The following is a 69,094-nucleotide window of genomic DNA, read 5'->3' as shown; positions in this document are numbered from 1 at the left end:
TTTAGAGCCTAGGAAAAATGGTAATGATTACCCTCTGCGATGTGCAGTGCCTGACCTTTGAGTACAGCCCTTGGCCTGGGGGCATGGAAGGTGAGATAGGGCTGTGGCAGTGACACCAGGGTTCTTGACAGGGCTCTTGCACTCACAAAACAGTTTCTGCGGTTCTGATGCTATTTTCACACAGGTACCTCTTTGCTTTGCACTGTAGATGACCTTTCCAGGTCTCCGTATGTAGGAAATGCTGTTCCACTCAGACACCTGAGAACTATAATACGAAGGTCGCACTCATATTTCTGCCCCTTGTGCAAACCTGAGCCATTCACAGGGAAAATTTTGCTCAGCGTATCTTCTCTTCTAGCTTGTGACTGCGGCTGTGGAAACCAACAGGGTACTTCTGGACCTGGATAACACAAGGATGACTGCAGAAGACTTCAGGATAAAGTAAATACATATTTCTCTTCTCCAGGCACTGCCTTCCTTTCTCCTACTTTCCTCAACTTAGTTTCATAAATTCATTCCATAAACAAATCAATCCACAGAGACTAGGGTTCCTCCTGGTTCCATGGCAGCACAACTGAAATAATTTGTAAGGCTTCAAAACTCTTCATTATTTCTATAACGATCTTCATTGGGAATACTCCCTATGGCTGCGGAGTCAGAGCTTTAAAAAAGCTTTATTTTTAAGGGAAGAAAAATCATTATCTTCTTTCATTGAAAGTCAGACGAAACAGACAGATGGCACCTGCACAAAGTCTACAGTAAGGAGAAACAATGAAAAAGGCCACAGAATACATTTGAATATTAAATTTAATATTAATATTAATATTTAAGTAGTGGCTGCTGGTTTCATAGTTCTGCTGGTTGAGAGATGTTGTGTGCTACAAAGTATACAAACAAAAGCAGACGCTGAGATACGGGAATACGTGACCTCTTTCATAAATAAATAAAGTCAGTAGGAGAAGGACTGGAACCCAAGACCAGGGCTGACCTTTCCGCACTGTCCTTGGTGCAGGTACGAGATGGAATATGGTCTCCGGCAGAACGTGGAGGCTGACATTAACAGCTTGCGACCCTTGTTGGACAGCCTGACTCTGAGCAGGTCGGACCTGGAAATGCAGTTTGAGTCTCTGAAGGAGGAGATGATTGACCTCAAGAAGAACCATGAGGAGGTAAGAGCCAGCCCCATGAAATGCAAACTGCAGAGGGTAACAAGAACACTGACGATATCGGAAATGCTGGGAGGTTTCGCAGGTAACGCCCTCTGCACTAAATAGTGTCCCTGCTCTCCCAGTGTGCGGCAGCTCGGCCAGGGGCCTCCTGAGACGGGCTGACTGCCAGGCCCAGGCTGTGCCAGGGCCTCTCTGAGCACAGCCCCAAATAATCGCAACAAGAAAAAAACCCCAACATACATGTACATGTTGTTGAAAGGATCCGGGATGGTTTATGCCTTCAGAGCAAATTAACTGACTCCAGAACTTTTTCGCAACCTAATTTCACCATTTCTGTTTATTTGCCTTGGGCCCGGGTTTTCTCTGTAGGAAATGAAATCTCTGCAGACCCAGTCTGGCGGTGATGTGAATGTGGAGGTGAATGCTGCTCCAGGAGAGGATCTGCTGAAAAAACTGAATGATATGAGACAAGAATATGAAAATATTATTCAGAAAAACCGTGCAGAGGTTGAAAGGTGGTATGAAAGCAAGGTAAATGGTTACAGTTTGAATGCTCACATTACAAAAGGAAAACAGTACCAACTTTTGGTGAGAACTCCCTCTAGGTGAATGACACTTTAAACAACAATGTCCACTGCTTTTAGGATATAATGGTAGAGCCCCTTTGATTAAAACAAAGGAAATCACAAGTGGGCTTGCACTGCACTGGCAGAGCCACGCACACAAGTTTAAACAGCCCCCGTATTACAAGCGGCCCTGCTCCAACTTGTGCTGCCAGGTGCTCCCATGACAGACTGCCACGCTGACGTCGCAAGCAAAACTCAGAAACTCCAATTCTGTATATTAATTTTTCAGATGGAGGAAGTGAGTCAACAAGTCCACACCAGTGGCCAGGAAGTGGAATCAAGCAACCAACAGATCTCTATGCTGAGGCGTGACTATCAGAGCCTGGAAATTGAGCTGCAGTCACAAATCAGCCTGGTAGGTAACGATTGCTTCTGATCTCTGATATGCAAAGAACACGTGAGTTGCTGGGATGACAGGAGGTCGGCTGTAGCTAGCACTCCGTTTAACAAAGATGCTTGGGGCGCACCTGACACCATGTAAGATTTTCCTCATTTTGGGCAGAAGAATGATCTAGTCCTGCCACATTCCCACAAACACTGTATTTTTTCTTTCATTCTCAGGTACAGTCTTTGCAATCCAACTTGCAAGACACGGAATGCCGCTATAACATGCAGCTGCAGCAGATCCAGGGGATGATCGGCCCCGTGGAGGAGGAGCTGGCCAGCATCCGCTGTGAGATGGAGAGTCAGAACCAGGAGTACAAGAATCTCCTGGGCATCAAGACCCGCCTGGAACAGGAGATTGCTCAGTACCGGGCACTGCTTGAGGAAGGGCAGCATGATATTAGGTACGTACATTCAGATTAATTAATGTGCCATCTATGCAAACAGGTGAAGATGCAAGTAGCAATATTCATATTACAAATTAGTGCCATTGATTCACCATCGTCATATTTACTACAGTCACAAGAATTCATACAGAATGTAAATCTTAGCTGGCAGTGTACAACGCTGCATTATTCTATACTTGTTATGAACAGGACAAAAACATTTAGAAAAGCATTTAGAACTACATCGTGCCATTTGTTCTCCTATGTACAGTCAGAAAGTACAGTTACATAGGGAAATGAAAGGTAAGCAAGAGAATAACTGTCATTTATGAATACTCAGGGTACGTATTTGGAAAGACAGGTGAAGCCATTCAGTAGCTTTCCTTTTCGTCTTCTGTGCAGATCAGTTAATTTGCCCTTAACTAGGCTGGTTTAAAAGCAGCTCTCTAGAAGACGTTTCACACAACAGTCCTTTCTCAGCCGTACAAGGAGCTCAGAGGAGCCAGCAAATGGCCCTGATGCAGCCGATAGGATGCCAGGCACTGGTCGTGTCGCTACACATCTCCATACGCGCCCTGTCCTCCCTACAGCACCGCACAGGGAGGAGCTGGTGGTGGGTCTTCAGGAGGAGGAGGTCATGGAGGAACTAGCTGGTCGTCCGGAAGAGGAAGTAGTGGAGGAGGAAGTAGCTGGTCCTCAGGTGGAGGAAGCAGCGGAGGAAGAAGCGGAGGATCCTACGGAAGAACTTCCTCTTTTGGAGGTGGAGGAGGAGGGAGTGGAGGAAGAACAGGAGGTGGAGCCTGTGGTAAAACTTCAGGTGGAGGAGGTGGCAGTTGTGGAGGAGGAGGGGGCAAATCCTGCCTCTCCCACTCCTCATCTTCCCACTCTGGCAACTCTTGTGAAAGCCAAGGTAAAAATTGCAATAAAAGAGTAGAGCCTTGCACTAACTTTTTTTCTCTGAATAGCAGGAAAGGATACGACAATTTCCTTCCTTATTTGGAAATCTGGAGATATTTCTGCTATTTTCTCCCAATTGTGTTTTAAGACCACTCTGACATTTGGTCTTCTACAGTAACGTATCAACATGGTAGTATTTTCACACGACTTGAATGAAGGGGAAGTTATGAAGAGTTGTGTCAGAGGATGTGTAGAAAGAGGAAATGAAGGAGGAAAAGGAAAAATAATGCCCAATCCAGAGCATGCAAGCAACCAGAGAAGTCAGTAGTTTCAGAATGAAGCCAAATGTTAGAAATATAACAGGTATTAAGGCGGCAAAATGGTTAAACCAGGGTAAAATAGTTGGAACACTTGTGACATTTAGGGTATAAAGGGTATTAGCTGCAAAATCCTGAAGCAGCAAAAGATGAGGACTGACCAAAAGATCTTTTCAATGTCTGATTTCACGCTGTGGCTCCAGGAGGAGCTGAAAACCTGAAGCTCTGCCTGGAAGGGAATAAAACATTGGAGAGAGGAGCAACAATGGAGGAAGTGTCCGAAGCCATAAAAACAATGAGATTGGGTAAGGCTCCAGCTCCTGACAGCATCTCAGGCAAACGCCTGAAAATGTTGAAAATGAACAGGAAGTTGTAACTTTTAGAAAGATTCTCTTCCACTTCTGATTTTTAAAATGGCAAATGATCCTGCTTTGAGGCTTCCATTTATTCCTTTTTATCAAGGAAGTAACAGGGATATTCATCTCACTTAAAGATGTAGTCTATCTCACAAACGGGCCCTTTCCCATCACAGACTGACAGTTGGGCATGGAAGTCTTGGCTACAGACCGAACGGCCTGAAGCCATTCATATGGAAAGCAAGAATACTGTACACAGACTCTCTTGATGCTGAAACAAAGGCAGTGAATTGAGAGGCTTTTTTGTAATGCGTAAGCTTTTTGGTAAGATTTGGCACAGATGAAATCTAGTTTTCAAAAATGAATAGGCTTTGCAAACTTCTCCGTAAAAATCTCCTCCTTTGATCAAGCATCTCTGACTTGCAACAGTCCTACATGTACCACTGTTTGGTAGGCAAGATTAAACATACGATGTGCCATCCTACTTCAACTTTCAAAAAGTTGTTATAAATACCCCCCCCCCATAAATACAGATTGTAAGTTCACCTGGATTCGACTAAGACTGCTAGAGCCACTCGAAATTTAAGGAGCGATTTACACTTACTCAGTAGAGAATAGAAGCAGGTCCAGGTATTTAATAAGATAAAGCTGCAAACGCACATGCTTGTACATATATTAAGTCTGACACTGTTCCAACCTTCCCAGAATGCTGGGGGGAAATCGAGTCCACTGAGAACTGCACAGTCTATAATTATGAAGTAACAAAAAGATCAAAAATGCTGAATGAGATAACGCTTCTTCAGAGAAATTCTTGCTTCCTTTAATCTTTCAACAGGGAGTTTTAGAAAGTCTGAGGAATGACCGGCAAAACCAGCATCTTCCACTGCAGGGCCTTAGCAGTGGGCCTTTGGACCAAGCAAGAATATACTGAGCATGTCCGATCACGCCTCTGCAAAGAGCAAGAGCAAACGCTTGTTCAAGTTACTCAACACCTCCCTCCAGGGGCTCATCAGAACTCTCTGGATGGCCTACCTGCTTCTTGTGTCTCAATTTCTGTGCCTAATCACTGCTACCTAAGTTAATCTCTACCGTGATTGGTATTCTTGTGAAAAAAGAAAAAAAGAAAAAAAAACCCAACCCAAAAATAAATGCTAATAAATCTCTGCTTCTCTCTGATGCAAGCCGAAAGCCGTGTCTGGGAGAAATTTCCTTTGGCAGACATTTTTGTTTGAATCAGTTACAAATACCAAGCCCTACCCGTGGAATACACAGTAACACGTCAGATTATGCGCAAGACCCAAAAGTTAGCAGCGACATATTCACCATTTAAGACTAACTGGGCAAAACTCTGAAGAATACACTACCAGGTACAATGCCCTGGTAGTCCCCGCACCAGGAAACCAACAGTGAAAAACCCTACTTGTTTCTGCTATTAACTGCTATCAGGGAAAGAGGGTGGGTTTAAGGAACTGGCTATTCACTGGGAAGCCTTGTAAAAAAATCTTCCTAAGGAGTCACTAAAATGCATTATGAACCTTTTTTATCCTGGAATTTAAAGATGGAAATCTTTGGCTCCCAGTGCCAAAACACCCCTGAGCGCAGAACTTAAATCATGTACAATTAATTATCCAAAATAAACACATTTCGAGTGTGACCTGCTGGGTACGCAGCAGACACCAAGTGGATGAAAGTTCGGTAATAGGATACCCCTGCTCTGTGACAGTGGTTAACGGTACTGTAAAATAAATTCATAAAGCTGGAGTATGCACTAAATCGCACGCATATGGTCTTACAGAGGAAGGAATTCGCAGGCTAGTTTTGCTGATCACAGCCATGCCTTGCTGTCTTGCTGTCTGGTAGCTGCACAATACCTGGCCTCTTCTACTTATTTCCACTTCAGGGCATTCCCCATGTCCAAGTATGGACACATATCCATTTCACAAAGTAGATTGGCAAATTATTCATATTTAGGAGGTGATTTTACAAAGCCCAGGGTTAGGCAGAGAGAAGAAAAAGAAGATATCCAAGAGAAAAGATTCCCAAGCCAACCCTAAGGGTTGCCTGCAGATCACCCAGCAGAGGGACTGCTCCCACCGGTAAGGGTGCAAATGCCTTAAAAGATGGAGACTGAACTTTTTAATTATAGCCACATTTCCCTCCTTCCGCCCCGACGGGTGCTAACTTGCCAGAGGGTTCCCGCTGCCCACTGCCCCGTGCTGTATCCCCTGCAGTGCTTTTCATTTCTGCTGAGGCTAATTGAAGCGTGGGGTCTGTGTAAGCAGAACTTCCATGGGGTGAACTGCTGAGGTGAACTGCATGGGGAGTTTCACCTGAAAATAATTCAGAGGGCTTCTCGCATCCACCTGTTCCCTAATCCGTTCTTCATCCCTCGCATTTCTCAACTCCTCAGACACAAACAAAGCGAACCAGAAACAAGTATCACTGCGATAAGTTTTCTCTCCCAGCTTTACAGTCAAGAGTGTTGTTTTTTCACCCTGAGGAAGGCATCACCCATGGGAGAAGGTTGAGAAACACAGATTGAGTGGGAGACCGTGGGAACGGGAATCCTGAACGCCTGAGATCTAGGCAGATCTGTGCCAGTGATTCACTGCATTGCCTTACGCCAGGCTCTCAGCCAACGTGATTAGTATTTGAAAAGAAAAAAATCTACGAAGAAATCTTTTTTTCTGACCAGTGTCTCTGGGTGGGCCTGAGGAACTGGCTAATCTTCATGAAGGACTATTTTACACACCAGCATGCACTGACACCCCTGACCTGACACACAAGAGGCAGTGTCCATCATGTTTGCAAGGATACCCCCATCTCCCTCCTACTGCAAAATCACCTACTTCATTTTTAAAACCCTTGCAGCATCAAATCATACTTGTCTCTGCATTGCTAGCTGTCCCCTAAACCTGCTCCCCCTGCTCGCTCTGCTCCTCTTGCAGGCTGCGAGAACTCTTCCTTAGACCCGTCTATTCAGGATACTAACCCAACAGCCCAAAGAATACTCCCAATACAGCAGTCCTGCTTCTGACATCTTCTCCAAGAGCCTGGCAAGTTAATCTCAAAAACACTCCTGCTGAGTGTGTGCTTCCCGGCTTTTATAGGGTGGTTTACAGGCCATCACCTGACCTCCGGCCTTACAGCAACACCCAGGCAGCTATTAAGGAGCTTAGACACAATTTACTTGGAGGAGTGGTCTGTCTGTGCTGGAGCCTGCTGCTCTGCGCCATCGTAGCAGCTCTGAGAACTACCGATACCTCTTGGTCCTGCCCTTCTTTCCAAAAATATAACTTGCTTTTAGTATTTTTACTGCTAGTCATCTAATTATCTAGCATCTCTGCATCTAACCTTGCAGAAGAAATTCCACAAGCCCTTGTGAGAGCAAAGCAGCATGAAACCTGAACAGCTTAAAGCGTGGGAGCAGAACCCCCGCAGCAGCGAGGCAGCTCAGCACTGGGTCTGAGACCGGTCTGGCAGTACAAACCTGCAAGCACCAGACTGCGACGCAGAGTAACACGCCATGCAATTCTGCTCCTGATTTAAATGCTTACATTGGTATGTTATAATCATGCACAGGTATAAGGAAAAATTTCTGAGCAATTAGGATAAATAATGTAGTATTACTATTACTGGTTTTACTACTCAGCATTGCCCCATCTGCCTTCTTCCTTACCTAAAATCTGCACCTTTCTTAACAAGGCATTCTTACAATGATCCTTGGTGTAACGAGTCTGCATCCGTAATGCAAATAAGCTTCATAACAACGTTTATTTGTTACACGTTAGAGTATGTGACAAAATAAATACAAACCAACAACAAACTAAAAAACCCCTACTTAATCATGGCATTAGTGCTCATTACAGGCAAAAAGAAGATTGAATTTAGATGGTTTCTTATCACACCCTGGAAGAAAGTGCCAGTTTAAGTATTCTCTCCTTTTGCCATTTTGAATATACAAACTCTGCATCTAGGTTATCACCAGCACTTGCTTTCTGCGAGAACGGGCGCGTAACAACAATGATGTTGCAAAAAACCTTTTGTGGAGGAACAGAGCTAGAAAACCAAAACTACTGCAAAGCAGGAGTAACCAACAGATATTGTAGTGTCAGGTGTCAAAGCTTAGGGCATGCTTAAAGTGGGACTCTGGCAATATTAAGAGTAGTGAGGAGAACCTCGCACTTTTTATTTGCATGCATTTTGTTAGGCATTAATCAGCATAATAAGCTTTAATTTTATGAGCACAAAATGTTGCAATTCGGATACTTATCTGGTGTTCCTATTAGTGCTCTGAGAAGAAAATTGTGGTACGTGTTGGAACAAGACCTTCAGAACAACCTTAGGCAAAAATAAATGTGCACACACACTCCTGTATGTTTGACTGCAGCACTCCCAGAGTGATGCCTTCGTCCGTGTGAAGGCATAGGTGTCATTTCAAAATCGCCTATGCATACATTCTGCTGATCTCTCTTTTGTTTAGCATTAATTGTCAGCCCTACTGACAAACGCCACACAGGCTATATTCATGGGCTACAGAATGAGTAGAGCAAAGTATGCCATTTGCTGCACTGCTGGGGGGAAGGAATAAACAGGCAGATCTTTCTGGAGCCCACCCAGCTCAACGTGAATGTGTCAGTGGTTTTTCTTCACTTTTATGAGGGGGTAACACAGGTTGCTTAAGAAGTCGTTTCCTTAAAGTGTTGGGGTTTTTTGTGATAATAATAATGGACAACCAAGCAGGGGCCAGATCCCCAAAGGCAGTAGGCATAGACAGGATTTAGCTAAACTTAGGCTGGCTGAGATCCAGAGCTCTGATTCCCGAATCCTGGCTCAGCGGGTACTTAGCCACCCTGAATCATTATACTCACTAAATCTCACTTTTTGACTGAAGTTCTCTAGGCTGTTTCTGCACTCGCTCAGACCGGGCCGAGGCCAAGGGGAGCGAGGGCCAGCTCCTTCCCGCATCCCACCAGCAAGCAGAGACCGTGCAGGTTGCCCCGAAGTGTGCAAATCCTCTGCAGATCTCAGCCCAGCCGCATGCCTCCCACAGGCCAGCACGCCCTTCTTCCCCCTAAAACACTTCAAGAAGAGTGGATGCCTTTCTTTCACAGGGCACGTTAGTTGTGGTAACTGGAGTACAATAAGTGGATTAGTGCTTTTGCAGGCTGGGATTCAGATCCCTCTGTTCCATCCCGCAGGATACTGTGGGCATGAAAGCCGTTAAGGTGACAGAGCAGCTGCGGACGCCCACAGCCCAGAGCAGGGCTTAGGCTGCTCGTCCCAAATGGACAGAGAGACCTCAGCTCTAGAGAGAGGCAGGAGACCTTGCAGCAGATGCTCTTGTCATGCTGCTATAGGCAATACAAAAAAACCTGTCCCATTTTGGTACAAACAAAAAAATTTATTCCAATCAAATTGACTTTACGCTGCAGGGGCGTGAGGTAATCACAGAGGGACAGCTCTCTGATTTGGGCTCCGAAGGTGACAGAAACACTAAGTGGCAGCTGACGGGCAGTAATTCGCAGCCCACAGGCTGCCGGTCAGCTGGAGGGCACCAAAGCCTTGGCCCACGGCTGCCACATCCAAATGGCAAAAATGGTGTGTCCATTTTCAGGATCGGAGCAACCGGCATTCTTCCCACCAACCGACTTGCATGGGAGATCCAAGCTATCCTGCATAAAAGTGTTCCCTTGGAGAGCACTAGAGGTTCTAAGCTTCCCAGGCAAGCTCACTGCTGCCTTAATAGTCCTTGTTTTCTTTGCTGGGTCTGATCTAAATTTCTTTGGAAATTTTTGTGATTTCACTAGACTGTTATGAGATGAAGTAGGAATGAAGTGTGAGCTCAGACTCCGAAGTGAAAACAGATCCTCTCTTCTTACAAAAATGTCTGCTAAGAGGGATGGGAAAAGATTATTAAATAGACAAAGACAATAAATGGTAGCACTTGCCTGAGGCAGGGCATCAGAATGACAGTGAATTAAGGGGAAATGTTTGAATTTTTCAGTGCACAGATGCAAAAGTGAGAACACATTTTGTCCAGGTCTGTTCTGAATGCAGCGGTTCCAGCCTGTTGTAAGTCTCCCAGTTTTGCTAATGCATACAGCAGCGTGGGACGCTCACAGTTTGTCTTCATTCTGATGCTAGGCAGTCACTTCTTTGATATAAATCACCGAGGCCTGACTAAAAGGAAAACAATAACAGAGAGAGTGAAAGAATGTCGGCTGTACTTGAAACGTGGCATGTGCTGAGCCTCACAAGAGGCAGTACACAGCGTCAAAGCATCCAGACACTCTGCAGGCTGAGTAATGCCGCGGTTGCTGTGGTACTGAACATCCTTATTCTGCTCTGAGCTGCAGACAGCAATGTTATATAGCACACAGATGCTGTGTAAACGCAAAGCCATCCATGATTAAACTGTGCATCTTGTATCGGAAAGAGATACGAAAAGGACCTAAAGTTGCCAGTTCCTTTTAGGTAATTCCATAAATTATAAACTTTACATCATCTATATAACACATTAGCGGAAAGCATTATAGAGAACAAAAATTTTTGAAGGCTGTTTAAATGAGCTCAGAAAGGAAAGATTCATCCTGACCACAGAAGAGATCTTCTCAGGTAAATATTTGCACAGTTAAATATTTAAGAATCAATAAATTAAAATATGCCAGGAGGGAATTCAATGTATGCAACTTTACAAGAGGATGAAGTACTCACAGTTCACCTGTATTTTCCAGGTGCCTTAGAGTTACTGTCCAAAGAGACAGACAACAGATTGGAGAACACAGTAACTGTGAAAGAAACCAAATATCACAAGAGGAAATTTTCAGCAGTTCAGAAGACAGCGTATCCAAATAGCCAGCAGGATTTCTATAAAAAGCACTATGATTGAACTGGTGAAAAAGTGAACTAATACCAGCACTAATGACAAAAAAGGAGCATGCTATGAGCATGTGACTTAAAGCTCCCAGAGATCTCAAGGCAAAACCTTGTATTTTTGTTCCTCCTTTATATATAAGTAGTGCTAATAATATAGAACTGAAATGACATTTTGAGGCTATCGAAAGTTCCCCACCCTCAATGGCGTGTCTCTTTCTTTTCTTTCATTGCTTTTATTTTTTAGCGTATTTTCCAAGCATACGATAAGATATGCCCTTATCAAAAGAACCGTCCAGCAGGGACAAGTCCCTGCTGTGAACAGGTACATCTGGAAAAAGTCAATTGATAAATCAAACAGGAAACAATGTGGGTGCTCCGGAAGTGCACAAACAGATTAAGAGACTCTTTTGGCAAAAGTTTTTACTCTTGTTTTAAGAATTCCAGAGAATTTTTTGCTCGCAATCACTACCAAACCTGCAGATTGTCCTAGCTTGGCTGTGAAAAGCATCTCTAAGGAGTATCACCAGACTCACTGCTGGAAATTTGAATGTGAGAGTCAGTTCTACTTACCGTAGCGGATTTGTGAAAAAGTGCCCCCATTGACCAAAACGACACTACCCAGACACAAAGGCAAAACAGCACTGGAAAGAAAAAACACTTTGCATATAATAAACTACATCTTTCAGCACCAATAACAGAACGTGCAGAAGCCCAGAAATTGTGTTTACGCTGCTGAGGTGACACCACCATCCTCCAGCTGTGAATCAAGGAGAAATTATCACATCATCAAGCTACTTTAAATCTTTCATCATCTTTGAGCCATTGAGTATATCAAATAGCAAGATAAAATCAGAGCTTTTGAAAGAGATTGCCTAAGCAGCAATAAAGCAATGCTGGCAAAAGCACAGGGCAAAGGACAGGACAATGGGTTCAGTCAGAAAATGTTAAATAATCCTTAATTTAACATTAAAAAGACCAGAATTTAAGAGGTAGAAATACAGTTTGTAAAAGAATCATGCACATGGAGACTGACAGCAGAGTGTAAGGAACAGCAGCAACATACAATCCACCTCCAAATCGAGGTGACCTTTGGAAAGCAAGGGCTGCGCTGCACTGCCACCTACAAGAGGTCTTTTTGAAGGTGCTGAGAAAAGGAGAGCAGCCAACAAATGATGGTTCCTCACATGTCCCCTTCCGTGCTCCCTGCACCTGAGGTTTAGGGGAGATTGCTGACTGTCATTAATTAGGGGCTCAGCAACGGAATAGAAAGGAAGAAAGGCAATGAAGACATCTCAGCACCACAGAACAAAAGTGTCACTGAAAAACGTGCACTTTCTGTCAAGCAAACTGTAACAGTTTGGGGTCCGCCTACAGCAAGACCACAAATGCTGATGGCTTTGCTTTGTTTGCAGTTAAGCAGTAGGGACTGGCTGTTTGCATGGCTGAAGTCTCCACTGTATTAAAAAACAACTCCTAAAAGCTTGCAGGGTGAGGACAGAGGTAAGGGGATGCTGAGGAACTGAGATTCTGCGTTTGAACCAGAATATTGAGCTTTCATCCAGGACGAAGATGAAACTTTACATATCTTTTTGCAGATGACAGTCATCTGAATCAGAGTCGGTCAGCACTGTTTGCCCAAACTCAGATTCTCCAGAAACATGCAGTTCTGTCTTCAGATACTCTGCTTTAGCATCAGATCCAACAATTGAGGATGAAACTGTTTCCAAGCCCATCTTGGGTCAACTTCCGGGGATCACTGCAAGACTGAAGTATAGTACAACTTCTTTTGTGGTCTCAGCAGTCTGATTTCAGCTGAGATGTGCAAAAAGCCTTTCAACTTTTCTCTCAGGATGCTATTTTAGAGTCTTAGGGATCTCTGTATTAAAAGCAGTAAATATAATTACTCTATCACCTGTAACATATGACACAGTAACAACATGGAGAATGAGCAGTTTTATATTAAACCACAAAAGGTCTTCCCACACAGTAGTTTATAGGTCATTGTCTGCATTAATACAGCTTCTAATTGTGCTACAGATGACTTTATAACACAGTTAAGGTGTTCTTAATCTTCCTAGTATTTTAGATCAACAGCTCTTTGCTGAAAAGAATCCAATATTTTTTCCTCTTTGATTCTAGGACTTAGCTGCCCAGTGTGCTGCCCTATCACTTTCTTCACAAAGGAAGGATTTGATTTTTAAATAGGAATCCCACTGCATTGCTCGAAATAGACTTCTCATATAAATAAATATGTTCTCTAAGCGATGGCAGGGATACACAGGCTGAACAATCTAAACAGACAAGCTAGAGAGTCCTATTAATAGAACCCTTGCACTATCATGTATAGTGAGAAAAAGGGTATAAGCAGTGTAGAAGATCTTAAATGCACAAAATATGAAAGAGCAAAGGAGAACAAGAGTCTTTGATGATAGCAGCTACAAAAATCTTTGCAAAGAAAGATTAAAAATTGAACAAATAAATGCACAGTCTAACATGAGAGATTTGAGCCTTGTCTTCTTTCTTTTAGGGAAGAACTGAGACCAACAGATCTCTCTGTATGGTTCCATCAGGCTCACATTATCTCAACATTAGCTTCAACGGGATCCTCTATAAAGTGGCTTTTCCATAGTAAAGCAGATCCAGGCTGCATGAGGCAAAAGACTACCTATTCCAGAAAAAGCAAAACGAAGGGAATGCCACACAAAAGAAATGTTCAGTCTTAAACAAACACCCTAAGCCCAGCAGTGGGCTAGATTGCCTGAGATACCGGCACAAAAATATTGTTCAGCAAATTATTCTTGGCACAAACAACAAGGTCGGTAAATGCCCTGGGAGAAGGAAACACCCTGATGGTGACACCCACTGTCAGAAGTATAAATAGAGAGAGCTGGGGATGAAAAATTGCAGTCCTGAATCTTATCAGGCTGTGCACCTAAATTTGGGGTTGCGGTTAGACTCTCAGCTGCTGTCGCTATGAGCTGTGGCACTAAGTCTTCGAGTAGTACCACTAGAATTAGCAGTGGAGGTGGTGGTAGTGGTGGAGGTGGTGGAGGGGGAAGCAGCTGTGGAGTGCGTAAGTCTAGTGGATACTCCTCAGTGTCCTCTAGAAAATACACCTCTTCTGGAGGAAGTGGAGGCTTTTCTGGGAGAAGCTTTGGTGGAGGAGTTTCCAGGAGCAGCTATGGAGGGGGCTTTAGCAGTGGCAGCTGTGGAAGGATTAGCCGCGGTAGCTACGGTGGGAGAATGAGTGGTGGTAGCTATGGAGGAGGAATGTCCTGTGGAAGCATGGGAGGATTTGGATCGGGTGGAGGTGGTTTTGGGGGAATGGGAGGTGGTTATGGAGCTGGCCTTGGTGGAGGTGGTTTTGGTGGTGGTGGATATAGTGGAGGCGGATTTAGTGGCGGCTTTGGTGGTGGCAGCTTTGGTGGTGGCAGCTTTGGTGGTGGCAACTTTGGTGGTGGCAACTTTGGTGGTGGTGGTGGTTTTGGTGGAGGTAGTTTCGGTGGAATGGGGTTTGGTGAAGATGCCAGCTTGCTCTCCACAAATGAAAAGCTGACCATGCAGAACCTTAACGATCGCCTGGCTTCTTACCTGGATAAAGTGCGACACTTGGAAGATGAAAATACTCACCTTGAACAACTGATCAGGGAGTGGTATAAAAATCAAGGTCCCACTTCTGTCAGGGACTACAGCCAATATTACAGAACAATTGAAGAACTGCAAAACCAGGTATGATGTAATTTGACCAACTTTGAACAGATTCTCATGAGGATGGCACTTGCCTCCTGCAGCACAACATTCCTATTTGGGGCGATATATTCCCCGCTTTGTTTTAGCCAGGAAGCAGACTGGGGTGGTGACAAAGCCTGACTACCAGTTTTTCTCTGTTGTGGGTGGTTCGCGTATTCTGGCACGCTTGTTTGGCACAGGCGGCATTGTTTGGTGCAGTGGCAGATCACCACTAGTGCACCTGTTATGGGGCCTGCCTAGTGCTCCCTCCAACACTGTGTTCTTGCTCTCTCAAACAAGAGATACGATCATTGCTTGCTTATGTTGAGCTACTAGTGACCATATTAATTGCATAATTTTGTGAAGGATGAGCCAAAATGTGCATTTAGTCTAACTCCAGCCCTCCTATATCTCCTACATGAATATGGTTGTTGCCAAATGCAATGGTAATTATGTTTTCCCACTGTTTTTGGAATATGAATAGTTTATTTAGTTATTCTTTCCAACAGGGTATTATGTTTTTAATGAACATTTGTAAACCAAAATTACAAGCAAAGGCACTTGCTTTTAAGTAAGAGCAATAAACTCTTCTCTCTATATATAGCTCCTGCGGCACTAGTCAGGCTTGACATTACCATAAAGATATTCTGAAACGTGTTTCTGCACAGGTATTTCTTCCCTCTATCTGTGTGTCGGACTGAAAGACAACTGACCGAATAACATCTGCCCTCTCCCTTGCAGATTGTTGGTGCAAACGTGGACCTTAACAAGATCCTTCTTGACATTGACAACACCAGAATGACTGTGGATGACTTCAGACTGAAGTGAGTCTTTCCCTTCCTTCCTCATTCCACCCTGCCTCCCTTTACCCCCCAAGAGTTCACATTGCCAGTCAATCTTTGTAGATGCTGTAGCCTCTTGGCTCCAATGACAGAATACATCATCATTGGGAAAAGCATTCTGAGGATGATTTTGTGTTAGTCTTTCATGATTATTTTTCTCTAGATGAGTTATTAAAGAGAGCCGTTTAAAGGACTACATTTGAAGTTTCTCCATCCTTGCATGTAGATTTATAAGCATAATCCTCGTGAAACAAATCTCACAGACAGAAATTCTACTGAAGTCAAACAAACCTATTGGAGATAGAAATAGAATGAGGTCCTTTCTTTTAAGAATTGAGCAATGGGATTAAAGACCAAAAATGTACTGATGGGAACTGTTCATAATCAAGATAACAAACAAGGAGATCTGGCAGTACTTTTACGATCCTTTTTGTCTGTCACTTAGATATGAAACTGAATATACTCTCCACCAGAGTGTGGCAAGTGATATTAATGGATTACGTCCACTTTTGGATCAACTGACTCTAGCTAGATCTGACCTGGAGACACAGTTTGAATCCCTAAAAGAAGAACTGATCTATCTTAAGAAGAACCATGAAGAGGTAAGTTTCTCCAACTTTAAAATAATGACTAATGAAACCTCAGCACTCAGAGAATTTCCAGCAGATTTCTTCCACTAGCAGTAACCAGATTTTGGCTGCTGGCTTTGATCACCTGACTTGACACAATCTGGCTTTGATTTTCAGGAGTATGGAGCATCTACAGCTGCCCACAACTGGTGTAATGAGACACCTAGGTCAACACGGGGCAAAATGAGGTCAGGGAAATGAAAGGCTTTCAGAACAAAGTACAAGTTTGTTGCTGAACTCATGGAACAACAATTGGACAGAATATGTGGAGGAGTCAAAAGAAAATATTTATACTATCTGCAATGATATTTCCCAGTGAGAAGAAAAATACATAAAAGGATTTTCACAAAGAGCATGCTGCTCAGAATTCCTTATGACCCCGAGGAGAAAATGTCAGGGTCAATGTGTATGTGGTGCCTGGCTGTTGTTCTCTGTGAAGTTTGGCTTAGGAGAGGCAGAATTGTTCCCTTTCACGACAAGGGCAGATGAGGCCCCCTCTGCAGGAGGGATATGGTTGTGTGAGGATGTGTGTCCCTTTCTTTTCCTTTATTTGAAACTATGTCAGTCTCCTTGCCCTCACCCTCTGAGAACCCAGTGGGGGTTTTTGTGTTTTTTTTTCAGGAAATGAAAGGACTGCAAACACAATCTGGTGGTGATGTCAATGTGGAGGTCAATGCTACTCCTGGCATTAATTTGATGGAAAAATTAAATGAAATGCGTTGTGAATATGAACGGCTTATTGAGAACAACCGGAGGGAGGTGGAAAGTTGGTACGAAACCAAGGTAAAGCACAGGGTTTTTTTGTTTGCTAAATCTTTCACAAAGAACTGGACCTATTTACATCCCACAGAGGAAGGGCAACTTATCACACATTATTTAAGGGACATTAACTTTAGCTGACTTTAAGCAGTTTACTGTAACAGGTCAGTTCTGGAGCATTAAGGCTATGTAGTAAAGCACGTAGCATCTCCATGTTCCAGTAGCAAGGTGAATTACACAGAGTGAGGCAGAAGAGTGGCACGTGGGAAATACACACAGTCCGTCCATATTACATCTTCCTTCATCCTTCGTAATTGCTCTCTCAATGCTTTTATGATAACCCCACTTATTATCAAAAATGCCTCAATTTTCTATGTGAACATTTCAGATGGAAGAAGTTAATCAACAAGTCCACTCCAGTGGCCAGGAGATACAATCAGGCAACCAACAGATCTCTGAGCTGAGACGTGAATTTCAAAGCCTGGAAATTGAGCTGCAGTCACAAATCAGCCTGGTAAGTGAAGGTGTTTGCTTCTGCTTCACCTGTGACACAGGCTGTCACTAGAATGAAAGAACGGTTACGCCTAGGAAGTACTCCATCTGCAGAGAATAGGTGACTGGATTGCTTATCTTCAAAGATATGCTTTTTTTCCTGGTTTGTGAAGATGTCCATTTTTTCCACAAAAATTAGTTAAACTTGCCGCATTCCCACAAACACTGTATTTTTTCTTTCATTCTCAGGTACAGTCTTTGCAATCCAACTTGGAAGACACGGAACGCCGCTATAACATGCAGCTGCAGCAGATCCAGGGGATGATCGGCCCCGTGGAGGAGGAGCTGGCCAGCATCCGCTGTGAGATGGAGAGTCAGAACGAAGAGTACAAGAATCTCCTGGGCATCAAGACCCGCCTGGAACAGGAGATTGCTCAGTACCGGGCACTGCTTGAGGAAGGGCAGCAAGACCTTGTGTATGTACACTGACAAAAGAACACGGTATGAGGTGAAACTCAGGGCTGCTAGATTAGTCACGAAGACAGGAAATTAATGGTCTAGGTTTGCAAAACAGGTTTTGTACTGAAATGAGGCTAATTCAGCTATCCTGACCAGTCACCTCCCAGGTTTGAGGTACTATATGCTTCTTGGCAAACCTGTTCAGAATATAAAACACGTGAGGAAAAATTAACACAGAAATTCTGAACTACTGATTTGGGGCTGGACAGGGAAATGCACGTACGGAGTGTTACCTTTATCCTGGTCCCAGACAAGGCCAGGAACTGAACAGATGGAAGTTACCTTGGAAGAGACTGTCAGCAGAAAAATGACCTTAGTTTTCCAAACCTTCATAAAAATCTCAGTGTGCAATTTGCTGAAAGTTCAAGGTACTTTGGCTTCCCTTATGCAGTGAGCCTGCTTCTGCCTGTAAGTGGTGCCTTAAAGGACAGCTAAAGCTTTGTTTTCTGCCGTTCCAGTTTGGAGCACAGTGACACCGTACGCTGATAAAGCAACAAAGCTAAACTTGCAAGAAATATCTGAGTAGAATGTGGGAAAAGCAAAAACACCTACAGTCAAGCTGAAATTGAAAGGGAGGTTCATTTTTGGCACTGCATCAGTCACCTTGCTGATATGTGCTAGGTTCTAAAAAGAAGTACAGACAAGAGAATTGCAGGCTTCTGTGCAGGATCTGTAGATGATAGAGTTCATCCTGAGATAAAAATGTATTTGATTAACTTTTTTTCTCCTTCTTTCTCTCTCTTTGCAGAATGCCAGCAGGAGGAATGGGAGGAGGAATGGGAGGAGGAATGGGAGGAAGCATGGGAGGTGGTAGAATAGGAGGTGGAGGCTATTCTGAAGGAGGCAGAGGAGGAGGTGGTAGCATGGGTGGTGGATACGGAGGTGGTAGCATTTCCTCCAGCAGCGGAATGGGAGGAGGAATGGGAGGAGGAATGGGAGGAGGAATGGGAGGAGGAAGTAGTGGAGGAGGAATGGGAGGAAGTGGAGGAATAGGAGGGGGAAGCAGTGGTGGATCCAGTAATATTATTGGAGGAGGAGGAGGAGGAAGGGTCTCAGGAGGCATCAGCAGTTCCCACTCCTACTCTTCATCTTCCCAGTCTCAGTCCTGCAGAAGTGGTGGTGAGAGCCAAGGTGAGAACTGTTGTATGGCCACGCTGTTCTCTCAGTCCCATCCTTACTAATTTATAAGTGTATCAACACACTCTTCCAGAGGTAAACAGCACCAAGGATAAACTAAAATTCCTGGAAAGTGTTAAACTTATTTATTAAAAATTCTTTCCTATTTGCATTCACATTCAATTTCTATTCAGTTTTGGGGAAGACATCAGCTAATCACGTAGTTAAAACCCCAGCTGTTTTTCTTCATGTCTCACATTCATTGCAGAACCTCATAAATGCTGCTGCTTTTGTACCATGCTGAGGTTTTCCTTTATGCTTTTGGAACACTTATGGTCACCTATCACATAATCAAGCTTCTTTTCTGCCTGGTAAATACTGGTGCCTCAAAGATTCGGTGCCAGTACTGAAGAAATTAACGCTTTCTTTGTTCCTAAACAGGGTATGGAAGAAAATCTTTTGACTAAGAATATACATTGAGGATGCTACAGTGCAAGACCTTTCAAACAGAAATTGGCCCAAATCCTCTACATTCCCCATGCTCCTGAGGAAAGACAAATGTCTTAACAGTTCCTCAACGTTGCTGATGCCATCTGCCCAAAAAGGCCCATCAGAGCTACCCCGACGGGCCGCCTGCCCACCTGCCATGCATGCTACGCGCTCCTTCTGCCCGCCATGCTTTGTGGCTTCAATCGTTGGCGCTTGAGCTACTTGCTTTACAGATTCAGCCTGTTTGTCACTTGGGTTGTTCTGTGTCAGGAAAATGTCGCTAATAAAACTTCACTTCTGTCTGATGCAACCAGAATCCTGTGTGTAGGTTTTCTTCCATTCTGTAGGTGTAAACACTTAAAAAGAAAATACAAAGCCATGCCATCACGTGCCTCCAGGTAGAAAAGTTGATGAATCATTACAACAGTTGATAACGAAATTTAGAGTTAAAGCACAAATTGTGAGCATTCAGGGCAGATCATCATCTTCTTGGAGCATCCTGTGCTGTGCCTTTGTACTCTTGTGGAGCTGGGCTCTAAGGCTCGATAGCAGCTGAATATCAGCCCAGAACAGACTGCCAAATCGCAGTGCTACATGAGTGCTAATGGAGTTGGCATCAAGTGAGTACCCACCCAGGCCTGACACAGAGAAACATGAAAGATTACAGAACCATGATTGCAAAATGAAAGGAATGTTTCAATTTGTGACTCACAAAAACTCACCTAACACTCATTGGTTTAAACCAGAAACACACAAACGAAGTACCTGTGAAAGTACCTGGGATGTTTACTTTTGGGTATAGGAAGATCTGTGCTGTGAAGAAAATTAACATAAACTCTTTCAGATACATCCAACAGTTACTTAAAAACACCCCTGACTACAGTTTGCAAAGAATTTGATTGTGTGGCTGCTGCAACAGCTTGGAGCAACTCAATGAACAAATAATCAGAAAGCACTCTCTTGTTATTAGCTGTCTTTTGTGAGTTGCATTTGCTTCTGTCCAGCTTTTTGATATGCTTTTTTATAGTCATTATTTCAAAGAAATTATAGTACAGCTTCCTTTGGTGATTGGGACAATTTTGTTCATGAAAACAACAGTAGCTTGTTCCATTGCAGCCCACCCCCATGGATAAAACCCATTTCCAGAGACTTAGTTGAAAAAAATAACTTTGCCTTCTGGAGACTAACAAATTCAGAGATCAAAGGAAATGAAATGCATTGTCCTAGGCCCTTCAAAGCAGTCTCTTGTGCACATTTGAGGAATCTCAGGAATTTCTGCATCATATTTTGGAGGAGAGAGGGCTGCCAAAGTCAGCAGATCATAAACCGCATCTTTATTCATTTTAAGGAGAAGTTAGCATCTGAATTACTCAGACTCCTTTAAAAGTCTTAGTCCATTGCGCAGCTCCCGCCTAGACAACACAGACCAGATATCAACTATAGGCTGTGCAGGCGCAAGTAAACCCAGCAATGGAAAACCTGGAAAGGAACATAAATCACTAGTGCCCGCCCAGCGTGCCAGTCTCCCCAGAGCTGCCCCTGAGGCAGGTTCAGCTCGCGCAGCTGTCTAGGCTCTGTCCTAACCCTGTCCAAGACAGGATCTCTATGGTGAAGCTAAGTTTAAAAAAAAGGCACACAGCGGTCCAAGCTCCAAAAACTCTCAGAGTATCCCGGGCAAACGAGGGGCCAGGAGCACCCTGAGGCTGCCCAAGTGAAGGGTGTATTTCACTTGGACATCCGCTTGCAGGCTTAACTGCCGGTGCAGGGCTGTGTGCTCAGGGAGTGGCCTCTAGTGGTGATCGGAGTCCAAGAAACCGTGGTTGGTGTGGAACAGGAGCTAGCACCATTGATTAAAGGCAAAACAGGTCGATGCACAGGGGCGTGATTGAGAGAGTAGATGCAAAATTAATTTCAGAAATACAGGCCACGTTGCCATGCAAGCTTTCTCAATGCTTGGAAACCATTCAGAGAAACAGAAATACTTGACCTACAGCCAACCAAAGTCTGTATTTGTTCGTGTTGTGCTTGCAGGAACCAGGTTTTGCAGACTTGGCAAGCAGACTTTGTGCTACACAAATACTTCCAGTGACACACAACAGGAAGAAAGAGATCCTTGCAATGCTGATTTCTATGCCTTTGTTTTAGATACTTGGACTACACACATCAGTGAGAAACAGATGTGATGTCCATAGTAAGTGGCATGTGGATTATTTCAAAGTAATCAGATGTGCTTATGCCAGAGCCCTCTAGAGGGTACTGTATGGTTACCTCTCGCACCTTAGATGTTACAACTACCTCCACAGATGTCAATCTACACTTTAACTTAACCTTTGAAGAGTATTTACTTTCCTGTTTTGTTATCACCTTGCTGCCAGACAGGCACTAAGCGCTACACATCGTATGACAAAGTTGGGAAGGGGTTAAAACAGGCAGAATGGAGACAGCACCTAGTAAGAGACCCAGAAGAAAGTCACTGGTGTGGCTAAGGAAATTAGAAGAGAGTATGAGAGGGGAGTAAGGAATCTCACTGTATCTTGAACAAAGACTGAGGAAAACCCTGTGGATCTAGACAGTGAGAACATCTGGGTGAACAGAATACAGCTGGGGGTTTCCATGGAGAACTACGAAATGCGGGGATATGTCCCCCTGAAGGCTGTGCCCACAGAGATGATCCTCCACTCAATATACAGATCAAAATGAAGAACATCATTAATTACACTCTATCAGCCTAGGGCCCATGGATACCTGGGGCTGTCTTTTGAGTACTGTAACCCTGGTGACCCTGTGTCAAAAATAACTGGAAAAGATTTAGGAAACAGTAGAAAATATATAGAAAAAACTTCTGCACATGCACTAGATATTATCCTGGAGTGTTTCAGCCTCAGGAGGCACATCGTGACCATGGGTATGACAGCAGACTCTCTAAATACAGCACTATGCAAAATCACGACTGACATGAAGGTGTTTCTAAAGTTAGTTGACAAAAGTTGGTAAATTGTAATTTTGTAGATTTTTTCATGATTCAGTTTCACTTTAAGTTCAAAACTTTTTTGCTCTCTTAAGGAGTATTTCCCACATATTGAAGTCTCTTTCCATGGAGTCAGAGCCAACACCTCCAGGTTCTTTGGAAGTCACTGGCGTTCCCTACAAGGACGTGCCTTTGGGCAGCTGAATTCAAGCTCTGGGATCCAGCGCCTCAGGTTTATATCTCATTGCATATTAAGCCTCTAAAACTAAGCACTTCTACAGATAGCAGATAACGTTCTAGTGGTAACAGTTCACAACCCTCCCCTTCCAATTCAACAATATTTTGTTGACAAGCCTTTCTATATAATTCTTATGATAAAAGAAGAAAATTAGATATGGGGATATACAAAAGCCTATTGTACAATCATAAACCTACTGAAAAACCCCAGAAGAGAAGACTCCATGAGCATATGGCCTCACCCAGGGTGAAGCTGCACCATTTTCAAGCAGTTGTGTGTCGGTTCTCAGAGGCACGGTGGAGCAGGACTCTCATCTGTCAGCAGTTTCCTCGGCGCCTGTGCAGCACCAGCAGGCAGGCAGGGAGGGGTGCTTTCACCGGGTGCTTGAGCAGCTGAATGGTGGCGGCTACATGCCAAGAGCAAAGCACACCTGAAAGCTCAGGACTTTGCCCCAGCTCTTCTTACATCCATGGGGCACATACAGGCACACTGTCTTCAAACTCAAACAATCCCACTCCCTCCTCTGATATGTACCTTCATGAATATGGTGATCTAATCCCTTCTCACTCTTCTTGTGCTAATTTTAATGAGTTTTTTTCTTCTTCCGTGATATGGAATTTCTTCCTAAAATACTTCTAGGTTTAATTCATCCTCCCTCACCGTGGACAAGCTGTCTTTGAGGTGGCAATTCACAGGAGGTTCCACTAGCTCCTTGTGCTTCCTTCGTACTAGCCAAATGACTCTGCTGTAGGAGTCACAGTGCCATATTTAAATTGCAGCAGGAAACCCAAGAATTTGTTCCTGTTCAAGGCTTTTCTCAGTTTCATAGAAGCTTGATTAGTAATGGTGGAAAATGCACTTCGCCAAACATCCCATATTGCATGGGCAGTGGAAAAAAATACACACTTGTTTCTTACTGTGTTTCATGTTGCAAACACAATTCACTGTAACGAGTATAGATAATGGTTGTATTTCTTCAGATTTCATCTTTGGCACTATATCTTTTCATAAAACTTTTTTTTACGGCATTATAGAATTCAAGGATATATTCTGAGAATTGGTTATTTTCAATATGATGATGAAAATATGACATATCAGAAATATCTCCTCTCATTTCCTCTGAGTCCATTTAAAACAGCTACAATAAAATTAATGGCTCTTTGATAGGAAAAGATTTAATACGTTTTCCCTTGCAAAATACTATTGTGGCTGTTACCCAGTTTTCTTCAACAAGGAAAAAGACTGAAATCACCACCCTGCACTTTCAGAGTTCAATACCAGCGGGGCCTTCCTCAGTATAAACAGAGACAACAGAGTAAAAAATTCAGTGTAAAGTTCTCTTCTATAGTAGACAGGAATATGCAGTTTTTAAAATTAATAATTGATTTCAGTAAATTAAAGTAGATTTCTAAATAGCTAATATAACTTTTGAATAAATGAATGAATGAAGAGTCTCTTGCAGGCTGCTAGTCTGTGATCACAGGAGGAAGACAAAAGCTGAAATACTGAATTTCACCACACAGAAGAGGGAAGGAGACAGACAACCAAGGTGGAGCCTTCATTACCTCCTATTACTAGTGATATATTTCCAGATTAATAGGAGCTATGAGATATTCTATTATCCAACAAAGAGCCACCCACATAAAATTACAGTGCATGCCTGGTGTGAATCAACACAGACATACTTGAACAGAACGGTAATGCGTTTTACTTACCTCAGACAAAATTTCCTTAGCGCATCACTTTTGGCATGAGCACCAGTGCTGGCAAACTTCATGGGAAGCTGGACAGCCTTGCAGGTGACACCCACCCACCAGGGTATAAATAGCCACCAGCAAGGACAGACGGCTGCAGTTTGATCTTCCGTACCAAGCTGTGCAGCGGGCTTTGCGTTTGGGGCTGCACACCTGATTGCTTCCACCATGAGCTGCAGCATCAAGAGAACATCCAGCACCTCTTACAGGAGCGGTGGAGGGGGAGGCGTCTGTGGTGGCGGTAGCGGCAGGAGCTCCTCCGTCTCCTGCAGGCGATATGCCTCCTCTGTGATAGGCGGTGGAAGCTATGGGGGGGGGGCATGCAGCATGGGCTACGGAGGGGGCATGAGCGCTGGCAGCCTCACTGGTGGCTTTGGCGGGGGCTTGGGCAGTGGTTTTGCAGGAGGATTTGGTGGCGGCTTTGCGGGAGGCTTTGGTGCTGGCGGGGACATCCTTCTGAGCGGCAATGAGAAGGTCACCATGCAGAACCTCAATGACCGCCTGGCTGCCTACCTGGACAAGGTGCGAAGGCTGGAGGAAGATAATGCTCAGCTCGAGCTCAACATCCGGGAGTGGTACAGGAAACAAGCTCCCAGTGTCTCAAAGGACTACACCTCCTACTACCAGACCATCGAACAACTCCAGAATCAGGTAGGATAGCCCTGACTAACCTGGCTCCGTCTCCCACGCATGGGGAAGTGTCTCACACTTGAGAAAGAGAGTCAAGGAGTAGGGATTTTGGAGGATGGTCTGAGATAGCCCGAGTTTCCATTAAAAGTGAATTTGAAGTATTACCCTTTCATATGGCCCCTGCATGACGGCAGGAAACAATTCACAGACGCCCAACAATGCCCTACCAAAGCTTCAGGTCTTCCTTCTTCTTGTCCTGGGTGTCTTGAAGACAAGAGACTCCAAATTCCCTTTTGCAGATCATTTCTGCCACAGTGGACAATAACAGGCTGCTTCTGGACATCGATAACAGCAAGATGACTGCGGATGACTTCCGAATGAAGTGAGTGCCTCCCTGTGAGCCTTGCATGTCTTTCAAATCCTGCTCATAATCTCAGGAGACAAAGCAGCATTGCCCCGAGGGCTGTTACTGAGCCTTCATGTTTTATTGGGATACTGAGCCTGGAAACATGAGTGCTGTTGATTGTCATAATCTCATTCCCCATTTCTCTGTCTCTCTTGTCTGTGGTAAAGGTATGAGAACGAACTGGTCATCCGTCAGACCGTGGAGGCTGATATCAATGGATTGAGAAATATCCTGGATGACCTGACTCTGGTTAGATCTTCGCTGGAATCTGAGCTAGAGTCCCTGAAGGATGAGCTGATTGCTCTAAAGAGAAACCATGAGGAGGTACGATGCAGTGATAAATAGCATGGCCAAGGCACAGTCCTTTGGTTCTTCAGGGTTCCCAACGTTACACAGCAAGTCAATTTGGCCTGAAGTCACGTCATTGACATCCTTTGTACCCTGATATGGCTTTGCCCACTGTCCCCAGCACAAGAAATGACTGGTGCTCGTCGTTTCTCTCTTTGGCCTCTCTGCAGGAGATGAGACAGCTGCAGTCTCAGACTGGTGGCGACGTCAGCGTGGAGGTCAACGCTGCCCCTGGCGAAGACCTGACAAAGACACTGAACGACCTGAGAAACGAATATGAGCAGATCATTGAGAAGAACCGCAGAGAGGTTGAGCAGTGGTATGAAGTCAAGGTACGAAGCAATGCACAGAGTGGGAAAACCCCCACACCCAGGTACCGGGCACGCAGTGCCTTTGCCTCAAAGGGGGAGCTGCTCACCTGCACCTCACCTGCACGGCTGGGGAATGGCAGGGAAAGAGCTGCCGGGCAAAGGCGGCAGCGGCAGAGGGGGAGCAGCCCAGGCCTGGTCTGCAAGGGTGGGTGGAACGTCAGGATCTACGGAGCGATGACTAGGCTGTCCCCCATGCGGACAGGGTGAAAGGGAGAGGCTCCCTGGCTATCTTAGCTCTCACCCAGCAAATCTGCTCCCTGAGAGGATCTCCTCACTCACAAAGGGTGTTGGGGCTTTGCCTCCTGCAGATTGAAGAAGTCAATCGACAGGTCACTTCTAGCAGCCAGGACATCCAGACCAGCAGCCACCAGCTCACCGAACTGAGGCGCGAAATGCAAAACCTGGAGATCGAACTGCAGGCGCAGCTCAGCACGGTACGTGGGGCAGCACTGCTGAGGGCCCTGCCCTCCTCGCGGCGGGAGGCTCCTGCGCTGGGCATGGAGGGGTAGGGCTCTGGTCCAAAACTCTGCATTTCTGCTTCCAGAAAAACTCTCTGGAAAACTCCTTGGCAGAAACCGAATCTCGCTACAGCTGCCTGCTGCAACAAATCCAAGGGCAGATTAACTGTGTAGAGGAGGAGCTGGCCAGCATCCGCTGTGAGATGGAGAGTCAGAACCAGGAGTACAAGAATCTCCTGGGCATCAAGACCCGCCTGGAACAGGAGATTGCTCAGTACCGGGCACTGCTGCAGGAGGGACAGCAAGACATTGTGTACGTATTTTCTTTTCATATTAGAGCAAGGGAATAAAAAGAAATCCTTGTGCACTTAATTGCTAATAGAGACTTCCTGTCCACGTAGCTACATCAATATCCTTTTTGACTGAATATCTAGTGGTTAGGGTTTTATTCTGGGGAATTAATTACCCTTTTTTTACAGTGCCTCCCAAGGAGCTTTCCAAGGAGGTGGAAAATCCTCCCATTCATACTCTTCTACTTCCTACTCTCATTCCCAGTGTGGTGACATGACGGGTAAGATAACACTTTGTAAGACTGTTTATTAGTGGGTTAAATCTACCCCAATGATCACAAAATATTGTGTCAGAAAAAAAGATTTGTATTTTGAGCTAGGCAATGTTCAGGGTCAGTAGCCCAGGAGTGAGAGAACCTCATCGACTCTCTCACGGAGGGATCAGGGGTTAAAATACAGAGGGTCTTGCCCTTGCCTCTACCTAAATATAAAATACAGATTATGAACTTTACAGGATGGGATATGTTTTTTTGTTCATTGGAATAAAAAGACAAACGCGGCTCTGCGAAAGCACCTAGGTTGCTGCTGGGCTTGGAGCCTCTGAGCTCCCAGTGCTCCCTTGCTAACACAGTGTGTTAAGTAAAAGAATTCAGTTCAGCCGGAAAGATCAGATTTCTCCTTAAGGCAATGATTTGCTCCATCTTTACACAGGACAGTCAAGAGTGTGCTAGACAATAGCAGCGATGCCGGCATCCTCCCAACTAAGACACATCGAACATGGACGAGAGACTGAACCAAGCGCTCTTGCAGCACAGCTGATGCAACTGGAACAATTTGGAAGGCGTGCCTGTCACCTGCCTCATCACCCCTTCCATTCTGCAATGCTTGTCTTACTCAACTTGTTTTTTTCAACTGGTTCTTTGTTTAAGGGCTTGAATTCTGCTGATAACACTGCCTCTAATAAAACTTTACTTCTGCAATGCAAATAAAAACAACAAGTCTGAGAAATGTTATTTAACAAACTTTGAACGGGTATTTATCAAGCCAACCAATCAAATATAGGTTGTCCTATCATACTTTGTAACATAGTCTCAGAACAGTCTATTTTGCACTAAGAAAACGGACACCATGCCGAGATGATATCACTGAGCCAAAGGAAATGTCAGTAATTCTGAGCATGGCTGGATGAAGGCTGCATGTAGCGTGACATCTTCCAAGCTCTGCCTATGGGAACTGTCAGCCAGCTGAGACTGTCAGAACGCTCTGCTCAAAAGCAAGAGGTATAAGGTTGAAAACAGAAAGCCATTCTTGACACAATTTTCCTCCTTCCTGGGAAATCACAAACCATTTCCCAGTTTGTTTTCTAATGGCTACTAATGGATTGCTTTCTGCCTCCTTGCCTTGCTGCTTTTTACTAAAGACACTCTGAATGATGTGAGCAAAAGCAGAAAGAAAATACCAGTGATGGGTAACTCTCTGAAGATTATTTAATTAACTGTTAACGTACTAAACTGCACACAATGCCGTTACTATGACTCACCTGAGTCCATTAATTTTTGGCTTTACTCAGCTCATCACAGCTAGAGTTGCTGTGGGAAGGCGTGACTCAGTATACGTTGTTCCAGTACGTATGGGTTTCCTGACATCAAGTATTTCTACACCTTTGACTACGCAGAGAATTACATATTGCTAACTTCTATTAGGAAATACAGCCAACATCCCTGTTTCCTTCAGCATCAGGCACCAAAAACATTCCTATGTTTTATGACAGAAATTTCAATTTAAACACCAGTATAATACCAAGAACCCAGTTTTTGTCAGTCCACTCACCCTGCTGATACTACGCCTTAAGAGGAATGAGAGACACAGTTCATCCACTGAAAGTATTTTCTATACTTTATTTCTCTGCTTAAGAAGACAAAATATGCAATAAAATTGGAGATGAGAAGGCAATACTAAATTAGAACAGCGATGTTATACATATTTTGCTTTCTGAAGATGACAGCGAAGCCCACTTTCTATCTATAACTGTGTGCATCAGATGCACAAAACCAGCCAGGTTTCATTCAGCCATAAGTGCCTGTTGTTCCCTTCTCCACCTTCAAATCTGCTCTCTAGTATTTGCTGTTTCATCTAAGACTGAGGATGTTGCTCTGTTAGGGTAATGAAATGAAAGGTTTTCTCATCATAAACAACTTACAAGAGTATTACTTAGGTTAGGTCTTCTTTCAGTAATCAAGTGGCTTGGCTCTGCCATCACAATATCATAACTGCAGTCTGCAGCAAGTATCCACAAAGAAGACATACTCTCTATTCATGTGGAAAAAATGGGTTTCCAAACTGACTTTTTTCAGACCAGCATCAGGAATTTGTATGAGCAAAAGCCCTTCTCCAAAGGAAAAAAAGGTCCTTTCAGGTTTTAACAGTATAGAAATGATGTAAAGCAAATGCAAACATGACTTGCATCTCCAAAGGCTGCCTGAATTCATTCACATCTCAGCTGTACTTGACATAACCAAAACGGCTTAAGAAGACATCTTTTTTGAGGCAGGATTACGGAAACTTGAACTACAGTTAGTGTATATAAATAAGCGCTGGAAGGTTGTTTTGCTTCCTTCTAATCATCCATAAGCACAGAGAAGTACCAGAAGGATCAAAAAGACATTCTTCCACATCCAGAGAGCTTAAGGGAACACCAGAGCTGCAGTAGGTCTTTCCCGATTTCTGAACTAATTTCTAAGCGTAAGGTCTTTGTGTGAAATAGGCAGCACTATGCAGGGTCTTACATTAAATCTGTGAAACCAAAGCTATGCAAAATCTTCAGGCTGAAAGGAGTGGACGCAGCGCACAACTGCCAGTCACTGTGCAGGATTAGATCACTAGGGGAGTCCTCCTGCTGCCGACAGTGCAACGCCTTTTGCTTATCACCACTGATCCATCAGGCGCCAACCTCCATCCAAGTGTGGGGCAAGGGCTGCCCTGGGGAAGATGCAGGGAACATGCCATAAGCATGCCAAAAGCACAGCATGCCTCACTGCCTCCACCTCAGGCTGGCAAACGCTCCAGAAACCTTGTAATGTATTCAATCAAGTATCCTGATATCACTCTGCTCCTGGCAGTCGCTTCACTTCATCCATAGTTCTTAGAAAAAGCAATAACCTGCTTATTGTTCTGAAAAGATCTACACGAAAGAAAAAAGGGGCTTTGGCAGGGAGAAATTTAGAATTCGATTAGTTCACATCATTGATAATAACTGCATATTCTAGCAGGTAGAGAGAAAGAGGACAGGAAAGGATTGCTATGCTGGAAGAGCTTAATTTCTCTTGGGAATTACTTTTAAATTTTTGTTTTAAAAATTTTGCAGTGGTAGGAAGGGCTACTGAACTGACAGTTCAGATAGACTGCAGAATTAAAATAGCTCACATTTAAACAGGATTTTCTGTAGGTGTACATGTGTGCAGGGTATAAAGGTCCATCCCAGGGAGCCACATAAGAGAAAAATAAGAATAGAATCTGGGGCTATGGAATTCCTTTGTCTCTGAGCAAACTGAAGAAATACTCAGGTGAGTGATGCTGAAGGGCGATGGGTGACGGGTGAGGAATGCACAGATGGAGTTCCTGGTGAAACTCATGGCCGTAGCACTCTTCTTACCAAGACCACGCTTGACTCATTTGTTGTAGAACAATTAATTACCAGTAATTTTTTCTGAGGTTGTCCTCTCCCTCTTGTGTGATTTAAGACGTCTGTCCAGCAATGGCATCATGGCTTCTGTGAAAACACTGACCACCTTTGGTTCTTTTGCCAGTTCGGAGTGTCTGTCTGCTCCCAGTTTCACCAGTGAGTAAACAGCACTTGGAAAGGCTTCACAGCATCATTACTTCAAACAAATTTTTCTGATTTACAGAGGTTCATGGGGTGCATTAGGAGCAAAAAGTCTTCCAAGGGCAGACATGAATTCAGAGCTCTAACAGTCTCTTCAAATGGCTGAGGATGCTCTCCACCCTCTACAACAGCAAATGTGTGACCATCTCCTGTCATCGCAAGGGTTATGAATGCTAATGGCACCTTATGAGACCTGGCTCTTTTGGCTTGTGAAGAAAATCGCTATGTCCAAACTGACTCCCAAGAGCCATCCGAGGCCAAAGAGCTGTGTCCGCAGCGTGGTGGGCCAAAACGCATAGGAGACGTGGAAACACCACCGAGTTACAGACCAGGAAGTCTGAAGTTTAGGTCTTTGTGACACAGTTACAGCAGTAAGCATAGCTAGATCAGCTATTTGAAAAAAAGAAGACAGGGACAGAGGGACAGGGAAAAGGCATCTGTTGGTATGAAGAGGTATGAAATTACAGCATTGGGAAATGTTTGGAATTGTCGGGTCAGATATTATGATGCAACAATGCCAAGAAGGAGATATAAAATCAACCCTCTGGCATTAAAGCCAGTCAGCAATAAACATCTCACAGGGAAGAATAAAGCGCATTTCAACAATCTAGTGAGGAAAATATGACTAAGGAATCACACCCTGTGAGAAAATAATTTTTATTTTTTAATAATGATGACTCAGTTTCAATAACATATGCAGAGCAACTGGTTCTGACGTGCAGATAATTAGAGAGCTACCAATAAAAGAGCAATCATAATTATGAAGATCAAAGTATACATTATCTTTAGCATATCTACGAAAATGTGTGTAGGGGTATCAAGAAAGAGGGTAAATGGCTCTCCGTGATTCTTCAGTCAGCCATTAACACACATCAGTAACTCTTATGGGTTTCATAATTGTTGTGGCTAACAGAGAAAATGTTGCCACAACTGCAAGCTGTGTGTAAGGAAGATCATAAGTGGAGAAACCACCAACAAAATGAACTAGTAATTTTTAACTTCCAAAAAGAGATTAATTCCCATCCAAGTTTAACTGTCACATAAAGAGGCCCCCTGTCACTCACCCTTAAAATTTATGTTTTCCAAAAGTTATTTAAAAGCAAAATTTCATTTCCAAAGAAGGGTTCGTCACATCCTGTTCTCCTACAGAAATGCTGCAGTTGTGCAGCAGTGTTAGAGACCTCTGCAGTGTTACAGAGACAAAAGATAGAAGCCAAGGGGGGTCTAAAGGGCCATCACCGCTGAGTCTCTACCATACAAGGATAAAATCCCTGCCATCAATTGATCAAGGTCGGTCTCAAAACTCTTGCTCTTTTCCATCCAAAGCTCATGCAACGGAAGCTCCTGGCAGACCCTTTTGCAGCCCACAGATAAAAAGCTCCCCTTAGTTTCCAGCCCAAAGACACTCAAACCCAGATTATGCCCCTTCCGATGTGGACAACAGGATTGGCCTTTATTTTAAATAGCCCTGGTACGTCCTTCCTCGAGAGCAAGCTGATAATAATCTTAGCCTCCATTTTGCTAAATTGAAAAGCTGAATCCTTTTGCTCTCCTCTCCCAGAATGGCATCAGTGACGCCTTATAGATCCTACAGACCTATTTCAGTTTAAAATAATCTCTGAGTATTGGAAATTTGCAGAAAATTTTAAAAAATCACAACTTTAAATTGACACCATTGCACAACCATCGCTCTGTGCAAGACATAGCACTGTCTCCTGGAAGTGATACTACCAGAGTTTGGTGAGAACAGAAATATCATTGCTTCTTCAAAGGTTATTCTACTGAGATTTGCCACTAAGCGTTCTGAAAGCCAGAACCCACAGTGAGCTTTCTGTGTAGGGAAGGACCTCAGTTCTAAGAGATTCTGTTTCCAAAAGAGTCAGTTACCGGCAGTCCTGCAGGCAGAACGCACAAGGCTCATGCACAGGGTGCCTGAGTTCATATTTCTCCAACTCTGAAATTATCAGAGTAACTAGGTGGTGCTTTCACCACCTGCTTTCAGGACAAAAAATGATTCCAAAGAACAAAGAGGAACTATTAAAATGAGTCTCACTCACTAAGTACCCAGCAACATACTATCTGAAACAAAATCTAACACACAACCACCCACCCGAAATTATAGTGTGAATCAGCATGCAAACACAATACCTATGGGGAGGGCTGTCCCAAGCCCCAAAAGAAATTCCCCTTAGCGCATCACTTTTGGCATGAGCACCAGTGCTGGCAAACTTCATGGGAAGCTGGACGGCCTTGCAGGTGACACCCACCCACCAGGGTATAAATAGCCACCAGCAAGGACAGACGGCTGCAGTTTGATCTTCCGTACCAAGCTGTGCAGCGGGCTTTGCGTTTGGGGCTGCACACCTGATTGCTTCCACCATGAGCTGCAGCATCCAGAGAACATCCAGCACCTCTTACAGGAGCGGTGGAGGGGGAGGCGTCTGTGGTGGCGGTAGCGGCAGGAGCTCCTCCGTCTCCTGCAGGCGATATGCCTCCTCTGTGATAGGCGGTGGAAGCTATGGGGGGGGGGCATGCAGCATGGGCTACGGAGGGGGCATGAGCGCTGGCAGCCTCACTGGTGGCTTTGGCGGGGGCTTGGGCAGTGGTTTTGCAGGAGGATTTGGTGGCGGCTTTGCGGGAGGCTTTGGTGCTGGCGGGGACATCCTTCTGAGCGGCAATGAGAAGGTCACCATGCAGAACCTCAATGACCGCCTGGCTGCCTACCTGGACAAGGTGCGAAGGCTGGAGGAAGATAATGCTCAGCTCGAGCTCAACATCCGGGAGTGGTACAGGAAACAAGCTCCCAGTGTCTCAAAGGACTACACCTCCTACTACCAGACCATCGAACAACTCCAGAATCAGGTAGGATAGCCCCGACTAACCTGGCTCCGTCTCCCACACGCTGTTCTCACCTGCAGGCACTTCCTCCTTCCCCCGGGTGCTGCCTCTAACAGGCTGGGAGGGAGCCACTGGACGGCCTTGCTGGTCGTACCGTGGGCAGAAATCTGCTGAGCTGCGCTTCCCATCTCTTGGGTAAGCAAAGCCCCACACCTCCCCACAAAAAAGAGGGGCGTGCTCTGGGGGCACTGCCCGGGGCAGCGCGGAGTGCACCACCAGGCCCAGACATGCTGGCACAAATAACCGAAACCCCATGTTGCACAGGTGCCTCCAAACCAGGCATGTGTGGTTTCCAGACTTTCCCTCTACTCCCACCCAGTTCAGCTGGAGGGATTGCAAACCCGAAGTGCCTGGACTGCAAGAGCCGAACTCCCCTCGTCTCTGCACACTCCTACATATACCAGAGGGAAGGGCAAGGCCTTCCCTTACAATCAGCTTTTTCTATGAGACTAATTACAGCATCAGGGACAAAGACTACGCTTCCTTATACACCCAGAGTGCAATAATCCATAGGTGTTGATGACGACCCAGCAAAAATGTTCTATTCTTTCTTCGCTCATAATAATCTTTTCTCAGAATGTTTGGGGAAAGCAAAACCTTGCACAAACCAGTTCTGGTGGCATGGCAACAACTTTCTGTGGCCCCTGCATGACTGCAGGAAACAATTCAAAGACCCCCAACAACACCCTACCAAAGCTTCAGGTCTTCCTTCTTCTTGTCCTGGGTGTCTCGAACACAGAAAGACTCCTCTCCAAATTCCCTTTTGCAGATCATTTCTGCCACCGTGGACAACAACAAACTGATTCTGGACATCGATAACAGCAAGATGACTGCGGATGACTTCCGAATGAAGTGAGTGCCTCCCTGTGAGCCTTGCATCTCTCATGTCATTTTGTGAGATTCCTGAGTGCAGGCGATGATACCCTGACGCAAGTGGTATGACCAAGCCTATGTGTTGTAATGAGATGAATGTATAATGCCTCTCCTTTCTTTGGTAAAGGTATGAGAATGAACTGGTCATCCGTCAGACCGTGGAGGCTGATATCAATGGATTGAGAAATATCCTGGATGATCTCACTCGCACTCGGTCTTCGCTGGAATCCGAGCTAGAGTCCCTGAAGGATGAGCTGATTGCTCTTAAGAGAAACCATGAGGAGGTACGATGCAGTGATAAATAGCATGGCCAAGGCACAGTCCTTTGGTTCTTCAGGGTTCCCAACATTACACAGCAAGTCAATTTGGCCTGAAGTCACGTCATTGACATCCTTTGTACTCTGATACGGCTTTGCCCACTGTCCCCAGCACAAGAAATGACTGGTGCTTGTCGTTTCTCTCTTTGGCCTCTCTGCAGGAGATGAGACAGCTGCAGTCTCAGACTGGTGGCGACGTCAGCGTGGAGGTCAACGCTGCCCCTGGCGAAGACCTGACAAAGACACTGAACGACCTGAGAAACGAATATGAGCAGATCATTGAGAAGAACCGCAGAGAGGTTGAGCAGTGGTATGAAGTCAAGGTACGAAGCAATGCACAGAGTGGGAAAACCCCCACACCCAGGTACCGGGCACGCAGTGCCTTTGCCTCAAAGGGGGAGCTGCTCACCTGCACCTCACCTGCACGGCTGGGGAATGGCAGGGAAAGAGCTGCTGGGCAAAGGCGGCAGCGGCAGAGGGGGAGCAGCCCAGGCCTGGTCTGCAAGGGTGGGTGGAACGTCAGGATCTACGGAGCGATGACTAGGCTGTCCCCCATGCGGACAGGGTGAAAGGGAGAGGCTCCCTGGCTATCTTAGCTCTCACCCAGCAAATCTGCTCCCTGAGAGGATCTCCTCACTCACAAAGGGTGTTGGGGCTTTGCCTCCTGCAGATTGAAGAAGTCAATCGACAGGTCACTTCTAGCAGCCAGGACATCCAGACCAGCAGCCACCAGCTCACCGAACTGAGGCGCGAAATGCAAAACCTGGAGATCGAACTGCAGGCGCAGCTCAGCACGGTACGTGGGGCAGCACTGCTGAGGGCCCTGCCCTCCTCGCGGCGGGAGGCTCCTGCGCTGGGCATGGAGGGGTAGGGCTCTGGTCCAAAACTCTGCATTTCTGCTTCCAGAAAAACTCTCTGGAAAACTCCTTGGCAGAAACCGAATCTCGCTACAGCTGCCTGCTGCAACAAATCCAAGGGCAGATTAACTGTGTAGAGGAGGAGCTGGCCAGCATCCGCTGTGAGATGGAGAGTCAGAACCAGGAGTACAAGAATCTCCTGGGCATCAAGACCCGCCTGGAACAGGAGATTGCTCAGTACCGGGCACTGCTGCAGGAGGGACAGCAAGACATTGTGTATGTATTCTCTTTGCAAATACGGGCATAAATTCTATCACAGCCTTTTCTTTACTGCAACTCACAGAAGACAGAGTTGAATGCTTTACCAGTCTGTAGCTGAAATCTAAATAGAACATATTTTTTCACAGCATCTGCATTGAAACGCATATATCATAAACTTGCTAAGCGCATCAAACACAGGGAAACACGGAGCACGTAGTTACTGACATTTTCAGTTAATCAGTTCCACTTGGCCTGTTTGTGCAGAGTGAATTCCAACCACCTCGTAAAACCAAACTGTAATAAACTGCTTCTGTCGACAGAGGAGCAAGAACAGCTGGACTGTCAGAGTAGAAGAATTATACTTCTGCAGTCTGTTGTTATTTCTGCTTCTATAACTTTCTAGGAAAATAGAGCTGAAGGGAATGAAATTTTAAAAATATGAAGAAATACTTGCAAGGTCCAGGGAAAGCTGAGCTGTTACATGCACTGAGCATTATGTCACAGTATGTCTCTTACATTAATGTATTTATCATTCCCTGCATTAAAACTCCTTTCCTTGCACAGAACATCTCAAGGAGCTCTCCAAGGAGGGGGAATATCCTCCCACTCGTATTCTTCTACTTCCTATTCTCATGGTCAATCCGGTGAGAAGACAGGTAAGGAACATCTCCCAAAGAGGATCCCAGTTTATCCTGTCCCCATGGCTTTCGTATTTTGTGTTTCACCTCTTTTCCTGTTAATACCATCCCTTGTGTAATGGCTTCCACATTTGCAATTGCAACAGGGATTAAACCATTCACAGTCAAATCTCTTAATTTCAAGGTGCCTTAGCTGCAATTACAGAAACGGGCTAAGCTCTTTTCTCTGGCTAACCGAGGCAGACATTTCAATAACGAATACATCTGAAATGTCAGTGCTGCGAGAGACACTTCATTTCCCCGTCAGAGTAATGGTTTCCTCTTGCATTCCACAGGGCAGTCAAGAGTGTGTTAAGACACCATCGATGCGTTTGTCTTCCCTGATCTACCTACCGCCACCTGAGCAGCCCAGCCTACAACGCCAGGATACACAGAGCACAGGCACTCTGTACCTACCCAATGCACAGATTGCTCTACCTTTGTTACTCACAAAGTTGCAATGAATAATTTCTAGGACTTTCCTAAAATTATCTACTTCTTCCTTTTTATGTTGTTCTTCATCTGCAGTCACTGCATCTACATACAAGTATCTGCAGTGCAACTGGTGATCTACTTTCTGCTGATAACAATGCCTCTAATAAAACTTTACTTTCATGCAATGCAAACAAAACTGTGTGTCCAACAATCTATGTGGTATATTAATATTGTATTTAAATTTCGGTGGAACAGATGAGATATAACCTCACAGAGAAATTAAGGTTGGGTGTATTATGTAATATGGCCCCAAAGAAAACTGTGTATCCTAACTTAATCAGACGATGTCTGGACAAAATATCGGAGATGAACAAACACATTCACATTAAACTCAAGAGTGACACCTATAGGGAAGAACAAAGGACGTGTGAAACCCTTTTTCATAGCATATATTGCAAGGGATGTGGGAGTAGTTGATTTGCCAGTTCAACAGCTGAAATGAAACAATCAGGATTAATTGAACCCCAAAATTCATTAAAATTTTGGCAAATCAAAACCATTTGAGACCACATTTGGAGTGTTGCATTCAGTTCTGGGCCCCCCAGTTTAAGAAGGACAGGGAACTGCTCGAGCAAGGCCAGTGGGGAGCTACGAGGATGATCAGGGGACCGGAGCATCTCCCTTGTGAGGAAAGGCTGAGAGACCTGGGTTTGTTCAGCCTGGAGAAGAGAAGGCTGAGGGGGGATCTCATCAGTGCCTATAAATGTCTAAAGGGTGGGTGTCAGGAGGACGGGACTGGACTCTTTTCATTAGTGCCCAACACCAGGCCAAGGGGCCACGGGCACAAGCTGGAACACGGGAGGATCCACCTGAACATGAGGACAAACCCCTTCCCTGCGCGGGTGCCAGAGCAGTGGCACGGGCTGCCCAGGGGGGCTGTGGGGTCCCTTCCCTGGAGACATTCACCCCCCGCCTGGACGCGGCCCTGTGCCCCCTGCTCTGGGGGTGCCTGCTCACGCAGGGGGTGGGACGGGGTGAGCTCCAGGGGGCCCTTCCAGCCCCACTATTCTGTGATTCTGTGATTCTGTGATTTGCCTTTGGGTCCCTGAATGAGAAATCAATCCTATTCAGGCGGCCCTCTCTCCCAACTTTTAGATGGGGGCTCTATCTAATCTTGTTCAATAAAAGGAAAGGATTCGATCAGGAAATGAGTGATGAGTATGCAAAGAAGTTCTCCTTATAACACAAAGTTCAATTGTTAGGATTATTCCTCCTGGCATGTGGGGAGGTCTGGCTAGGTCTTATTTCGTAAGACAGAGATCCTAGCTCCATGGTTGTACAGCGTTCTGGACGGCTGGGTGGAGGGCGGAGGCAAGGTTCAGTCTTTCTTACTAAAACCGCTCCCCTTCATGTAACACACTTGCGTTACAGGAAGAAAAATTGGTGAAATACCTTACTAATTTAAAGCTCACAAATCTGTATTTCAGCCTTTGATCTGCAATGGGCGGAGAAAGTAGCCAAGCGGGGCCTACGGCATACCAGGTGAGTGACTCAGCTGCCGCCCGTAGCCCATAGGGGTGGGTCTCACAAGTCCTCATTGTTCTCTCAACAGCACATAAATCACTAACGTTTTTAATTCTGTCAAAAGCTTTGCACTTGCACTTTGGTTTGCAAACTGATTTAGGTCAGATAAAATACCTTCTTTTTGGATAACAGTGTGTTATTTACAAAGGCATCAAACTGTCTACATGTTACAGTCCAAAGCCAAATTCTCAGCACAGCAAAGAAAAAGGTGAGTCAGAGAAACTATTTCCCTAGAAAACAAAGGAGATTTGTAAAGTCAAAGCAAAAATACCTCACAGCAGGACTCTCCTGCTCCTCTAAAAGCTAACAGAGGCTCATGCTCTGCCTTATGCTCCACTTTACTTCTCCTACCAACCAGTGCTGACTACCTCAAAAAAAAGCTCTAAACCTCAGCTTTAGCCAGCTATGATGGGCTTTGGGGTGAAATGCCTTCCTTGACGACCGTTTAAATAGACAGAATGTTTCTGATCCCAGAAAGGAGCCAACTGTTTTCTTGGCTGTCTGTCAGGAACATTCTCGCATCTCCTGCTTCTCTTCTGCTGTCTCTCGGAAGTGGGAAAGGGGAGAAACCTCCGTGCTGGCTGTGCTGCCCTCAGCCACTGCAGCACATTTTACCAGCCACGAGCTGAGGGTGCCTCCTCCGCCGAGCCGAGCACACTCGCCTCTGGCTTTCCTCTGGCTTTGCTGGATGGAGTTATCAGGCAGGACTTACCAGAACATTCATTTGCCCACCGTAATATCAAAGCCCATCAAAACAAGATGGAACGAGCTGAAATCAGCCTGCATTTGCAGTGCCAATGCGAGGGAATATTGCACTCTGCTTTTTCGCATTCAGTACCGTTCTGTTCCTTTGGCTAACCGCTCAGCAGAGACAGGTCCTACAGTCTGGCACAAGGCTTTCTCTGAAGCCGGCGATGCAGCGTGTCGGTCCCTACGGCGCGTTGGTCCACACAGCATCCTCTACTGGCAAATTCACAAAATATACAGCAGGATTTGTGACAGCAGCTGTTCGGTACAGCCTCAAAAATTAAAATCAAGCCTCAGACCTGGGAAACGGTTAGGCCAATTATTAAATAATAATAAAACAGATACATTTTTTCACAGGGGTAACATTGTGATACCAGACGGGGTAATAAAGCAAATTAATAGACAGACATGAAAAAGGTTAGAAATTAATTCATGACGAAAGACTGGGAAGAGAAAGAGGGGAGGCATCTGTTTCACATAATTCTGCCTGAACGTTTTGAGGTAACTCCATATGAAATCAGCAAATTCAGATTAAGCCAAAACCCCCTGGACTGTTCTTGCATGCATTTAATTAGCATTGAAGTTGTTTTGTCTCTGTTTTCCACTCATTTAATAGCCACAGTGGCTGCCACAGACAGACAGGGAGCCTGGTACTACCAAGTGGAGAGGAGAAGAATTTTATCAAGAATGAGGTTCAATTAAATGGTGCTGTCCTTAAAAAACAGGCCTGTAGGGGGGACTGTGGAGATACTGACATTTTGTACTGTTACTATTTCCAAAGGCAACCAAAAGTATCGTGCATTACAATCTTGGGGTGTGTCTGAGTTTCTTAATTCTGGAAATTAATCATCTCTACCTGCATAATATAACATTTTTAGGAGGTTAGATGAAGATGAGAGGGGGAAATGGCTGGCTAGAGAAGAACCCAAACCAAGAACCAGAAATGAGTGGACTGAGTTCTCTGAGGGGCTTCGTGCCGGATCCTGACTCCCACGTCACGACCCTGCAGGATCTAGTGCCGCAGCAAAAGTTTTTGTTTGCAAAGGCAGCTGTCAGGCACGGGCACAGGCAGCAGCCCATTGCCTCTAAGCCTTGCAGCTTTGTGCACACTCTTTCCAAAGTCTTTTGCGCTCGGCTGCAAGGAAACGGTACTGCTGCGGCGGCACCTGCTGCCTGCAGCCTGGCCAGGCCCTTTCCCTTCAGCCAGCCTTTCGCAAGGAAGACTTCCCTCTTGGCCACCACCACTGTCTCAAGTAATGAAAAAAGAAAATCTGTGATTCACTGTGCCTCTGATTAAAAAATCAGATGAAAGGAAGCTATTTTGGTGGTATTTCTCACATTTACCGGCCTACCATAATCATGAAAAATAACAGCAGTCAGGTTAAGCAAGTATGAAAATTCTTGTAGGAAAATCCTTTCTTTCTGAATTGCGAGTAACAAATGTCTGTTAAGTTTCCTGTAATACATAACATTTTGGAGTGTAATCCCAACACACTTCTGAATTTCTTTAAGTATTTTCACACTATGACAGACATTAAGGGCAAATGCTGTCACGGTTGTACGATCTCAGGTGCGCTGGAGCCGGCTTTCATAACTGATTTAGTACTGCCTGAAGAGAAGTTTACGCACGCTGCAATTATTCCTAATAACCCACTATTTATGAGCCCACGCTCAGAGATGCATTGCAAAGACTGGCTGCAGGGAACACCTTTCCACTGGCGTGCACTCCTCTGCTTAAACAGCCCTGGCAGCAGGAGTACGACTGTGGATCAAAGGCACTTACAGCCTTATTAATCAACATTTTCTAACATTTCTGATCTTAGTTCAGTTCTTTCCCACAACCCGATGTCAGACTGTCAAAAATTATGGTAGTACCAAAAAGTTCACAGCGTTTACACACATGCAAAGATTTTAAACATATGCTGACGACTCCTTTCTGTTGAAAATGCTGTTAGAATCTTACAGTTTTTATTAGTTATTAAAGCTGAATCCATTGGAAAAGAGTGGAAAGATACTCAGCAAGTATTTCAGTCAGCTTGATTTGGTGGTGGTGGGCTGCCCAAAAGATCTAGACAGTTGGTGCAGACCTTAGTGTTTAATGAAAAGAAGATTTAAAGCTGAATACAAGTGTCAGAGGCTGGTAGAAAACCATGTGCGGGGTTACAGTGATCAGCCAGGACTGCTCAGGAGGGTAACCTACCTGATACAATCAAATACTGTGAAATTTGCCTATAAACTATTTCTTTCTGAAAATGGAGCAAACTGTTAAGAGTAATTAGAAATACCCTTTTCCTTCCCTAAAGGAATGTGGTCATTCTGGACAGACAAAACCAGGGCTGCAGATCGTGTTTCCCCGAGCTGACAGCTGCTATGAGAATAAGCTGTTTTAAAAACATCTCCCTAGCAGTTGCTCTTCAAACAAGTGGCTCCAGGACTTGCCCTCACAGAGCAATACAGAGTTTGATTTTCTCACTGAGCCTAACAGAGATCTAGAGACTGAGAATTTATCTCAAGTGAAAACCGGTACGAAACCACCCGTAGGATCAGGAAAGCCCAAACCCAGCTGACAGGATCCATCAGCAGGGTAGAATGAGAGCTCCTTGTTTTCTAATTTGACGAGGAACATGTGTTTAATGTTTGCACAGTAAAACCTCCACCCTTATTGGAAGCCATGCTTGTCACTATGATCAGAATATATTCTTATAGAATTAACAAGAGAAATAATCATGTGTAAGTACAGAAATACAAATATATAAACATATGCATATAAATATATGAGCAGATAAAGAGTACAAATACAAATAAGCTCTCCAAATGTTTTACAGACATGAACAGAATAAAACAGCTCATCTCCCTCTGTGCTATGAAACCCATCTACTCCACCCTCCTACCAAGTCTGGGAATCTTTTCTGAGTAGGAATTTTCCATATGGCCTATGGGAAAATGCCCCCTGAGCAGCTCTGGCCTCCTCCTGCAGCATGAATCATTGCAGAGCTGCAGCTGACACTGCAAACACTCAACAGGTACTTGGTTCCTCTGAAGCCTGGGACGGGTTTAGCCTATTTGGTTTTGGCAGTGGCCTCTCAGTTGCTTATTGCTGCTGCCTGCAGAAACCTGACCTCTCGTCAGTTAGACGTTTGACTCTTAATAGTTTCCAGCCCCATCATACCTCACTGAGATTTACCAACCGGATAACAGGTTAAAGGAAGTGTTAAAATATACCCAGTGACTTGTCTTTCGCTTATCAAGGCTTGGTATCCTAACTGATCCTTTCTTCCCATGCAATTTTTAATCATGCTATAAGAAAATCTATTTTATTCTCCTGTCTCAGGTACTTTACTCCCCAGTGTGCATTATCATTATAGTTCTGGACTGATAGAGAAGTCAAGAGTTTAAAGCTATTTATGTTTCTAGGGAAACAGAGACAACGATGAGGTATTTCCAAAAGGACACACCACATCCGGTTTCAAGTATTTGCCAAGTGTTTGCACTGCTCCCAGTCATTTATGTGTTTGAGTTCTTAATGATCTTTTATGTGTTTTCCTCATACTAATCTATCGAATATTATATAAATGAAAAACTGAGAAATAAACTTGTATATCCCAGCATCACTGAAGAAGCCTGGAGCTGAAAAGGAATCCCTGGCTTTCAGGTTCAGTCCAAATGACTGAAACGTCGATTCTTTTCTGTGTGAAAGAACTAGACCCTGGATAAAAATGAATTGTCCTGTGTCTTACTCCCGTAATTTATTTTAAAACTGAACCTTATTTCTCATCTCTTTCAATGTAGAAATTGGGGCACCCATGTGCACTTCTCTTCACCAAACACATTGCCTCTACTTTGCAAAAACAGTAATTTTGAGGAAGGTAACAGTGTTGCTCTCTGCTCTTCTCTACCCTCTTTTTAAACTGGTAACAGCTGTGTGTGCATGTGCTAGGACCTGCCTTTCCAGCACGTAAACACTCTTGTCTTTCAATCTCTTGGCACATTCTGTGAGTATGTGGCAATACAAGGTTTGTGAGGATTAAAAAAAAGATTAATGATGGGATATAAAAGCAAGAAAGCTAAGAATTGTATCTTAGGCAGATACAATCAACACAGTAATTTCAGTACCAGCAGCAGATCAGTTCTTGTTATTGTTGGTTCTTCCCACAAGGAAGTTTAAAGAAAAAAACCAGATCATTTTATTTTTGAATTAAAGAGATTCAAACATTTCCTGCCTATGAGCTTCACCAGGAGAGAAAAGCATACAAAGGTGTGATTTTAAGAGGGCCTATGACATGATCAATAGAGTGCGGTGGCCAACACTTTCCTGAGCGAGAGGAGAGACGAAGACCAAAAACATGCATACAAAAGAGTCAAGAAGCACATTTTCTCGATGGAAGCAGAGGTAGAAAGGAAGAATTATCAGAAGGGACGAACACTCAAATTCAGAATAATAACCTGGCTTTCCCCATTCATCCGTGGAAGCATCTGTGCAACTGCAGGCACCAGTAACAGAGGTTAAAATGTTCCCAGAGGTCATTCAATTGTAATCGCATTAGCAACCCTGCAAGCAAATTTAGCAGGATGAGAGGGGTGAAGTATATGCCAGTATCACTCAGGGGCAGTAAAAAATGGTTTACAAGACAATTAATAAAAATGCCCTGAAACAAAATGAACAGTTTTATAAAGCAGTAGTGACTGGTAGTGCAGAGCAGATGAAGGTGAAGTAGAGCCACGTCTCAGCCGGGAGCTTGGGCGTGGGTGCTCCCGCCAGTCTGTCGGATAACCTCACGCTACTGAATGTGTCTCCCTTATCCTCAGATAAGTTGCAGATAAAGGAAATTCCCTTTGTTGACCATTCCTTATATTTCCTTTAAAAAGCTTGAAAAGCTGACCCTACAATACATTATGGTTATTGTAGTGGGAGAAAAGACCTATGCAGAATGATAAAAGCACCTCCTTTCTTGAGCAAACACTTTGCCACACGGAAGGCTTTCCCAAGCGTTTAAGTACATGTTATCACCTTACCAAAAACAAACACGCGCAGCCACTGAGGGAAGAGAGAGGTGTAAAATCAAAAGAAAATCAAAACCTTTCTGGAAATTTAGAATGCAGTTTTAATAAAAATGCTGCATGAGGGACTGATTTGCTACTAGAAGCTTACGATGTATCTGGTGGTATAAACAAGATTAAATAGTTAATCCATTTGAAAGTGCTCCCAAGCTTTTCCTCCCCTGACACTTTCAGATGTACTTCCAAACTGCCATGAAGAAATGAAGAATTGCAATTCATCCTTTGGGCAATATTTCCCGTATGCTGAAGCAAACCCAACCTGCCTGCAGCACGTTATCAATATGCTAATGGTATAACGTATGAGGATTGCTGCTTTTACTCAGGGTGTCAGAGGGAACACAGAGGCCTTCCAGACCCCAATTTACATTAACTGGGTCATAAAATATTATGCAGCATCATAAATGTGCATTTTGTTTTGCTAAGCCCCCAAAGACACCGCTTTGAGGACCTGACGTGGGAGTCTAGGGAACGAGTAAGGAGTACCTAGAGGGAAGGATGTTCCCCTCTCCTTGCAGCAGGAGACAAATCAGAATGCATCGGTACTTGTTCTCCTTTAAGCTTCTTGCATTTCTGTTCAGTGAAGAAAAACGCATGGACTTACGTTCTTTATGCTGTAACTGTGGACTTCAATGTTTAACAATAAAATAAGTGCTCTTCTGTAGCTTTCCTTTTGTCTGCAGGCAGACAGTAACTTTCTGATACTATTATTTCACCTACCCGTAGGACTTGGAACAGTTACCTGCTGGGCAGGTTTTTCCTGCCCAGGGCTGAACAGGACATTCAGATCTACAGAAGGAATGACCAGCCTGCCTTTGGCAGGCAGAAGCGTCCTCCCTATCTCCTAGGAAAAGCTGTTCAGTTTTACTGTGCAAGTTGGAGAGCTGTGTGAACGCAGCAGTCTCTACAGAAAGAAAAGAACTCGGCTGTGCTGCCCCTAGGCTGCAGCATCCCAGTCAGGTCATGTATGGTACACGTATGTTGTATATATCGGGTGATATATTCTGTACGTGAGCCACTGCAGAATTCCTCTTCCCGATACAGCCGCACAATTAGGCACAGACCATGGGGCTGTTGATACAGGTGTCTTGGCCAGCTTCCAGCTTGTCTGTTTGTTCCCTCACCCTTCCTGTGTTTACCCTGCAGTTTGACTTTTCCCTCTGTACAAAGGGAGCACAGCACTAATGTGTGGTCTAAAATACCTGATCCATTTTTTATTGGTGTAGAAAGACTAGACAGAGCATGCATTGCATTTGGCTTATCTTTAATTCTTTATTTCGATATTAAATGGTTTTCTCATTGAAACATCACAGCATGCGTCTTGCGCTCTAAAGGTTCTGTTTAGTGGAAGCACTTGTAGGTGGCGGAATTTCTGCCCAGGCCTGGTTGCTCCCTGAAAGCTGCAGATGCTGGCACACCGGCTTACGCCCTCTTTCTTTAAAGCGTTTCTCCTGGGGAGTCCTGGAAGTTTGGAGGGTGCGAGGGGTGGAAAGTGAAAGAGTGGAAGACAAGATGCAAGTATCGTTCGTATGTTATGGGCACTCATGGAGGAGCTCAGAGTAACTAAAGCAACATTCCTTTTGAAAATGCATTTTAGATAAGAGAGGACTTAACATTTTAGAAATACCATTTTCATTAATCTCAAAGACTAGAAGGCTAAGTGATTACATTTCTTCTGTTTCCTTCTCTCTTTCAGTAGCAATGAAAGGACTAAATGTATAATCGGGTACTTGTTTCTGTTGTTGCTCGCTCCCCGCGTACTCAGGAAATTTTAATGCTTATCTCTGCTACAGATACAGCTACAGTTCCTTGAAAAGGATGCTTTTTTCTGTAGAAAACCTGACTCTTTCAGACAAGACATGCTTTCTGTCAGCCCCTCTCTTCTACTGTCAGCCCAAAGAGGAACTGAGAGCAAAGAAAGACTGGCAATGCTACTTCTGAAAGAAGGATTTTTCTTTCAAGGAAAGTAAAGGAAGGAGGAAAACAGAGGGGTAGGAACCTGTTTTGTCAAGGTCCACCCATATTGATCACCATTTGGGCTGCTTTCAAGCTCTGTTATCACTCTACCAATTACTAACTTAATCATGCTGTATTAAAACTCTTTCCTGGGAAAGGTGTCACGTGACTTCGCTGCGGACGCAGCGCTGGCAGCAGCAGGGCTGTGCCCTCCCAGCCCTTTTGTTTCCATATAGGTAAACTGTAAGTAGATTTATAACGCTCCCCTCAGCTGGGTGACGCCTGCTCCGAATCCCACCTTTTCCTTCAAGAGGCAACGGTCAGGGGGAGGGAGTCAGCTCCCGCGCGTGAAGGTATCTGGGAGAGAAACAGCCCACTTCATAGCAACTGACCAATAAGAGGAATTGTCGTGTTGGCAGAAGGCTTAAGGCTGATAAATTCCACGGGTCTCAGATAACATGCTCTGGAGACAACTCCCATTGTCACAGGCATAAAAGAGGTGGGTGGGGGAGAGGAGAACACACTCCTGCCGAGGGACCACAAACTGCGTGAGCTGCAGCTTAGGTCAGGCCCTTGGCATTTCCTACCATGGCCAGTTACAGCTTCAGGCAAGTCACCTCTTCTGTGGCAGGGGGACCTGGTGGCTCCTCGGTCCGTTTTAGTGGAGGGTCCTTCAGGGCTCCAAGCATCCACGGGGGATCTGGTGGCAGGGGTGTGTCAGTCTCCTCTGCTAGGTTCATCTCTTCTGGCCTAGGAAGTGGCCTGGGTGATGGATATGGAAGTAGTTTTAGCAGCAGCTACAGTAGTGGTTATGGTGGTGGTTTGGGAAGCGGTGATGGCCTCCTCTCAGGAAACGAAAAAGCAACTATGCAAAGCCTGAACGAACGCCTGGCATCCTACCTGGACAAAGTGCGTGCGCTGGAACAGGCAAACTCTGACCTTGAAACTAAAATCCGAGACTGGTATCAAAAACGAGGACCAGGCCCAGCTCGGGACTACAGTTCTTATTACAAGACTATCGAAGACCTTCGAGACCAGGTTGGTGCTAATATTCATTAAAAATCATCTTAGATTTGCACTTAAGAAAGAAGCATAAAAACCTAAAGAGAAACTTTGCTACAAAAACGCCCAGAAGGCATTGCAGTTCGTGAAAAGGAGAGGATGATGGAATGAATATGTAATGATTGGGTGGGGTGGATAAAGCAAATTGTCAGTATGGAATTAATTACTTTTAAAAATGTTAGCTAAGAGAATGTATAAAACAGTCAGTCTGAGATGCCTCAGTACTTAAAGCTCTGATAATGCTTGCTTTTAACAAAGCATATATATACACATACACAGGCACACACACACACACACACACACATATATACACACACACGCTGGTCATATACACAGGTATGACCAGTTAATATATATAACCATATATATCCTGACAAATATAAAGAGATCCAAACAATGACCTGCCTATCTCTGTAGTCTGTTACCTGCCATACAACTTGAAAACCTTCAGAGGCACATACACACTGCTTTAAGGGTAAAAATAAAAATGGGTTAAGTACAGTTTTGTAAATGTGAAGATAGCAGCTCAAGATTTCATCACCATACATTTATTTTTCTTTCACATTTCACTGACTTAAGCTTGGAATTTAAATAAAAGCACGGAACCATTTGGCTTATGGAAAGAGGAAGTAGCAGACATGAAGTAATCAATCCCATATATAAATGCAGGATTTGCCCCAACAGCCCATGGGTACCTGATAACAGATTACTCTGAGATGATACACACCCTGGAAAACATAGGTACTAGCTGATTAAACTATGTAAATAAATGAAAGAAAACTTGAGGTTTAGTTTTCTCTGTTCAGCTTGGAGTTCATGACCGCTCCCACGCAGTTCGCTTTCTCCTCGCTTCAACCATTCACGTTCTCTATTGATCTCAAAAGCTGAGCTCCAGTAAAGGCAGAACTGGCAATTAGATTTTCTCCTTTTACTATTCTTTTCCCTCCTGTCTTTTACTCCCCTTAGCTAGGGGAGAGAAAATGTTCCAGCTGTTTATGTGGATGAACTTTTGAGTTTTAAAAGTGGCAGGCAAAAGAGACAGGCTTTCTAGGTAAAAACTGACAGGGATTACTTCTGAATAAACAGCATTTCCTTTAGGAGCTTTCATGATGCATTAGAAGAATGAATAAACACTATCCTAGATATTCCAGGGAATAAAAATGCACTCAAAGACTATACAAATGCAGTATGAACCCCTATTATTTACAAAACACAAACATGTCATTTATTTCAATATCATTCAGGCCTTGAGATCACTTCCCACTGTTAAGAAAATGCGTAATGAGAAGAAATCCTGCCAAGAGGGGTCTGCAGACTTTGCACCTCTCCGGAAATAGGTTTCTTGCCTCAGCCCTAACACATCCCCTCCCCCTGGCTCACCAAAGTCCTCTCCCTCCAAGACAGCACGTAGTTCTGTCTCACTGTGGGAGTTCTAGTTAAAAGCCACTTCATATGCCAGATGAGAGTAAGAGGGCAGACAATCATGGCAAAAGCACTGTGATAAATCTGTGCTACCTATTTGCTACAGATCATTGATACTTTCCTACTGAGACCAAATAAAATACACTTTTATTTGATGTAGCTACAGATGAACTAGAATCTTAACTCTTTTATCTTCAGATCAGAAAAGAAGATAACATAGTTGTGTCAGCCTCAGCAATGAATTCTCCTTGTTTGCAGATCCTTGATGCCACTATCAACAACTCGAAGATTGTCTTGCAGATCGACAATGCCAGGCTGGCTGCTGACGACTTCAAAACCAAGTGAGTAATTTCTGAAAAGAAAGAGTCTCTTGAGCAGGCAAAAATCCTTGTGGAGCCAAAGAGCAGTGGCTGTGAAAAAAGAAAGGAACACCTATAAAATCTCTGTATGAACACTAGTTTGATCCTCTCATTGCAGCTCAGCCCTTTATGTATTTGCTGAAAGCGCCATCTGCACCATGGGAAATTTTATATCATGTAAAATATGTGAGGAAAAGTTTAATGCCAGACACGGTTGCTACATCATAAATCCTACAGAAACAGACACATTTATAGCAAATGATGTGTTTCATGGTGGGCTGGCTTCATCAGCTAACCTGAATAGTTTTGTTTTGCTTTTTTAAGGTTTGAAACCGAGCAAGCTCTTCGCATGAGCGTGGAGGCTGACATCAATGGCCTGCGCAGGGTCCTGGATGATCTCACCCTAGCTCGAACGGACCTGGAGCTGCAGATTGAAAGCTTAAAGGAGGAGCTGGCTTTCCTAAAGAAAAACCATGAGGAGGTAAAAAAACCCCAAGAAACAGGTTTGAAAGTGACATTAGTAGAACAGTGTGTGGAAATGTGGTGTACCTCAGGACTGCCCTGGGCTCTCCAACAGTGAGGAAAAGATTTCTGTGCAGACAGCAAGCTAAAGATACCCCCTGACAGTATTTAAGGGGAGTCAGTCAGACCTTAGCTCTTGAAGAAAGAATGGAAGGTTCATAATGTTTTCAGTTTATGATTGTACCCACTTTTGCCTTCCTCTGCCATGTCCACACAGGAAATGAGTGCCCTGGGAGGGCAAGTAGCTGGCCAGGTCAGTGTTGAACTGGACTCTGCTCCAGGCATCGACCTCTCCAAGATCCTGGCTGATATGAGAGACCAGTATGAACAAATGGCTGAGAAGAACAGGAAGGATGCTGAGGCCTGGTTCCATAGCAAGGTAGAAAAAACTCCATATTGTACAAACACTAACCAAAACAATCCATGAAAGAAACAAAATCATTATTAAAACACACGGAAAACTGCTGTGAAAGCCTCACTCGGAGGCTCCATACGTCTCATGTCATGTTTTCCCTGTTTCAGACCGAAGAGCTGAACCGTGAAGTAGCTGTCAATACTGAACAACTGCAGAGCAGCAAGTCCGAAGTCACTGACCTGAGACGCACCTTACAAGGGCTGGAGATAGAACTGCAGTCCCAGCTCAGCATGGTACGTTAAAATGTGCACTGTGAGAGCCCCCTGCCCCGCTGAGGCGGGTGCATATTCCCCTCCCGACATGGAGTCCTGCATCCGGCAGCAACCTTTCTGTGGTTTCCCCTCCAACCTCTGTGCTCTCAGAAAGCTGCGCTGGAAGGCACCCTGGCAGACACGGAAGGGCGCTATAGTGCCCAGCTGGCGCAGATCCAGGACCTGATCAGCAGCATCGAGGCGCAGCTGGCTGAGCTCCGAGCTGATATGGAGCGCCAGAACAGCGAATACAAGATCCTCATGGATATCAAGACTCGACTGGAGCAAGAGATCACTACTTACCGACAACTGCTGGAAGGCCAGGAGTCCCAGTAAGTAACTCTGCCCCCTGCAGAAAACCTTTTTGCTTGCCCTCATGAAGCTTGACAATGCCACGGCCCTCACCTGCCACAGCACCACAGTAAACACAACTTCAAATACTCCTGGGGTTCTAAAATTTTTAACAAATTAATTTTCTGGACCATGGTGGAGCTAGAAATGTTACAATTCCCATTCAGTTTGAGTACCTCAAAGAGTTTCTAAACAAAAAGGCAAACTGGCCAGCAGTACAAGAGATTAAATGCAACTAAGAGTTAAAGTGGTAACTAATCGTTAGTTGCTCGACATTTGGGAAACATAGCGCAGTTAGTCATGTTTTATAGAATACAAGGATTAACACCAAATTCCCACAAACTTCCTGTTACCAGATAAATAGCTCTTGCCTCATAGGAATCAGTGTAGAAAAAAATATTCTGAAGAGGAGTGAAGGCAGACGAGGTAGCTGTTTTCAGACAGCCACTGAGTGGACCTCCCACATGGGAGCATAGCTATCTGTCATTTTACATATAGCCTCAAGGAGGAAAATATCTCATAGCCTGGAACAAAAAAATGAGGTAGGATTTGAAAGGCTTTGATTTCCTCTATTCCTTCTTTTCCATAATTGTCTTTTCCTACAACAATTCCCTCTCCTGAGCTGAGAGGGAAAGCAAGGAGATGACCGCCTCTTCTCCAACTATATACAAAATGCACCTGATAGAGAATTTGCTTTCATGCATCCTCATCTCAGGCAGCATTTGGTGTGTTACCTCTCCTTTCAACTGTTATCTCTTTGTTCTACAGGATGTTTGGCTCCCTTTCTGGAACTGCTGGTAAGAATTCTTGCTCTTTCAGGAAACCTTTAGAATTCAGAGAATTTTTATTTTCTAAAAGGAAATATATGTACGTTTATGGTAGTTGTGCCCGCTTGAGAGACTGGGCTGCTGCATGGATTTGTGCGACAGAAAAAAAATCTAACAAGTAACAAATGATGACTCTGGCTAGAATTGAACAAATTTCAGTCATTAAAAGATGTTAGACATCAGAAAAAAATCTCAGGCTATGCTACTGTAAAGGCTAAGTAAAGCACAAAATGCTTAATCATTTCCCGAGATGAAAGGATACAAGAAATTTAAGCATGGCCAGCTCAGGGGAATTGTATGAACACGCCAGTAAAACTTGCCTTGAGCTTTTAAAGGTCAGCTGCATTGTAAAAGGGATGTATGATTCAAATCAATGCTATGAAGAAGAAAACTTCTGAGAGAAGGGAATGAGAGATGAGACACAGGCGAAGCTCAGTGCCCACTGCAGAGTGGTCTCGTGTGTGTTAGGCTTAAGCAATTGCTGTTCTTTCTCTCCATATCATTGTAGACAAAAGAGACAAGCTGGCGGATGGAAAATAGGACTGAAAGTCCTTCAAATGTCCTCTTCAAAATGAGAAAAAGCAGACAACGTGCGGGAACTGAAACGAGAAGAATCACTCTAAACTGCTGGAAATTACTTTCTTAAAGCACAGAAAATTCTTGGCTACACAAGGTTTAGGTAGATTTATCCATTTAGTGGTGTCTAATTTGCAAACTGGGTTAGCTTTTCAATTCTTACTAGTTCTTTCATGTACTGAATTGCTGTATCTACTCCAATAAAGATGATCCTCTTCTTGCAATCCTAGCTTCTCTAGTGTTATTGTGCTATTGTTACTGAAGTTTGGCTTTAGTCAGGCAGGGAGTGGCTGGCCAGCCTCCCCGACAGGTTAATGCTCACAGTGGCTGTGGGTGGGTGGCTTGAGCCCCATCCCTGATTTCTTCTAGCTCCTTTGCTGGCAGGAGCTCTGAATACGGAGGCAGCAGCATCCTCGGCTCCTCAGAGTGGGGAATACAAGCAGGACTTACGTTTCTAACTACAACGCTCTGCACTCTGAAGAGCAGCAACAGTGAGAAGTTACGTGATTCCAGTAAGAAGCAAGAGCAGGGAGACATTTCGTTAGGGTAAAATATAAAGCTGTCAAAATGGCTTGAAGATAACTCCTACAGAAACAAGTAGGAGTAAGAAACAGGTGTGAGATTTCTTCACTCACTTTCCCAGTTCATACAGAGGTAACAAGATTTAGCACCGATTTCAGCCACCTTCATCCTCATGCCATTGAAAGGATATTATCCTTGCTGAAATTCTAAATGTAATCCCTTTTAGTTCAGGCCCCCAGAAATCAGTAACTTCATGTCCAACCACCCCTCTGCAAGCTTTCAGCCAAGGAAATGTTTCAGGGTTTGTGCTAAAAAAGGTGATGGCTATAGCTCATGACATTCCCGCTTCCACTGCACTAGTTAGCTGGTCACTGTGGGTGACACTGAAGCGACAGTATGCCCAGACTGCAAGTACCCCGCTACTGCACTCCCGCAGAGTCGATCGTCCTGCAGCCTGTGTTTCAGGGACACCATCAAATCCTTCAGCACTTCTTTCCTTGGGCTTGGGAGGGAATAATTATTTCACCTTTGTTCATAAGCACATGTTCATAACAGATTAGCAGAGTGTTCACATAGCAAGCAGCACCCCGCAGCCATGGACCTCCTGTATCAAGGGTGGGCAATCCTCTCTGATTCCAGAGGCGCTGGTGCTTGGGTTTGGTTCAGCAGTGACTCAGGTGAGCCATCAACATCAGTTGTCAGGTACCGGACACAGACAACCCCAGCTTAGCTACTGGAAATGCAGCATGACGGCATTAGGCAGTGCCTTCACTATGACAGGAAAGAAAAACAGTCATGAAAAGTAAGAATCAGCAAAGAGATACAGAGACGAGGACGAGGTGGGAGGAACCGGGGCCCAAGGTGCTCTAGTGGAAACAAGGCAGAATCGGAAGGGAGCAGTGGCAGGAAAAGCACTGGCACACACGGGACGCACGTGGCTCCTCAGTAGCTCACCCGTTCACACGGTGTCCGCTTTCGGAAGAGCGAGGAGAAGAAAGCTCTTGTGCATTAAATGCTTCAGTACAGGCTGTTCCTGAGGGCTGACACACTTCCTAATAAACGCTTTATACCAAATTTATTCCCTACAACAGTTAGACCTGGAAACCTTCCCAGAGGAAAGAACAAACAACTCTGGGTCTGTTTTTCAATCTTAGCAAACCCCACTCCCTGAGAGCAAGTTCTTGTGACGAAACCAGCCAGAGTATGAGATTGCTGGTGCAGATTTCTTGTGTTGTAGAGCTGCAAATGTGAAACTCTGACAGAAATTCTCGTGCTCCAAGAACGCAAACTCTAAGTTACATGGACACTTTGCAAATGTGTACTTTGACCACAAAGTTTTAGTTTCAAAGTTTCAAAGACTGAATTAAATGCATGTTTAGGGGAAAAAAATACTTTTAAAAGGTTAACAGTTTAAAAGTGTTTAAGAGGTTAAAAGTGCCAAAGTTTAATGAATTCATAAACCCTGATAAAAAAGGCTGGAGGCTTCAGAGGCTTGAAAGAATCTTGAAAAGGCTAGAATTCTTGTTTTTATAGCCTAGTTTGAATTTTAGTTTATGATGTTATTGATTTTGTCCCATATTTGTAGGGCAATGAAGGATTTCTGGCAAAATGTTTAATATGAAATCACTCAGAGACTATAATTTTAGAGTCTGGTTCAGGAAAAAAGTGTTTTCTAAAGGTATGCAACGTGTGAGCGAAGGTTTTATCAGCAAAGACTGAGACAATAAACAAGCTGCTTTTTGAACAGAATTGTGTCCTCCTGAAAGGAGAGGTGAAAGTGTGTCAGCTCCGCTAATCCCATAGCAGAAGTAATAAAGGAGTTTGCACAGCATAGGCATGTCAGGGAATGTCTTCCAGGAAAGCTCTGGGGAAGCACGACAAACCGAGGGGCTTCGCACCATAAGCGCAATGCTGAGCCCTGTGCGAAGGCTGAAGCTGTGTGTCACGGCACTAGATGAGAAACCTCAGAGCAAAGACAGTGAGAACAGAATAAAGGCATACGCTTGAAATAGCATTTGTTTTTACTTCAGCAGGTGATAGGCTTCAGTTTCCGTGTATTGACTATAAGGAGAAAATTTTGTAGATTGACATTCACATTCCAGCTGCAGATAAGAGCGAAATGAAGAATGCACAGAGCAACACAGATCCCTCCTGGTACGGAGGCAGCATGGATTTAAGATGTTCCTTTGAATTCCTGAGAGGTTATGGATCTGGAAGCATTCCAGACCTCATGAATTTAGAGAAATGTAACTGATTTTTTTTTTCAATGATAGAACATAGCTAAAATGCAGAAATAATAATTGAGGAGAAGAATCTGACTGTATGTAGAATTATACCTAGTTCTAGAACTGAGCTAAAGACAGATGGTTGTCACATACTTGTTCAGATTCAGATATGAAATTAGATTTGACAAAACACTTCAACTTCTGAATTTTTATTAATGAAATAATTTTTCACCAAAGCAAGCTTTGCCTTACATAGTCTATTATAAAATGATATGATGCATTTAGGTTTTGATATAGAAGTCTTCAACCTGGAGACAGTAATAAACCAACAATATCTATATAAATACTGTGAGTGAGTGAATTCTGAATACAGACGCATTTGCCAGCAGTCTGCTCTCAGTGGAGGGGTACAGACACATTTACCATCTCTCTCTCACCAGAAGAGCCAACGTTTATGAGTAAGCTCTCAAAAGTGAAGGTTTTTTTCTTCAAGAATGTGAATTGTGAAGCACAGCAACTGAAGCAAGTTGCAAATACATGATCCATAACCGACCACCTCCAGCCGCCACAGTGCTCCTCCGAGGCACCTTTCCTTGGGTTCTCCTTCAGTTTGAAAATACTACTGATAATTTCTAGTAAAATATTAGGAACTAGTTAGAAGTAGTTGTTTAATACGGAAGAGCAAATAGCACAGATGAAGGCAGGGATAAGCCTCAGGTCTGCAAAAGCTGCACTCTGCATTTACAAGCTTCTGACCAAGGGGGACACGCCCTCAGGGTCTGAGTTTGATGGTTAACAGAAAGTTGAAAAAGCCTCAGAAGCCACCACTATGGCCTTCTGGACTGTGTTATCGGACGTCATCTGTATTGGCTGCTTGATTTATTTTTATTTTTCCCAATGGTAAATATTCTGCAGGAAAGAAAAGGCTTTATATCTGCTACCTGGTTTTTATGAGTGTTCATCTGATAACAATCTAGAATAACACACAGGGCATGTTAAAAAGCAGCAAAGTGTATTTCACCAGCAAGCTTCCAAAGAAGTTATAAAGACTGAGTGAAAGAAGACTGGATGAAAAATCCCCAAAGTTTCCTGTTAAAGTTTATGGTGTTTTCTAGAAGTGATTTTGCTAGATTTTTTTTTTTTTAAATGGAATTTGATCTTGCTTATTGTGGGATCACTCAGAGTTAAACAGACCCTAGCACCATGCACGCCTCAGGATATTTACGTTACAGGGGTCTTAAAGAAACTTTTTTATCTTTAGGAGACTTTGTCTAAACTTGTTTCTTCAGATACTAACTCGTGGAGATACGCAGATCTGGCAAGCTATGCCGAATCATTAATCTGCCCAACAGCAAAACTGAACTGCTGTGGCAATGCTCCAGGTTCAGTTTGAAACATGTTTCCACAACTGTGAAACATCCTGTCTTTTCTGATCAGCTGAAGAATGAGTGGACATAACCAGGCTGTTAAGCTGCGTATCACAGCTAGATTTTTGATGGTTCTTTCCTCCCAAGTACACACCTTTCCTAGTAAAAAGGCTGTGCATTGCCCTGAGGCTGCATTAAAGTCTCAGCTGTAAATTTCAGAAAACCCCTCAGTTTATTCCAGCAACTGGCTGGAAATCTCAGCTTATCTGAAATCGCCCAGCCTGAATTCTAAGGTCATCTTCCATTGATAGGTACCGCCAAAAACTGCTAAAAACAACACTCTCCTTATTAGGCTGTTAGCAAACATATAATTTTTCTTCCTTTCTTTCAAAGTTTTATTTTAAAATCATTTTGGTGGTTCTGAACTAGAGATGGAGAAAGTTCCACCTTCACTTCGTCCCTGCTTTTCTCCCTCCTCTCACCCCTCAGTTTCCTTAAGCCATCATGCGCCTCAGTCCACTTTACCCTCTCAACGTGCCCCTTCTACCCTGGTCACTCAGTGGTCAAGTATTTCTTCAACTGCAACTTCTGGCTTTCATCCGAAGAATGTCACCTTGCTCTGCAAAGAGAACTGGGCTCTTTCTTCAGGCTCCACACTGTTGCCATACTCTCTGCACACACATTATCCCTGCGACACACCCAGCAGGGTAAACAAGCAGTTAATTCTTCCTTTCAAATCTCCCAGATCTGGTTTCCCAGAATTATGCAGTATTGAACAAGAGCTGTATTACTGAATCGCTGCCTTTTGAATTTCACTGGCAAATTTTGAAAAATACTAGCGTTTCAGACTCCCTCCTTGATGAGGATTAAGATGACTCTTCTAAGTGCTTCTCAAATCCTGTTTTCAAGAATTACTTCATTTCATAGTGCATATTGGCGTTAAACGCATGAATTGCTGTCAGAACAGTTTCATCTTATACCCAATATGTTTACGTTTTCCAAAAGTAACAGGAACCGAGTCCTCCCACATTTCTTCTTTTAATTGAATTATTTTGGTCTTGTACTACCTTTCATGACTATTTCACACGCGTTAGGAAATCAGCTATGCCAGTTCTTCCTTGTACACTGATGGATGCTGATGACTCCTTGTGCGGTGCTGTGATGACATGCTTTTGTACTAAAAAATCAGACTCCAAAATCTAAACTATAGTTCCAAGCAAAGAACAGGAATATGAACATATCCATTTCAATTCCAAATTTTTAATGGGAAAAATATGAATAGAAAAGAAGAAATGATGGTGAGATGAACACATGATTGCACATTTTTCAACGAAAGGAGAATTTTACTTAAACTTCACTTTTAGAAAAAGTTGGTGTTCTTAAAAAAAACATGGAGATTGTTGTAAATGGATAAGTGGGTGTGGCTGAACTCACTTTGTTTTTCCATTCTACAATGTCAGAGAAGTAAACTCCAAGTTTCAGAACTATAGCCTGAAGAAAAAACACTCATCTGAATCATCCCTTTTGTTTAATTAAAAAAGAAACCCCAAGCCCTAGCCCCTGCGATGCACAGCCAGCACTCTTCATGAGGAATGTCATCATAATTGGCCTCACCTCTAGGGAGGAGAATTTTTGGAGGAAGGGCTGCAGGTTGGGTTTGTCTCCTAACACCCTATCTTGAGGATATAAAAGAAGCACCAGGGCAGCGAAGGCACATACTTTCCTCCTCTCTGCCAAGCCGAATAACTGACATTAGCACCTTCTTGTGCTGCAGCTATGACGACTTCCTTCCTGCAGAGCTCTTCTTCTACCTATGGTGGTAGCTTTGTGGGTGGTGGGAACAGCAGCTCGCGCCTTTCCTCCATCCGAGCAGGAGGAACCTGCCGAGCTCCAAGCATACACGGAGGATCTGGTGGCAGGGGTGTCTCCATCTCTTCAGCTAGGTATGTCTCCTCTGCAGGAGGTGGATATGGTGGTGGCTTGTATTCTGGGCTTGGCAGTGGTTATGGAGGAGGCTACTGTGGCTTTGGTGGAGGCTCTGGCTTTGGTGCAGGCTCTGGCTTTGGTGGAGGTGCTGGCTTTGGTGGAGGAGCCAGCTTTGGCTTTGGTGGAGGCTTTGAAGTTGGTGGTGGCTTAGGTGGTGGTGATGGCCTTCTCTCTGGGAATGAAAAGATAACTATGCAGAATCTGAATGACCGTCTGGCTTCGTACCTGGACAAGGTACGAGCACTGGAAGAGGCAAATTTGGATTTAGAAGTTAAAATCCGAGACTGGTATCAGAAGCAAGCTCCCACCAGCCCAGCCCAGGACTACAGTAACTATTACAAGATAATTGAAGATCTCCGAGACAAGGTATGACATTCACATGTAGGGAAGTTATAAGAATGCATTACAATGGTGGAACTGCAGATTCCATTTCTTTAAAATAAACTAAAATAATTACAAAGTAAATATTGAAATCCCCAAACCCAAATATATTGTGGTTATGAGCATTCTAGCAGGAAAGAGTAGCTTTTTCTTATTTTAAAAAGCAAATATGCTACCCTGAAAAATGCGACGTTTGTTGAAATTAAAATGAGTGCACTAAAATAAGCAAAATATGGCAAGATGTGTTTAGAATTATCAGGATATTTATTCAGTAACCAACTAGTAAAGAATGTGATAGGTAGGCCTCAAAGGCTGAAAAAACCAATTCTCCTAGCTCCAGATAAGATCAGGTGTTGCCCAAGTGTACTTTCTAATTACATTTCTAATTTGTTTTACACACAGGTATCTCAGCTCTCTGGTTTGCACACGGCATGTGGAAAAGAGCTTAGTGTTTGGGGGTTTTCTCTACAGAAGCTGTAAGAATTACAGTGTGCCCAAAGAGCAACTAAACAAATTGAAATGGCTGTTGCAATCCAAAAAGCTTGTTTAGCCAGTGACATCACAACAGTGGTCCATTTTTCCTACCTGCTTTGATGGCTTACAGCCTCAGTAGCTACCGCTATGTACTCAGGACCATGACATTTCACCGTTAGTCACAGGAATCTTTTTCTGTGTTTCTTAATTGCCAGATCCTTGCAGCTACTATTGACAATTCCAGAGTCATTCTGGAGATCGACAATGCCAGGCTGGCTGCAGACGACTTCAGACTGAAGTAAGTTTACCTGGAGCACATTTGTCTTCTCTCTCTTTGTCTCTCTCTCTCAAAACAGTTTTCTGAACTTTAGTATTAATTTTTATCTAGAAAATAAAGTTCTTCGGTCACTGAAGGACACATTTCAAAATTATGGATAGGTATTTTTCCTTGGTAGCTTCTGATGAAAAAAACCCTGGCAAACCAAATCAATGTGATGAAGGATGGTTTGGAATATGAACCTGATAGAACACAGTAGCCAGATCACTGAGCTGTTTACGTAATAAATTATAGTTCATGCCTTAATTTTTCAGTGATGCTTTTAACCATTTTTACTAGCCTAAATTACAGCAGAAAAGATGACAGGAATAGGTTGGGATTTTCACTTCAAAGGAACAGAGTGGCGTGAAGAGATCGCTGTTCAGTTGCAATAGTTGTCTCTCAAAGAATCTGAAATTCAGAAAAGAAAGACAAAGAGTAATTTGGGGCTTATTCGGCTCATGGTCTCACCAGCGCATCGGGCACTGCTGGAAGGATGATAAAGGCACTTGTGCAACTGATTTATCTTGCAGTGATGTACCTGCAGGTTTGTATTCTCTCCTCTAGTCTCCTAGGCAGAACGGGCAATTGGTGCTTGTCTTCACACCAAATTTGAGAGGACGCTGCAAATGGGCTGTCCTGTGCGACAACTTTTCTATCGACGTTGATAATCATTCTTAGGTTCTGCAAAGTGAAGTGTCCTCAAGAATACAATCAGATGGCAACACATGTACTTTCAAGTGCCATAGTAGGATCTCGGCAAAAAAGATCTTACTTCTTTTCAATATATATGTTTTCATTTATAGTCCACTGTTCCTCCTCCATTCAAAACAAAATTTCATAGTTTCACAGCTCTTCTGAACACAAACTTGTACACATTCCAGTGCTTGTTTCTTTTTTAAACTGCAGATATGAGAATGAGCTGTTCCTGCGCCAGAGCGTCGAGTCTGACATCAACGGCCTGCGCAGAGTCCTGGATGAGCTGACTCTGTCCAGAGCTGACCTGGAGATGCAGATTGAAACGCTAAAGGAGGAGCTGGCTTATCTAAAGAAGAACCATGAGGAGGTGAGAGTCCGTAACAGTGCAGAGAGGAAATTGCTTCCCTTTGGAATTTATGCCTCTGGGGTGGGGAGGGGGAAATCCAAACAGAAAAACCAGAATGACAACATTACAGCTGAGGGAAATTAAGAAAGAATCCCAAATGTGTCCCGAGAAGCATTTCTCTGATTCCAAACTGTCCAGACCTATTAGTTCCAGTTCAACATTCATAAGTGCATGACAGCTCACTGAGATAGCTGAGTAAAAGAAACATACATCTAAGTTACATGTAAGTGTGTGTGTGTTGTGTGAGTAGAAAAGCATGTGCGATGAGAGATAAGATTCAATAAATGTTTTTTGGTGTGTTCCACCTACGATACTTGGTAATAAAAGCACTGTGTACCACTGCATGGATCGCTGGCGGCAGAAAGTGTATGAAAAGAGAGAGCCTAATCTTTTTTGTGCCCTCTGCCTTCTGCCCATGCAGGAAATGAAAGAGTATTCAAATCAGCTAAGAGGAACAGTCAATGTGGAAATGGACGCGGCTCCTGGTGTCGACCTGACCAGAATTCTCTCTGAGATGAGGGAACAGTATGAAGCTCTGGCTGAGAAGAACCGTAAAGATGCTGAGGCCTGGTTCTTCACTCAGGTATAGTTATACCAATAAACAGCCAACAGATGCACTGCCTCATTATTGCTGCCCCAGCAGATGTGATGGGCCCTCCCTTTCTCAAAGGAGTTGAAAAATGTTTCATACAAGATGGATATGATTTTACAGTTGTTTTCTCCTTTCAGACTGAGGAGCTGAATCGTGAAGTAGCCACCCATACGCAAGAGATACAGACCAGCAAATCGGAGATCACAGAACTGAGGCGCACAGTCCAGGGCCTGGAGATTGAGCTCCAGTCACAGCTCAGCATGGTAGGGAGCTGTCCCAAGCACATCACAAGTCACTAGTACACTCTCCCCTTCCTCCCTCTTTATCTGGCCTCTCCGTAGACTCCCGCTCCGTGGGACAAACCCGCACGCTAACCTATTCTGACATTATTCTGCTTTAGAAAGCCGGACTGGAGGCCAACTTGCGAGATACAGAAGGACGATACTGCGCACAGCTGGCACAGATTCAGGCCCTCATCACCAGCGTTGAGGAGCAATTATGTGAACTTCGAAGTGACATGGAGCGTCAGAACCAGGAGTACAGAATGCTCATGGACATCAAAAGTCGTCTGGAGCAAGAAATCAGCACGTACCGCCAGTTGCTGGAGGGCCAGGACTCCCAGTATGTTACTATATACAAATCCTATGATGATTAGATAAGGTTAATAACATGACACATTGTAAAGCAGTAATTTGTGGTTGCTAAACTGACTCCAGATCACTAAATTACATTCACTGTATACTCAGCCTTTTGAGTACTGGCAAAACAGATGCCCGGCAGAATCCCAGGCGTGGAATAACTCAAGCTAAATCTCCCAATCAATTGTCCTGATAATTTGAAAATATAAATACAACCATTCTGACTCTCATGAATTATAGACGGCACCAGGCACATGTGTAAGACATACACATGTCTTACATAATCCTCTTGTAGCACTGGAATAATAGCCTTCAGCCTGAAATAACCTATAAAAACCTGTTCTCAGTATGTCTTTAGCTCTTGGTTTTCTACACTTGTGCATAGAGGTGAAACCATTCATCATCATCCACCAGTACTTCCAACCAGAAAAGAACTTGGTACAGACCACAGCTTATTTCAGTAAAATTTATATTTTAGTGCCCATTTCTCATATCTGATCTATACATGGAATTACTTTTGATTTCTGAGGAGGAATCAGCTCCCTGTACTGTTTCTAGATTATGACTTTTTGAGAAAAGAAGTCTATAGAGACATACCAGGACCAAGAACTGGTCTGACTGCTGTTCGCATTTCCTATCGAGCGCGTAGGAGTGCCTTCAAAGCTGAAGGCACCTTAACAATAACACTAGTAACAACACACCTGAGAAATGACCCATTGAAAGAAGCAGTGTGAAATCATGACCCGATATGGGTCAACAGTTTCAGTGGACAGGGTCAGTGATGGTCATTAATCAAAGATTTCTTCTTTTCTACAGGTTGTCAGGAGTGATCCCTAAGGATGGTAAGAAAAATTTTGATTTAGAGGGGCTGAAATGAATTGACAAAATGGGATTAAATGAACCTGTTGTTTTGCTTAGGATTTCTTCTTACTAACACAGATTACATTCTCTCCGCAATGACCACATTCTTTATCATTTAGGGACAAAAATATAATACTTTACCTTATTTTATGTGCACTTTTGAAACCAGTAGCTTGCCAAAATGATTGCATGAACTCCTCATGGGATTCTAAAATACCACCATCTCCCAAAGATTCCCAAGTTCCTCCGCTGTTTAACACAACATACAAGATCCATCCAAATCCAACACGTGATGTGCACTCTTAAGATTTACTGGATGTGGACCAGTAGGGAGAGAAGATAAGATATAAAGGCAGTTTCCCCTTTGATGTGTGAAACAGATCTTGTGAGAAAACAGAAAACCCTCACCGCACAGCTCTTCAGTCTGTCAGAAGGTCATTTTTTTCCCTAGCTGATTTTTTCTTATCTCCTACAACAGGATCTCTGAGCAGTGTAAGACTTCGCACGGGCATAGATGATGATGGAAAATCTACTTCTATCCATGAAAGGAGATTCTAACAAAGAAGTACTGAATCCCCTCTTGCATATGACACCACACAAAACCAGTGCAGCCTACACTTTAGCTAGTACTAAGAGAAATGTCCTTCTACTTTCGCCAAATCGCAAGAATGTAATCCAAGAATGTGCAACAGCTTGATGTCTTTCCTTGAATTTGCTCTCCTTTCGTACATGATCGCTTGGCTCTATGGGTCAGAGCTGACAAGCTGGTTTTCTCTCAGTAGCTCTATAGTTTCCTTGCAGAATAACCTACCTAATAAAGTTTCTGTTCTGCTTATGCAAATACATCCAGCCTAATGTCGTTTTTTTGAAGTCAGTACAGCATCGCCACACACATGATCGTCCACCTCCCTAACGCAGTGCTTCCTGTAACCCAAACAGAGGTGCTCAGTGGGTAACAACAGCAATAGCAATAACCACTTTAATAATGATAATAAAGATGATGACAAACGGACAGATATAAAGTGCCATTGATTCTCCCAGGAATCTGAAGCTAATAGTGGTAAAAAACTGGGAAGATAATGCAAAAAAACTGTAAGGTCTTTGTTCTGAATTCAGAGCGCACAACATGACTACAATTCATGCACAAATAAAATGCACCTCTGAAAAAAAGTAATGCTTTTCCAGATATATATTTATGTTCCTGCACTTCCTTCAGCAAAAAGGAAAATTCCCTTAGCTCTTGAGGAGGCACTAGGCAAGGTCCAGGTGAAACAAACTGTTCAGGCAGAGTTTGCTGTGACTACTCTGGGTTTCATACATAAGGAAGAAACCCACCAGCCTGTGCCATTACTGTTGCTCTTGTATCAGCAACACCACCTTTTCTCAGCAGTTAGTCAGTCTGCAAATCTACATGAGTGTAACTGAAGAGAGATGCTTATCAAGGTTTAAGAGGTTAGTAAATCCCAACTTCAGAAGCATATAAAACGTTTACAGAAATGCTGTACTTTGCTAACATCACCTGTTTGGAAAATTTGTTGTTAGCCTCATCGCTGGATGTTTCAATCCTCATAATAGTATCTAAAAAAATGATATAATTTCTAGAATTATGTATTTTATTTCCCTTCCAACCTCCTAGAGCCACTATTTTTCTGTCCTCTATTTTCTGACATTTAAAACCAAAAACCTACACTGCTGGCACCAGTCCACAGGTGAGCCATGAACGAGGCTGCAGAGTCACTGGTACACACACATACTGCTGGTACTCCCACTAGAAAGGACTGAGAAGAGGTTCTTGCACACTTCAGCAAAGTAACATCATAATCCACCAGAAAAGAAAAACCCAACAGTACAAATTATGTTTTTTCCTGATCCAGACATCAGGTCACGATTACAGGTACTGCTCAGACAGCAAGAGAGAAATGCTACAGCCAACGGCAGCTATTCATTTGTATTTCAGATGGAGGAGTTGAATCAACAAGTGACAGTCGCAGGTTTACCTGTACAATGTAGGTGTCAAAATATTCTGCCTATACTTAAGCCGCAGCCTATAAATTCAGTTTGGTTTGCTCTTCATGCTCCAGTTCAGTAGAGCAAGTACGATTCCCAAATAGAGGGGCTAGCATTCCTCAGCTCCCCTAGCTCGGCCCTGCCCAGCAGCTCCCCAGCCTACAGAGAGCACTTGGTATGAAACAGAGCAGTCACCATCTAAGGGTGCCACCTGCTGACAATCTTTTCTTTTCTTACTTGATCATCGTTTTTATTCTGTACCTAGTGGATTCAATAGTTGCCTAAAAGCAAGCCCATAGTGCCAGCCTGACAAAGGAAAGCCGTGTCTGGTGTTGAAATAAGCTTCTTGGTCTTTTCCATGGACTCCCAATACATGCTGATGAAAACTGTGTGGCATCTTTTCCAGTCTGAAAAGGCTGAGCTTCAGAGGAAACACTTCCTATGTGCCAGATCACCTTTGGTTTGTATTACTCGCCAGAAAAAATACAATTCTGCTTTCCATGATGGCACAATATTCCGTGAAACTCCCAGGGTGTAAGACAGAGGCTATTCTGTCTCACAAACTGTCGGCCTCACTGCCAGCCAAGCTGTGAATCCCACCAAGGAATTTCAAAGGAAACAAAGGATTCATTTTGTTTCATGTAGTATTTTGTACATATGTACGTATCCATATTTCGCTGCAATATTTCACAGAACATTAGCTTAATGAACCACCAGGCTGGAAAATTCAGTCTGAAATTAATCTCTGGTGAGATGAACTGCACAGCAGGATATCATTGGTTCTATTATAATCTGGGGTTTTTTTCGAGTTGGGCCTTAATTTTTTGCCTGGTGCCTCAAGCTTTTCTCACTCTGAAGCAGCAGGGCGGATACCAAACTGCAGCTTTTCACAGTAGCTGTTATCAGAATATTTTGTGAGAGCCATACCTTGTACTCATTGGAACACCATATCTTCAATGATTAGTTTCCACAAACAATTAAAAACGTTAGCATTTCTACACAATGACGTGTATGAGGAATAGGAAGGAATATGTACTCAGTGGAAACGTAGCTGGTAAAAAGCATATCACCAGGTGCTGAGTAGAGCTAATGGAGAGCCACAAGGAGGAGCTCAAAACCCGCCCTAGGCAGGCACGGGGAATAGGAGCATCCCGGGAAAGCATGAAGTGCAGCAACTCTTTATTACTGAAAAAATTTCAAACGCAACAGAGAAAAAAAGATTCCTTCAGGTTTCTCCCAGGAGAGTGTAATTCTCTTTGGCACAGTCTCCCTGACCCCACCGTTCAGAATGAGCGACAGGGCTAAGTAAGATCTTGCTAAAGAGCTGAGCCATCGACTGCTGTAAGGAAGAATAGCTGCCCCATTCCTGAGAGAGCCCATGGCCACCCAGCTCCCCACCCCCTCTCAAATCTTCTCCCTCCACCCTATCCCTCAGCTGCGGTCTAGAACTACTCTGAAAGAGACAGTAACCCCAATAACCCCAGCCATTGCCATGGGAGCACTTCTCAATTTCCCACCTACTTATCAGCACAAGGAAGAAGAAAATCTTTGCAGAAGCCAGACTTGCCCATTCTATAGTTGATGGAAGAAGTTGACAGAAGGTTACTGAAACTTTTGAGACAGACCATTTCTGCATGATTGCCAGGCCAATTTTTAGGTCTGGTAGCTTTAAATACTCACTGGAATTTTTCAAGGGTTGTTACAAACTTGTATTCTAAATATTTTCTATAGCTAAACATATAAATATCGTAATAGTATTAATACCAGTAGCAGCAAGAAATTCCTGCATCAGTGTCTATTTCAACAAGACTATTGAAATATGAATGCACCTCAAATCATGAAAAGATCACTAGAAAAGATTCCTAAGTACATAATTCTCATGTATTTCAACTGGACATGGGCAGCTGAAGGGAAGAGCTGGGCCTTACTCACTTTGGACTGGAGTTTTAGTGCAATGACAGAGGTTGGATAACTTCATTAAAGCCTCATGTCTCATACAGGCTGAAGCTGTTCGGTACGTTAATGACAGCTTGATAGGACATGCTGTGTTTCAGGCTTCGCAGACTGCTGTCATTCCAAAGCCTGAGCTTTACAACAGGAAGGAAGTATCTTGAGAGACCCATCCCGGCCCCAGCTCTCCATTTATTCTGTAGTGGACAATACTCTTCCCCTCATAAGCAGGAGAACATTAACTATACAGGGTTAGAAAAAAGTCTGAGGCAGAGCTGATCCTGTTCCACACCTACTGACTTTGGCCACACCTCACTATTATAATATGAAAAGAAAAAGAAAAAAACAAAACAAAACAAAACAACCAAAACGAAAGCAACCGGTATGTGGCTGTGATTCCAAATAACAACAACAGTGCGTGCAGGCTCATAAATGCTTCAGAATTGACCAAGAGGAAGCACGTTTCATGATGACACAATCTTGTTGCTGTAGTCATTCATCGAAGGGAAACTCCCACAGGAAAAGGCATAAAGCTGCTTAGGGAAGGCTAAGAGGCTGCTCAGTGCTAGTCAGTCAAACATTGGGTTAGATTCACAACAGAGCTAAACATGAGTACCAGCCAAGGCCCTTTTCAATTTTTTTCTGGCTCCCTCAGGGGTAGTTCAGGGAGTGGTTTGGCCCAGCAAGGAACTTCTTACAGACCTTCAGGTGCAGATGGTGGTGCCAGCAGCACACATACCTCCTTCTCCTCTGCCAGACCCCTCTGGCTGGCTCCTGGAGGAGGGGCACCTTGGGCAGGCTTCAGCGAGCACCATGGGGAAAGCATCTTCCTGGGTGGGAATGAGAAACAGACTATGCAAAACCTGAATGACCGTTTGGCTGCCTACCTGGACAAGGTCCGTTCCTTAGAAGCAGCTAACGCTCAGCTGGAAAGCTGCATCCGAGAGTGGCACAAGACAAAGTCTCACGGAAAGAGGCATGACTTCAACCAATACGAGCAAAACGTCACTGACATGCAAAGACAGGTAAGTCACAGCTATAAGGGACTATGCCATTCTGTACTCTCTTAAGGAATCTGGGTACTCACGCTGATAGCTTGCCTTTTAAGAAATTTTAATAAAAACTTTTACATGTTAGAAATACTAATGAAAGTGGTTACAGGACCTGGGCATAAACGTTCTTCGTGTTCATAAGGAGAAAGGGGTACAAGAAAGAAAGGCTGGAAGGAGACGAGGGGGAGTCTGCAAAGACTGGTAGGATAAAGAGATTTGTCTGCTGCCAAGTGCTCCTTTCTGTACATGAAGCTGTGGTTTAGGTAACTACATCTGGCAGAATTTGGGCTTTTTGACTGCACATGTATTCAAGCACATTACAAAGCTGAAGAGACTGCCTCCTTTCATGCATGCTGTCTTTAGACATACTGTTGCATTTCATTTCTTTGATTCCTGTGGTAGCAGACAATGAAACTACAGGAGTTTTGGGTCCAATGAGCTTATGTAATCAGATGGAAAAAGACTTCATTGTAATTAAGGAAATAGCAGTGACAAATTCCTTGTGGATGTTTTCACTGTAATTAAAAGGAGAATTTCTGGTTCCTGCCAGTAGTTAATATTAACGTTCAACAGTAACTCTTTCAATCTCCCAAACTCACGTGTCTTCAAATTTAAGCATAATATTAACCTGTATTCATAATGAACATACCTAGCACTGTAACCATCGTGTGACTAATCAGGGTAATTAATTTCACATAGCCATACAGGGTGAAAACCAAAGCTATTCCAAATGCGATGTTGTAGTTTTCCCTCCACTTTTTAGAATATGGTGACTTGGCATTCTCAAGACCCTGAGACATTTTTTTCAAAAGAGCTTGGAAATGGTATTATCCCGCACCTTTGCTGAGTGAGGCCAGGGACTTGATCAAACTCCCTGCTCCCTGTTAAATGTGTTGCCTCCAGGCAGAAGATGAGGCACTCCGACCACAGAGAGTGTGTAAGGAGAGCCAGAATTGTCATCACCTATTTCTGTTTTAAGGATAAAGAAAGGTCATCTGTCTCCAGACCTATCGCTTGAGAACTTTTTTTTCAACTGATCCAGAGATAAAAACTTGTTCATCAAGAATGCAAATGTGTTCACATTGATCTGGAATTAATAAATCAGAAAGATTTAGGAAGACAAGACGACTAAAAACATAATGCTGATTGGAGTAAAGCCCTCACTTTTGAATAGGCTGTACCCAGAACACTTATTTTTACCACTCACCACCTAGGCAGCGATTGCTGGCGACAGGCCT

At 43.9% G+C, this 69,094-nt stretch overlaps 7 protein-coding genes across 8 annotated transcripts in view; all 7 read left to right on the top strand.

The window, feature by feature from the left end:
* LOC142067874 (keratin, type I cytoskeletal 17-like) overlaps positions 1-5,395 on the top strand; it is a 6,296-nt gene extending 901 nt beyond the window's left edge. Inside the window, exons 2-9 of the mRNA XM_075116871.1 lie at positions 359-441; positions 1,013-1,169; positions 1,539-1,700; positions 2,025-2,150; positions 2,357-2,583; positions 3,156-3,475; positions 3,983-4,084; positions 4,971-5,395. Coding sequence (XP_074972972.1) covers positions 359-441; positions 1,013-1,169; positions 1,539-1,700; positions 2,025-2,150; positions 2,357-2,583; positions 3,156-3,475; positions 3,983-4,084; positions 4,971-4,996 — 1,203 coding nt within the window. The 3' untranslated portion in view covers positions 4,997-5,395. The remainder of the gene's footprint in view (positions 1-358; positions 442-1,012; positions 1,170-1,538; positions 1,701-2,024; positions 2,151-2,356; positions 2,584-3,155; positions 3,476-3,982; positions 4,085-4,970) is intronic.
* Positions 5,396-13,987: 8,592 nt separating this feature from the next.
* On the top strand, positions 13,988-19,903 carry LOC142067878 (keratin, type I cytoskeletal 15-like). The gene is made up of 8 exons (XM_075116875.1): positions 13,988-14,743; positions 15,485-15,567; positions 16,031-16,187; positions 16,836-16,997; positions 17,362-17,487; positions 17,715-17,941; positions 18,733-19,115; positions 19,542-19,903. The coding sequence occupies exons 1-8, from the start codon at positions 13,988-13,990 to the stop codon at positions 19,565-19,567; spliced, it is 1,920 nt and encodes a 639-aa protein (XP_074972976.1). The 3' UTR covers positions 19,568-19,903.
* Positions 19,904-24,717: 4,814 nt separating this feature from the next.
* LOC142067686 (keratin, type I cytoskeletal 19-like) lies at positions 24,718-27,783 on the top strand. Of its 2 annotated transcripts, XM_075116578.1 has the most exons (9): positions 24,718-24,916; positions 24,953-25,200; positions 25,479-25,561; positions 25,753-25,909; positions 26,104-26,265; positions 26,613-26,738; positions 26,849-27,075; positions 27,242-27,333; positions 27,764-27,783. In XM_075116578.1, exons 1-9 carry the CDS (start codon positions 24,718-24,720, stop codon positions 27,781-27,783), a joined length of 1,314 nt encoding a protein of 437 aa, XP_074972679.1. The 2 variants fall into 2 exon arrangements, with proteins under 2 accessions (XP_074972679.1, XP_074972678.1); XM_075116577.1 differs by having other exon boundaries at positions 24,718-25,200.
* Positions 27,784-33,314: 5,531 nt separating this feature from the next.
* LOC142067971 (keratin, type I cytoskeletal 19-like) lies at positions 33,315-37,441 on the top strand. Its single transcript, XM_075117030.1, has 8 exons — positions 33,315-33,797; positions 34,603-34,685; positions 34,834-34,990; positions 35,185-35,346; positions 35,694-35,819; positions 35,930-36,156; positions 36,706-36,797; positions 37,115-37,441. The coding sequence occupies exons 1-8, from the start codon at positions 33,315-33,317 to the stop codon at positions 37,132-37,134; spliced, it is 1,350 nt and encodes a 449-aa protein (XP_074973131.1). The 3' UTR covers positions 37,135-37,441.
* An 8,147-nt stretch (positions 37,442-45,588) lies between these two features.
* LOC142067969 (keratin, type I cytoskeletal 19) lies at positions 45,589-52,604 on the top strand. Its single transcript, XM_075117028.1, has 8 exons — positions 45,589-47,633; positions 49,338-49,420; positions 49,763-49,919; positions 50,178-50,339; positions 50,483-50,608; positions 50,738-50,958; positions 51,746-51,774; positions 52,313-52,604. The coding sequence occupies exons 1-8, from the start codon at positions 47,184-47,186 to the stop codon at positions 52,342-52,344; spliced, it is 1,260 nt and encodes a 419-aa protein (XP_074973129.1). The 5' UTR covers positions 45,589-47,183; the 3' UTR covers positions 52,345-52,604.
* A 2,414-nt stretch (positions 52,605-55,018) lies between these two features.
* On the top strand, positions 55,019-63,690 carry LOC142067968 (keratin, type I cytoskeletal 19-like). The gene is made up of 8 exons (XM_075117027.1): positions 55,019-58,846; positions 59,551-59,633; positions 60,561-60,717; positions 61,178-61,339; positions 61,486-61,611; positions 61,749-61,969; positions 62,803-62,828; positions 63,326-63,690. Exons 1-8 carry the CDS (start codon positions 58,271-58,273, stop codon positions 63,403-63,405), a joined length of 1,431 nt encoding a protein of 476 aa, XP_074973128.1. The 5' UTR covers positions 55,019-58,270; the 3' UTR covers positions 63,406-63,690.
* A 3,533-nt stretch (positions 63,691-67,223) lies between these two features.
* KRT23 (keratin 23) overlaps positions 67,224-69,094 on the top strand; it is a 13,619-nt gene continuing 11,748 nt past the window's right edge. The window contains exon 1 of the mRNA XM_075116864.1: positions 67,224-67,829. Coding sequence (XP_074972965.1) covers positions 67,413-67,829 — 417 coding nt within the window. The 5' untranslated portion in view covers positions 67,224-67,412. The remainder of the gene's footprint in view (positions 67,830-69,094) is intronic.

The sequence above is a fragment of the Phalacrocorax aristotelis genome, chromosome 23 (genome assembly GCF_949628215.1).
Source record: "Phalacrocorax aristotelis chromosome 23, bGulAri2.1, whole genome shotgun sequence".
NCBI classification, from domain to species: domain Eukaryota; kingdom Metazoa; phylum Chordata; class Aves; order Suliformes; family Phalacrocoracidae; genus Phalacrocorax; species Phalacrocorax aristotelis.
The sequence above is the reverse complement of the archived record's forward strand: the minus strand, read 5'-3'. Positions and strand labels throughout refer to the sequence as shown.

Excerpts from the sequence above, each read along its gene's own strand:
- LOC142067878 (XM_075116875.1), top strand. The coding sequence starts at position 13,988 with ATGAGCTGTGGCACTAAGTCTTCGAGTAGTACCACTAGAATTAGCAGT. Across the intron at positions 15,568-16,030 it reads GTGGATGACTTCAGACTGAA|ATATGAAACTGAATATACTC; the intron begins GTGAGTCTTTCC and ends TCTGTCACTTAG. Across the intron at positions 17,942-18,732 it reads GAAGGGCAGCAAGACCTTGT|AATGCCAGCAGGAGGAATGG; the intron begins GTATGTACACTG and ends CTCTCTTTGCAG.
- LOC142067686 (XM_075116577.1), top strand. The coding sequence starts at position 24,718 with ATGAGCTGCAGCATCAAGAGAACATCCAGCACCTCTTACAGGAGCGGT. Across the intron at positions 25,201-25,478 it reads TCGAACAACTCCAGAATCAG|ATCATTTCTGCCACAGTGGA; the intron begins GTAGGATAGCCC and ends TCCCTTTTGCAG. Across the intron at positions 27,076-27,241 it reads GAGGGACAGCAAGACATTGT|TGCCTCCCAAGGAGCTTTCC; the intron begins GTACGTATTTTC and ends CTTTTTTTACAG.
- LOC142067971 (XM_075117030.1), top strand. The coding sequence starts at position 33,315 with ATGAGCTGCAGCATCCAGAGAACATCCAGCACCTCTTACAGGAGCGGT. Across the intron at positions 34,686-34,833 it reads GCGGATGACTTCCGAATGAA|GTATGAGAATGAACTGGTCA; the intron begins GTGAGTGCCTCC and ends TCTTTGGTAAAG. Across the intron at positions 36,157-36,705 it reads GAGGGACAGCAAGACATTGT|AACATCTCAAGGAGCTCTCC; the intron begins GTATGTATTCTC and ends TTCCTTGCACAG.
- LOC142067969 (XM_075117028.1), top strand. The coding sequence starts at position 47,184 with ATGGCCAGTTACAGCTTCAGGCAAGTCACCTCTTCTGTGGCAGGGGGA. Across the intron at positions 47,634-49,337 it reads TCGAAGACCTTCGAGACCAG|ATCCTTGATGCCACTATCAA; the intron begins GTTGGTGCTAAT and ends CCTTGTTTGCAG. Across the intron at positions 49,920-50,177 it reads TAAAGAAAAACCATGAGGAG|GAAATGAGTGCCCTGGGAGG; the intron begins GTAAAAAAACCC and ends ATGTCCACACAG.
- LOC142067968 (XM_075117027.1), top strand. The coding sequence starts at position 58,271 with ATGACGACTTCCTTCCTGCAGAGCTCTTCTTCTACCTATGGTGGTAGC. Across the intron at positions 61,340-61,485 it reads AGGCCTGGTTCTTCACTCAG|ACTGAGGAGCTGAATCGTGA; the intron begins GTATAGTTATAC and ends TTCTCCTTTCAG. Across the intron at positions 61,612-61,748 it reads TCCAGTCACAGCTCAGCATG|AAAGCCGGACTGGAGGCCAA; the intron begins GTAGGGAGCTGT and ends ATTCTGCTTTAG.